Below are 71,718 nucleotides of genomic sequence, written 5' to 3'. Positions count from 1 at the left end.
AAGTCTGTTGTGCTCATGGATGTGAAACTTTGTACCGTCTCTGTGTTGAAGGACGTTCCTTCCTTTCTTAAAGATGATAGTGGCTCCGTTCGTGGTGGCCGCTCTCACAGAGAAGATATTCTGTGGAAATGAGGGAATGCATAGGGCGTCTTTCAGTGTTGTTTTACACTGTCTCCCTCTGCTGTCTATCAAGCACACCTCTGCATCTCCTCTGCCTTCAGCCACTCCTTTACACCTGGTGCCATCAGCTAATTCCACACAGTGCGTTCCCGGCTGGAAGTCGTCATTAAATTTCTTGAACGCTGTTTTATCATTCAGGATGTGTGATGTTGCGCCAGAATCCACCATTAGGCCTTTGGTCCTGATGTCTTGTGGCTGTTGAGGTGCCGCGTAGTCATCGCTCATCCGGAAGACATAGGTGTCGTCGCTCTCTGCGTTGTCGCCCTCCTCCGAGGCTATGCGTGCTTCATCATTCCGTTGTCGTCTCCTGCAAGTCGACTCTCGATGGGTGTTGCTCCTACAGTGACCGCACCACTGTCTGTAGCGGCATGCTCTGGCCTTGTGTCCCCGTTGGCCACACTTAAAACAGACTATGTCTGACATGTCTCTCCTGTGGTCATTAGCAGCTGCTGCGGGTCTCACGCTGGGTTGCACTCTCGCCTTCATGATGTTATCCTCTTGTTCCATTAAGCGCATTTTCTCAGTGTCCTCATAGCTGCGGAGTTTCGTTTTAAATTCCGCAAACTTGATTTCTGATTCACTTTGCGTAATGTGAACGGAAAAAGGTTTAAATGTTTCTGGTAAACCTTTTAACACCATCGCTACAAGCAGACCATCACTAAGTGTCTCTCCAGCATTTCTCAGGGCTGTAATAAATGTCTCTGCACGTATGATGTACTCCGTGACGCTCTCAGTGCTTGCTTTCTTCAGAGAAGTCAGTTCGGTATAAAGGCTGATAATTCTTGGTTTACCTTTTCCTGCATAATAGTCTCTTAAAATTTTCAGTGCCTCGCGTCCATCATCGGCAGCTTCTCTCATCACGAGCGATAAACTCTTATCATCCAGGAACTGTATTAACTCTGCATAGGCCTGGGCATTCTTATCTTCGTCGTCCTCATCGTCGTCATCACTTTTCAATATTGTGTCTTTTAGACCTTGTAATCTAAGATGTCCCAAAAATTTTGTCTTCCACAGTTCATAATTCTTCTCATCGCCGTCAAAAACCAACCTTGCCCATCGGCCACTGGGTTCACCAGCACGCTTATTCATGGTGCTAACTTAGCACGCTAGCCCTCACCGAACACGCTGTACTTTGCGACTTTTCTGGTGGTAAACTTTCCCCTGGCGTAGCTTCAATGTTTTCCTGGGCCCATAACCTGTTAGCAGAGACGGGTCTTCCAGCGGAATCTGCATGAATATTGAAGATACTTATATTGTCTAGACGGAGGAATAATCACACGTGGGGCATCGGCTTTTCACCGGAACAACACTTAGTTTTTATTATTGAACTCTCGCGTGCACTCTGCAGCATAACAGGAAGCATCCTTTCAAAATAAAATCACAACAGATGACAACGACGGCATACCTATTAACTAGCTCAACATAAATACTTCAGTTTTTTCAACAATTGTATCTTTTTCGTTCGTTCGGGTGCATTATAAACATTAATAATACGCAACCTTTGCCCGTAATAACAGCAATCAACAAGGAGGAGTCGTCCCGGTATTATGTCTCTTCTTTTGATTATATTCACCGCATCTTTTTTAAAGAAAATACCCACTCCATCAGAGCTGTCTTCCCCTATCGATATTATTGAATGGGCAGTGTTCCACATTTTATTTAATTCACATACATCTACGTGTGTCTTTAATATCATCTCTTGAAGGCACAAAATATCATAATCAAGTCTTTTTAAGAAATCAACCTTCCTTTTCCTGCTTTTATCTGATTGGAGACCTCTGACATTAAATGTTATTATTTTGATGTTACTCATAGATTGACTAAAGGAGAGACCATCTCAGAAATATTACTCACGGAGGACTTGGTCTATTATCCTTCCGCTTATCTCTTCCAGAGCTAGAAGCAGAAACGCTCCTTTTTCTGCTTCCTCTCGTATCCTCGTTGACGAGCTCGTTGAGGGCCGGGTGACTTCCACTAAAGAAGGTCTTCCGTTTTACTTTCGTTTCCCCGGGCAGCGAAGCAAGAGCCAGAGATGCCGCCTCTGAGAGAGGGAAGGATCCATGGTCCTCGCTATCTCCGTCGTCATCAGGTGTCTGCTCGCTGTCAATTTCTTCGTCATCACTATCGCTTTCATTCTCACCATCCGATGTCTCTATGATTAGGTTACCATCTAGCTCTTCATCACTCTCGTCGCTTTTTTTACTTGACTGAGACAGTGGAGATGGTAACTCATTTTGAACAGGGCTAGACTGGGTATCCTGATCATCCACTTGTGGATTGTCCAATCCAAGCGAAACTGGGAGTGACAGTGAGGTAGCTGTCGGAGGAAGGTGGGGGGGAGTAGAGGGAGGGGGCTCTCTCACCTGGTCATTCACGAGGGGATCCAAGACTTGGGAAGGATCCACCAAAGAAGGGAAATCCATGGTGGCAGAAGGTCGAGGTTGTTGGGAAGATTTAAGTATATTCACAAAAGACTTGGGGCATTTAAAGAAAGTGTGTCCTTTCGCACCACAGAGGGAGCACTCACTTTCGTTTTGGCAAATTTTAGCCTTGTGGCCCAACTCACCACATTTCCAACATTTGACAGTGGGGCATTCTCTCGCCTGGTGGTCTGGACCTTGGCAGATGAAACACCTCACCGATTGGCCCGGATAAATAATCCTGCCATTGTAGGGGCCCAACGAGATGGAATTCGGAATAGAGATTATATGTCCAGCTTCGTCTCTACGCATCCGAACTTTGTATTTTCCGACTCCATACCAGAATCCGAATTTATCCACTGGCTTGACTGGGGGTTGAAGAATCTCGCAATACCTTTTAAGATATAGCTCGATATCTTGGTCTGGAATCCTTCCAGTCCAGAACTTAACAACAAGAGTCACTACCTCTACCTGGACAGAAGACTCCACTTGCCAGTCTTTCCATTTCGGATGTGATGCGTTGGAAAGAGAGATCTCTAAGAAGCGACGTAAGGGCGCCTCTTCGGTGAAACACAGCTCAAAATCCCGTTTACTGGGGAGAGCAATGAAGGAGTATATGTCCTGCACATTCAGCCATGATGTTTGCAATATCAGCTCTTCAGCAACATAATCACGGGTCGGGGGGTCCCCGTCTCCGATGTACTTGAGTCTCACCCATAAATTGCTGAAGTTTGAAGCAAACGATAATGGGGCATACGGGGGCATGATTACATAACTAATAACCAATTACTCCGATTTTGCCACGCCCACTCATTTTGACAGGTTCTTTTCTTCGTAGTATCGAGACTAAGAGAAAATGCACTTTTCTCCAATGAGCAGCACACACCGAGGCGGGGCGATGCTCCACGTGGAGCCCGTCACCAATCACGAGCCGGAGCAGCACCGCGTCACAGCCAGTCTCACACTATAAGAGCAGCGAGTCTCCTCTGTTCGCTACATTTTCTGCTCTTATCAGAGAAAAAGGAAAGTGAGAAAGAATGGCAAGAACCAAGCAGACTGCTCGCAAGTCTACTGGCGTCAAAGCCCCCAGGAAGCAGCTGGCCACCAAGGCCGCCCGTAAGAGCGCCCCGGCCACCGGGGGCGTCAAGAAGCCTCACCGTTATAGGCCCGGTACCGTGGCTCTGCGCGAGATCCGCCGTTACCAGAAATCCACAGAGCTGCTGATCCGCAAGCTGCCCTTCCAGCGCCTGGTCCGCGAGATCGCTCAGGATTTCAAGACCGACCTGCGCTTCCAGAGCTCTGCTGTCATGGCTCTGCAGGAGGCCAGCGAGGCTTACCTGGTCGGACTCTTCGAGGACACCAACCTGTGCGCCATCCACGCCAAAAGGGTCACCATAATGCCCAAAGACATCCAGCTGGCTCGCCGCATCCGCGGAGAGAGAGCTTAAGCTACACTCTCTTCTACCAGCAACGGCTCTTTTCAGAGCCACCTCACTCACACCAAGAGCTCGCTCCTTTATTCTTATTGATAGTATTGTTTTTATAATATAAGTCTTATGCTCACACTTGAATATTCATGCTGTTTCTAGAAATTACAGTTGGGATCAACGTGGAATTCACTGACTTTATTTTCAGAATTGCCTCATTCACTATGGCCAATGTGCCTTTCAGGAAGCTGTTTACGTCTTGATGCATTCTCAGTCATCCAGGAAAGCAAATCTCCAAAAAGTTTGTACTTTTACTAGATCAAAGGTGGGTTAGTTACCTTAAAAAAAACAAACAAAAAAAAAAAAACCGAAATGAGCTGTTGTAGAGACCCACCTTTTAGCACATCCCAGCACACCCACTCACGTCACCAGATGCACCTTGTTTAGTTCTCTCACCTTTGATTGGGTGTGGTGCTTCTCCTCAATTGCACTCACCTGTCACACATTATATAAGGACTGCATTCACTTTTGGCTCACTCTTTCTTCACTCCCACACGGGGCGGCAGCTGAGGTGAGGTTCTGTTTGGGTTTTTATTTTATGTATTGTTTAAGGTAATGAGTAGTGATGGGCAGATGAAGCTTCATGAAGCACTGAAGCTTTTCATCCAATTGGTTCATCCCAGCGCAAAGCTTCTTGAAGCTTCATTTGCTCTAGCAGGACACCTACTGGACGTAAAAATATTAGTTGGCATGAATTTGAAGAGTGTGGCCTTTTGCACACAGCCTGTAAATGTCAACAACAAAAGGAGTGTGTAAAACATGTATATTGTAGTGATGGCAGTATACTGTGTATATTTATAGTGGCAGTATGGGAAATGATTATTTGGAAATGCTTGAAATGGAAATGATCATTTACTGTGAGGTGAGGTGTGGTTGGGGTGTGGACAGTAGTTGTGCTTTTGTAACGTTGAGGTATGGACAGCTACACACTGAGGCTCCTGCCTGTTCACATCTTATTCTGTAAAAACTGCATTTCCACTGCTTTTATGGCCTTTTTAGTGGGGAGAACATAGCTAGGATTTAATGATTTAACAAATCTTTTGAATCCTTTGTCCTCCACAATGCTAAATGGCTGGAAGTCCTCAATCACCATGCTAACCAGGTCTTCATCTATTTGAGATTGTTCTCCTGAGGAAAGACAATAAAGACAAAGCACAAATATAAATATCACACACGTAACTTATAACAGTTGTTTATGTAACGGAGCGGAAAGGCTTGATTTATTTCCAAGATGTTTTGTTTTTTTAAAAGGAAGGAGACCTTCCTAAAAACGGGCAGAGCAGTGGAGCCGCCAAGGGAAAGCACACGATTAAAAAACTGTATAATTAAAATTATAATTTATTATATTTAAATAGTTAAAAGTGTAAGATAATTTAAAACAACCTTGGCCAAGGGATAACACAATAAAAATCAATAAAACACAACATTAAAAGTCCAGTGGGATCCACCACAGCATAAAAGTCCCAGGGAGTTAAGAAATCCAGCGAAGTAAAAGGGAAACCCAGCGGAGTCCTCTCCTTCCTTTCCGCATTAGCGTCTTGATATGCCCGGGTGGGCAGAGCTCTCAACTCCGCCCGCCGCTTCTTTAAAACTGCAAGTCGGCACCAGCTGTCTCGCCGCCTCTGCTCTCCCGCAGTGCACAAGCTGGGCTCTCGTTACTACTGCCGTCCTTCTGTTCGCTCCGCGTCCCTAGTCGCTGGTGCTGTCCGTCCTCGCCTAACGCCCAGCTCCACCAGCCCCTTCGGCTTGCAGGCGCTGCCGCCTGGCACCACTTACTCCTGGCCGTCTCTCAAGCCTCTCGGTCGAACTGCTTCCTTTGGTCTGCCAGGCCCTCTTATTGGCCTCTCTCGGATCTCTCGCAGGTGTGAACAGTTTATTATCAGGTAGGGGCGGAGTCTTTCCAGGACAGGTGTTCAATTTAAATAAGATAAAAACATGCAATAAAACTCGTACAAACAAACCCAATATACAATATTAAAATATTAAAACAGATAAAACATTGCAAAACATGCACAATAAAAACTCTAAATAACTTGTCCCGTTTCACCCCGTGACATCTAATATTGTTATATCATTTAGTAACATTACAGCATGCTATATTATCATTGCATTTGATGGCTCACCTGGTCTTGCTCCACAATCGGTGTTCCCCTTATTCTCATGCAAAGCTCTGTAGTGCCTAAGCATGGATGAGGTGTTGTTATATCCCAGCTCCCTGGCACATAGCAAACACTTCACCTTGTACAAAAGTCAAGACAGCTTAACATAAATTGTATTGCACCATCAGTATTATGAAAATACATCTTCTGTAGAAATTTACATACCTTGTTGGGAGGAATAAGATCAAAATGTTCCCACACAGGGGAGGACATCCTCCTCTTCTTAGCTGGCTCCATTCTCTCCTGACTTTCTCTCCTCACTCTCATAAACCTCCAAACTGTCTCCAAACTCTCACTAACCGCAACTCTCCATCAAACACCCACATTTTGAATGAAGTCTGAGGGGTTTATATCGCTGTCATAGCTCGCGGCAAAGTTCGAACCACTTCATGAACCAGTCACGTGGTACAGCCGGGCAGCGAGGCTTCGGACGTCATCATTTTCAGCTCCTCCCATAAATGAAGCAAGCCTCGATACTCGCATCGCGGAAACGCCCCCTCCATTACTCGACACAAGCTTCGAAGCCTCGATACAGAACGTCACATCACTAGTAATGAGTAACTTAAATCTCTGTTTTCTTTCAGCATTGGCAGTCCATGTGTCTTTCCTTCCTTCCTTCTTTGCCTTATTGATTTGGAGAATAAAAGGAAAACCCTGAGAATAATTAGATGAGTGCTGATTCTTATTCTAATCGGATGAGCCCATGATGCTGATTGCTTAAGCCCTGAACCTTCCTTCCTTCAAAACATGAGCACTTCTCCTTCAAGCGTATTTCTGGCAGGAAGACATTTACAAATAAACCGATGAATAAGTGATATCTATCCTTTGTTTGGTTTATGACTGTTCAGTGAGTATTAACAAACCGTGGTACTGAATAGGCCTGTAACCAGTGTTGCAAACTCCTCAGTAAGGAAAATCGCTATTGGTTGTCCTAGAAGTCGCTAAATGACGTCATCGCCTAATTTGCATAGTTGGTCATGCTAATGTAATTGTAACCTATGTTGTTGGAGAGAGAAATAACATCGTGGAAGAGAAAGTGAGTAAAAATGGTCCTAAATGCATTTAGAGTTTATTTAGAACTACAAATTAAATTTCTTTTAGCAATTGTTTTTTTTAATGTCACAATTCCAACCCTGCTCCTTTACCCGGGCTTGGACCGGCAAAAGTGACCCGAAATAGGCACTGGTGGAGTTACTTTGTGATCCACAAAACACATAAGAGTAAAAGAACTGACTGCGTTACAGCACCCGCTGCTTGTTGAGAGTAAAAGCGATATGCGCTTTCACGTCTTTTTTTTTTTTTCTTTTTTCTTTTTTTAGAGAAGTCGCTAACGGGTCTCATAACTCGCTAAATATAGCGGCTAAGTTGGCAACACTGCCTTTAACCTGTGAAGTTCAGTTTGTGGTCATGTCAGTTATTGTAACGTTGTGAAGAAAAGCACGCATTACAGGTGAATCTCATAGGAAAACGAAGAGTCAATATATTGTAGCGTCCCTCGACAGAAGACACAGACGATCAGAGTCAATATAATATGTTGGGAACGTCAGTCGGTAATCGTTCGTGAAGTTCTAACACACTACATCAGTCGGTAGGGAAATACTGGCAGGTACTAAAGAAACATTGAAAAAAAAAAAACACCCACAAACTATAACAGAAGAAAGCTCTCAAAGTGTGTGGCTCTTAAAAGAGCCGTTTGATGGATTAGGGCGAATGAGTTTAACCGCCGAAGCCGTACAGAGTGCGGCCCTGACTCTTCAGAGCGTACACCACATCCATGGCGGTCACAGTCTTCCTCTTGGCGTGCTCAGTGTAGGTGACGGCGTCGCGGATGACGTTCTCCGGGAACACCTTGAGCACACCGCGGGTCTCCTCATAAATCAGACCGGAGATACGCTTCACTCCGCCACGGCGAGCCAGACTGCGGATAGCGGGTTTGGTGATACCCTGGATGTTATCACGGAGAACTTTACGGTGATGCTTGGCGCCTAGTCCTTTGCCACCCTTGCTTTTTTTTTTTTTAAAGCCTTTATTTTCAACATTCATGACAAATTAACAAGCAACAACACATAAAAAAGTTGCATCAAAATATTTGGCAATACTCAGAATAATTTACAATAGATACATTAATACAAAAGTTAAATTACTCAAACATGTTAACATTGATTATATCTTCAACAGATCCCAAGGTAAAGGACTATTCTTTTTTTGTTCTAAAGTCTTCCTCCTTCTCAGGTCTGTAAGGATATTTTTGCACACAGCAACGCTATCTATCATTTTTTGCTCAATGACCACCTTGGCTCTGGTTTTCCAAATGTGGGTGTTAATGACACACATGATAAGCCAAAAGAGGCGTCTTTTACTCTCGTACATTTTTTTCTTTAAACAGACCATATTTTATAGCTTGTATGTTGTTATCAATTTCAAACCCCATTTTAGTCATCTGTTGTCTGATTTCTACTGTTCTATAACAGGATAATAGTAAATGTTCAAGGGTTTCATCTTCGACACATCGTGACATAGGACATTCTTTGGTGGTAACATAACAGCTCCACTGAACCACCGCTCTAACGGGGAGGCGTCCAACAGAAATCAACCACACAGTGTCTCTCATATTTTCAGAGATTAATTTGTCATAGATATTTTTAACTACTAACGGGTATTCTTCTACGCCCACGCCCTTATATTTTATCTGTCCTTCATTATTTTTACTATTAATTAAATTGTATACTTGTTTAGTGCATACTTGTGTCCAGTTAATGTTAAGGTCTTTCCACTGTTCCATAGTGTCGCCAAAAAGGAGCTTATAATACGGTATATTGGATCTAGCCCTACCTTTTAATTTTTCCCATTGTGCTTCATTACCTCTAATCCATGGGGTTCCCCTATTAAGAGCGCTAAAAACATTTTTAATAAAAGGAATTCTCAAAGTGATACGGAGATGTGGCGCACCCAATCCACACTCTTTGCCTTTATACATTAAGGTTCGTTTCGTTACCTCACGGTTTGTTCCCCATATTAATTTAACACACAATTTGTTTAAAAGTGATTTGTGAGGAGGAGGAAAAACTGTGGCAAGGAAGAGAAGGTTAGATACTATATGGGTTTTGACTATATTTACTCGTGCTTTATAGTTAGTATTTTTATTTTCCCACTTAGCAACTTCTTTAATTTCGCATTCCTTTTTAGACCAGTTTAACAAACAGGGGTCCCCTTTGTTGATCCAAATTCCCAAGACTTTCATTTCGTCATTTACTTGTATGTTTATTTTCGGCTTTTGTAGTGAGGAACCAAACCACACGCCTTCTGTTTTTTCTGGGTTTAATTTTGCCCCTGATGCCAATTCATATAGTTTTGAGGTGAAAAAATAGCCTATCCAACTCGTCCTGGTTCCTAATAATAACTGTAACATCGTCGGCATAAGCCATAGCTGTCCATCATTAAAACAGTATCCTTTAATATTAATGTCTTTATTAATTAGTTTCAATAAGGGATTGATGGCTAAGACATACAAAGCAGCGCTTAGCGGGCATCCCTGTTTCACTCCACAGGAAGCATGGAATTGTTCGGTCAAACTTCCATTTACCTTGACTTGTATGATGAATTTTTTATATAACAATTTTACCATGGCGATGAAACCGTCCGGCATCCCATAGGCTTTCATAACCGCCCATATATACGAAAGAGAAAGATAATCAAATGCTTTCTTTTGATCTAAGCCAAGAATAAAAAAGTCAGTCTCTTCTGGAGTATATTACCTCTCTTAGGGTGCACAGATTATCCCACATCTGGCGACCTTTTATAGCACATGTCTGTTCCCTCACAATAATTTTATCTAATATATCTTCTAATCTTATTATTTTAGCTAATATTTTATAATCAACATTCATTATTGTTAATTGTCTATAATTATTTATATCACTTTTATCACCTTTTTTATATAATAAACACATCAGGCCAAAATAGAAAGACTCACATAATACTCCTTTTTCAAGCCCTGAATTCAAAGTTGAGGTTAAAAGTTCATTTACTTCCGCTATACCCAACTTGTAAAACTCAGCTGGGACACCATCTAAACCTGGAGTTTTATTGTTATTCAGTTGCTCAATAGCAGCTAAAACCTCTTCTTTTCTTATCACCCCAAGGAGTGAATCAAAAACAGAAGGTTCAAGAGGTTCAATAACACTTAACAATGATTGTAAAGTATTGCTGTCTGAAAGTAATGCAGAAAACATGGAAAAGCATTGTTCTCTGACAACGTATCTTTTCTCACTCTCATTGGCGGTTAATTTTCCACTTCCATCCCTAATCGAGGGGATAAAGATGCTACCACGTCTCCTCTGACCAGAGACAATCGCAAAGTCAGTGTTTCCGTTTTCATCACACCCTGCTGTTATCTGCATATTAAGTAATAATTCAGTATTTATCAATTCTATTTCTTTTTTCAACTCAACCATCTGATGTTCCTCTTCTTCGTTTCTTTTTTTTATACTTTAGACTTATATATGCCTTTACATCTTCATTATATTTCATATTCTTGGCATGATTTAACTCCCGACATTTAAATTTGAAGAAATCTTTTAAGCAAATCCCACAGTTCTATCTCAGAACTTACAAGAACTCTTAATTGCAATATTTTTTTAATTTCACATTTTAGTTCTTGTATTAGCGTCAGATTCCTCAAACACGCCGTATTTAATTTCCAATAGTTTTTAGGATAGTCAAGACCACACTGCATTGTAGCTTTAACAATCATATGATCAGATAGATCAGTCATATAGGTGTCATAATTAAGGGCGTGTATTGAAGAAGAAATATAAATCCTATCTATTCTAGTTTTGACATTTGTGTCAAATCTAGTAAAATGAATCTTTGTGGGATGTAATATTCTATAGAGATCTCTAAGGGAAGCATCTGCGCAAACCTGCGCTAAAAATTTACCTTCACGATTGATCTTAAAAGGCGTTGTAGCAACTCTATCACTTTCCTCCGTTACAATATTAAAATCGCCACCCATTATTAAATTAAAACCCACTTCCAAGAGCTGCTTCATTTTTTTTAACAGCCTCATTTTCTTTGTCCTTTCAGGTGCAGTATAAACATTGATGATCCGCATCTTCTGTCCATGATAAAAACAGTCAACTAAAAGAAGTGTACTGGCCTCGTAGAACCACTTTCTACTATCCAGGAGTTAAACACCTCCACACAAAAGTCACTGACGCCAGAGTGGGTTTAGACTTTGCTTTATATGGCAGGTGTGAAACTGTAACAACAAAATACAGTATATATGAGTGACAAATTAAATAATTACTTGAGGAGCTGCGTGACCAAGTGCTAATGCTAACACCAAACAACTGTCTACGAACCATAAATTAGCACGCGTAAAACAGCATCTAATTAACTGCTATTAATCAACATAAAAGTGCCAAACAATAATGCATACTCACAGGGAATGCCTTTTTATCAGCCTTTCACAGCATAAATCGCAGCATAGATCACATTCAGTCGATTGTCTGATTCTTTCTTACACTTCCCCCGTCTGCACACGGACCATGCCTTTCTCTTAAAGGGCCAGTGCACTAACCAAACAAATCAAACATGTACAAATTTGACAACAGTCAGAACACTCCCCGCCTGGTATCTTAGGGATACCACAACAGATATCTAAACATCACTAGATAACAGAAAAACCATTTCAGAAATGGGTCTATAATAAGTCTTAACATTCCCCTTGGAAGCAACTCTAACTTTGGCCTTTCTGATGATTCCATCTTCACTCGCAACTGTCTTTTCAATTACGCCCATTGGCCACTCATTTCTTCTTGTTTGTTTGTCCTTGAGGAGAACAACATCTCCCTGTTTAATGTCAATGTTCTTGTGGTGCCACTTTTGACGAATTTGGAGGCTGTGCAAGTATTCCTTGCGCCATCTGCTCCAGAAGGTGTCTGCAAGGAACTGAACCCGCTTCCAATGGCTTCTGAGCATTTCTTTGGGTCCTACATCATCACAGATGGTGGGTACAACTCCATTCTTTTGTGTCAGCAGCATCGCCGGTGAGAGAATGTGAGGATGTTCTGGGTCTGATGATACTGGCAACAACGGTCGTGCATTCAGTATAGCTGTGACTTCCGCAAGAAATGTGATCAAGATCTCATGAGTGAGTTGAACACGACCAGTTTGCAGCAGCATGTTATCAAGTATTCGCCGTGCTAAACCAATCATCCGTTCCCATACTCCCCCCATGTGGGAAGAATGGGGAGGATTGAAAACCCAGGAACACTTCTGGTCCTGCAGAAAGTGTTGCACTTTGTCCTTCTCTGGTGCATTTGTGGCCATCTCTTTGTGAGCACCAATGAAATTAGTGCCGCAGTCCAAGCGCAGTTGTTTTGCGGGTCCTCGGAGGGCGAAGAAACGCCTCAGTGCATTAATGAAACTTGAAGAGCTCATCTCCTCCACTACTTCAATGTGGACAGCTCTTGTACACAGGCACGTGAATAATATTGCCCACCGCTTCCTGTTTGCTTGTCTCCCTCTTGTACGCCTTGTAGTTACTTCCCATGGGCCAAACATGTCCATGCCTACGTAAGAAAAGGGGGGCTCAACTTGGAGGCGATCTACGGGCAAATCACTCATTAATTGCTCTTCAAACTTCCCTCTCAGTTTCTTGCATGTCACACATTTACTTATGACTCTGCTAATACATCCTTTTCCTCCTACAATCCACAAGCCACTCTCTCGGACAGCGCCCTCTGTAAAATGCCTGCCTTGATGGCTTACTTTCTCATGGTGGTGGCGCACAAGGAGGGTAGTGATGTAGTGACTGCCTGGCAAGATAATAGGGTTAGTGTCTTTTACTCCCAGCCCCGCGCGATTAATGCGACCACCAATTCTCAGCAGATTGTCACTTCCAATCACAGGGTTTAGTTTTACCAGCGGGCTGTTTTTTGGGAGGTTCTGTTTTTCAGAGATCCGCTTTATCTCGTCTGCATATGTTTCAAACTGCACCTTTTTAATGATCATTGTCTCTGCTTGATCTAACAGTTCTGGGGTGATGGCCGTTTTACAGATGTGCCATCCTTTACAGTTTGGCTCAACGTTTGATTGTGAAAAGCATTGTGCGATGTGAATCAGGTTTGACATGGTTTTCCGAAGTGAGCGCCATGTGGAGAAACGCTCCCAACGTCCTGAGCCCAAAACTTCCTTTGTTATGTTAGTGCAAAGTGTCTTTACCTCTGGGCGCACCTCTGCATCGTTGTCTGGGTCCAGCAGTTTGTAATCAGTCTGCTCTAGATGGATGTATGAAGTGCACTGGAGAAACGCTGGACCTGTGAACCATGTCGTGTGTTCTAACTCAGCGGCTGGAACTGATCGTGAGCCGTGGTCAGCAGGATTCTGGTCGGTCGTAACGAAATGCCATTGCTCTGGAGTAGTTGACTCTCTAATACGACACACACGATTGTTTACATAGACATAAAAACGTCTGGATTGGTTGTGAATATAACCAAGAACCACCTTGCTGTCTGTATAGAAACTAGTTTTGTCTATGGGGTGATCAATCTCCTCACATATGACCTCTGCCATTTCAACCGCCATTACTGCGGCGCAGAGTTCGAGCCTAGGTACAGTGAGCTCTGGCTGTGGAGCGAGTCGTGCCTTACCTAGGGCAAACCCAACCTCTGTCTTGCCATCCCCAGTGGTGACCTTGAGGTATGAAACTGCACATATTGCCTTCATGGACGCATCTGAAAAGACACAAAGTTCTACACATTTAGCCTGTAACAGTGACATCTTAGTGTAAGTGCGTGGAACGTTGACTTTGCTGAGGCATTGGAGGGACTGTTGCCATTCTATCCATCTGCCTCTCAGATCCTCTGGGAGAGGTGAGTCCCACTCTGTTGTCTGTAGCGACAACTCTCTTAGAAGCAGACGTCCTCGAACGGTGACTGGGGCCAAAAACCCAAGCGGGTCAAACACACTGTTCACAGTTGAAAGGACTCCTCTTCGTGTGTATGGCTTTTCAGCATGAGGAATGTGAAAAGTGAAATAGTCCTCCATTATATTCCACTTTATTCCAAGACTGCGCTGATCTGGGAGTTCATCCTTGAACAGATCCAGATTTTGGAGATCCTTGGCTCGGTCTTGAGGTGCGAATGCGTCCATCACTTCAACCTTATTTGATGCTATTTTTAAGAGGCGAAGGTTTGAGTCTGCTAGCATGTCTTGTGTCCGTTTCAGGAGGTCGATAGCATCCTGTCCGGTGGGGACAGACTTTAAAGCATCATCCACATAAAAATCACGCTCAATGAAATTGCGGACATCTGACCCGTATTTGGCTTCTCCCTTTTGCGCGGCCCTCCTCAAACCATATGTGGCCACAGCAGGCGAGGGGCTGTTTCCAAATACATGCACGCACATTCTGTAATCCACGAGCTCTTTCTGTGGATCGTTGTCTTTGTGCCAGACAAACCTCAGTACATCTCTGCAGTCCTCACGCACCAGGAAGCAATAGAACATTTGCTGGATATCTGCGGTTACTGCGACTGGATGTTTTCTGAACCTCACTAGCACACCTAATAGACTGTTGTTCAGATTAGGTCCTGATAACAGCACTGTGTTGAGCGACATACCTTCAAACTGCGCGCTGGAGTCAAATACCACTCGGATTTGTGACGGCTTTTGAGGATGGTACACTCCGAAATAGGGCAGGTACCAACGCTCTTTGTTCTCTTGTACTGGGGGTGCGAGCTCCGCGTGCCCATTGTCCAACATTTTCTGCATAAAGTCTATCAGGTGAACTTTCATTTTTGGGTTTTTGTCTAGAGTTCGTTCAAGTGACTTGAGGCGATTGAGTGCGTAGCGGCAATTGTTAGGCAGCAATGCTCTGGGCTGGCGAAATGGCAGTGGAGCCACCCAGCTTTGTGACTCATCCTGGAAACACTCATTGTCCATGATATTCAGGAAGTGCAGATCTTCCATGGAGGGTGCAAGCTTATTGTCGTTCTTGGTCTGGCAGAAAACATTGTTTCCTATAGTTCTGTTTTGTGTTCTGTCCTTTATGTTTGAACCACCAAGTACTAAGTGTCGATTTAAGAGACTGGTGTCTGGCTTGACAGTAAAGTGGCTTTCGCACGGGGAAAAATGAGTTGGCCTTCCATCCGATAGAACGTGAGTCTTAAAGGTAGAGACCTGGGAAGGCTTATGAGTATTGCCTAAGCACACATCTCCTATTATCACCCAGCCTAAGTCCAGTCTCTGTGCGTATGGTGCATTGTGCGGACCATTGATCTGACTGCGCACTTTGTGAACTCTCAAAATGTCTCTTCCAAGCAACAGCAAAATGTCTGCACCACTGTCTAAGGGTGGTATTTTGTGTGCTATGCCTTTGAGGTGACTGTGTGCATAAGCCGCGGAGGGAGTGGGAATTTCCTCTCTTTTGTTAGGAATCATGTTGCATTCAATTAACATGGGCAGCTGAATAGCGAGGGAGCTATCGATTGCCTCTATCATATACCCAGAGGCTCTTCTGCCAGAAGTGAGACCTACGCCACTGCATGTCTGGAGGGTGTATGGCTCTGCCTTACCATTAACCTCGAACATGTCAAAAAACTCAGAGCGTGCTAGTGAAACGTTACTCTGGTCATCTAGCATGACGTACATTCTCTGGCGTTTACTAGGATCGTTGGCAGGGTAAACGTTAACTAGGCATATTTTTGAGCAAGATTTCCCAGAAAATCCTTCCCCACATACCTCAGTGCAACTTGAAACAACTGCAGTCTCTTTTAATTCTCGTTTCTCCCCGCCGTGACTTGTTGCAGGCTGAAGAGCTTTGGGAAGGTGGGGAACATCTGAATGCAGAGCTGTTGGGTGCTTATCACTGTTACATTCAGAGCATTTGATTTCTGTTTGACAGTCGCGAGCTACGTGTTTGTTAGAAGCGCAGCACTTGAAACAGATGTTGTGTTGCTTTAATATTGCCTTTCGTTCCTGAATTGGCTTTTCTCTGAAACTTCTGCACTGTTGTAAGGCGTGAGGTTTGTTGTGCACAGGACAACATTTGTCCGGTCCTTCCTCAGATATGGCTATAACGTTGGTTTTATGCACTGAAACTGACCTGCGGTTGTTGCTTTAACCATCTCCAAGCTTGTCCCTTTTAACTCCGGAGTTGCAGGTTGACAGCAGATTGAAGCTTGGGTCGTTGCGTGCCTTTGCTTGTGTCTGTATGAACTGTAAGAAGAACGTGAATGGAGGGAAGGTTACCCTGTGCCGCTGTTTGTAGTGTGAGCCTTCCATCATCCACTTGTCTTGTATCCCATACGGCAGCTTATCCACAATGGGAGCGACACCTCGCGCTGTATCGAGATAGGAGAGTCCATGCAAGTACCCTTCTTGTTTCGCTGCATTTATCTCCTGCAACAGATCACTCAGCTCTCTTAGTTTTTGATTGTCTCTGGGCCCTATTTTAGGAAATTGATCAAGCTTGGTGAAAAGAGCACTTTCAATGGCTTCTGGCGACCCATAGATTTCTTCTAGTCTCTCCCAGATTAGCTCTAATGCCACAGCTGGGTTTGTTATGTTTACAGCTTTGATGCGATGTGCATGCTTGGTAGATTCTGCGCCAAGTGATTTTACAAGGAGGTCTATTTGTTCAGACGCCCTAAGCTCTAGAGTGTCAATGGCGTTGATGAAAGATGACTTCCAAGATAAATAGTTCTCCGGCTTGTCATCAAACTTGGTGAGTTCAGAGGTTAACAACTGACTTCTCATTAAATATTTGGCAAGCTCATTAGAGTCCCTAGAGGAATTTGGATCTGGAGGGTAGTACCGAAAACGTCCAGCAGAGGGTGGTGTAAACCCTGGTGAGACATGGCTGAGGTGCTGCTGATAGTTAACAGAGTGTAACTGTTGTCCTTGCCTTTCAGGTGAGTAATCTCTTTGATCAGGGGGTCTGAGGGAGCCATAGTCCTTTGGTGCTGAGGGCAGTTCATCCGGTGACATGTCCGGTGGCTTAGGTCGATTTGCATACTCGCCTTTTCCTATTTTGACGTCCTTTGATTTGACTGAATCACTGCGTGCCTGATGCATATTGACATAGTCTGTAGTTCGCTCATGAGAACTCTGTGTCTCCTTTGGTAAGTTCAGGTGCTCATCACTCATGTCAAAACTTGCAACAGCAGACTCCAAGACAGCTGCTTCAGCGGCTGCGGCCTCAGCTTCACTTTCTTTTGCTAGAACATCAAGCTTTGCATCTAATTTGGCTCTTTCTACTTTAAACTCAACTTCCTTCTTTGCAAACTCAGCTCTTTTTTGGGCAGCTTCAGCTTTAGCGCGGGCAGTAGCGGCGGCTAACATTACACTTGCAGTGGAAGAGCGGCTAGATTTCTTTGACGTCGTGGATCTTACTTCATATCCTTCTTTCTCCATCTTTAAGCTGATTGAATGCACATTTATGCTGACTTGGTGTCACTGCGTCTGTCGTGCTGGTCTGGATACAGCGTGTAACAATGCAGTCTTCATCGTTGTAGTAGGGTGTCCCTTTTCACTGTACTGGCCTCGTAGAACCACTTTCTACTATCCAGGAGTTAAACACCTCCACACAAAAGTCACTGACGCCAGAGTGGGTTTAGACTTTGCTTTATATGGCAGGTGTGAAACTGTAACAACAAAATACAGTATATATGAGTGACAAATTAAATAATTACTTGAGGAGCTGCGTGACCAAGTGCTAATGCTAACACCAAACAACTGTCTACGAACCATAAATTAGCACGCGTAAAACAGCATCTAATTAACTGCTATTAATCAACATAAAAGTGCCAAACAATAATGCATACTCACAGGGAATGCCTTTTTATCAGCCTTTCACAGCATAGATCACATTCAGTCGATTGTCTGATTCTTTCTTACACTTCCCCCGTCTGCACACGGACCATGCCTTTCTCTTAAAGGGCCAGTGCACTAACCAAACAAATCAAACATGTACAAATTTGACAACAGTCAGAACAAGAAGTCTTCCAGGAATAATGTCTCTTCGTTTTATTATGTTCACATTTGAGTCTTTAAAAAAGATACCAACTCCATCTGCACTATCCTCCCCGATTGAAATTGAGTGCCCCGGACACCACATTTGAGTTAGTGCAGATATATCATTGTCACTTTTCAGTCTCATCTCTTGTAGGCAGAGAATTTCATAATTTAGCTTTAATAAATTTTCAACTTTCCTTTTTCTGTATCTTTCTGATTGTAACCCTCTAACATTCCATGTTATTATTTTAAGAGTACTCATATTTATGTAATAGGAGGTTATTCGGTAGAGGGAGGGAACATTGTAGATTCAACATTACCTTGCGAAGGGCTGGATCGATTGTCTTTTCTCTTATCTCTGCTATAAGACGCCATCGAGACACTTCTTTTCCTTCCCCCTTTTGTTGTTTCATTGACCAACTCCTCCATTGCAGGATGCTGTTTGTTAAGAAAAATCCCTGTTTGTGGATCCACATCATCTCGTCTTGCAGGATCATCTGTAGGAGAAATCTCCACAGGAGTCGAAATGGGTGATTCTTCACTATCACTTGCACTTAGGTAGCTTTCTGATTAATTTTCTTCCTCGCTTTCCCTTCGCTCGTCATCGCTCTCACTTTCCACATCAGAGGTTTGTGAGAAGGATTGGTCTCCCGGTTCTTCTCCACTTTTTACTGTTATTTCTTCAAGTTGTCTTGAGAGCGTCAAATCCTCCTCTATGTTGTTATTGTCTGTCTGCGGCTCTGTTACTCCTGGAAGATTTGTTGTGGTACAGTTACCGGGTTCTTGTCCTGAAACAGCGTCAGGGACAGCCAATGGATTTATTAAACGATCATATTGCAGAGGGCAGGTCTGTGTCATGTCCAGTAAGTGGTTGTAAGCATATGTTTACAAAAAAGTCATCATTTACTTCTCACATGTGTAGGAAGCATAAAGCTTGTTCCCCAGATGGTATTGATGACATGTACAAGGAATCTCATCCTCAGCCCCCAAATGACAGTACAGAATATTCAGAAAACACACATGAAGCCATGCCATCTGCTAGTTCAGCCAGTGATATGCCAGAGAAGGATAGTCATTCTTATCTCAGAAACATGTGTCTCTTTTACCTTAAACTGCAAGGACAGCTGCTAATTCCTGCCTCTACTATACAGAGTATTGCTGAGAAAATGCAGAATGTGCACGAATTGGGTCAAGCCTACACAATTAATAAGGTAAGTTGTTTACTAAAAAATGAAATGAACCTATCAGATGAAGCAGTCACTAAAATCTGTGACTGCATTTAAGAGTCAGATTTGTTCTCTGCTTGCCATCAGGGACAACTAGGAACAACACACACCAGAAATCAAACATTCAAAAAAATGTTTAAATACACAGAACCCAAGAAAGTGCCATTGGGAATGGATGAAAACATGACAGAAAAATGTGCTTACTACATACCAGTTGGAGAAACCCTGAAGAGCTTTTTAGAGTCACAGTTATGGATTAATACACAGTCACAACAGTTTGGGGGTCCTGATGTAGAAATTTTTAAGGATTTATATGATGGCAAAATTTTCAAATGTCACCAGTTCTTTAATGAAAACCCTGAAAGCCTCAAACTGATTTTGTACCAAGATTCATTTGAGGTAGTGAATCCCCTGGGTTCTGCTAAAAAGGCACACAAACTTCTTGCATTCTATCTGTCATTAGCAAATTTACCCATTCATTTGCGTTCAAATACAGATAACATGTTTTTAGTCTTGTTGTGTGTTGAGAATGACTTCAAGCGTTTTGGAATAGCCAAAGTTTTCTCAGAGTTGTTGGCAGATCTGAAATCCTTGGAGACAGATGGAATAGATGTAGATGGAGAAACAGTAAAAGGGGGTCTTTACTGTATTGCTGGGGACAACTTGGGTTCTCATTGCATAGGAGGGTTTACAGAAAACTTCAGCTGCTCTCAATATTTTTGCAGGTACTGTGAAGTAACACGAAGGGAGTTTTATGCTGATCCGAATGCCTGTGGTCCTCCACGCACTCCAGAGACATATGACGGGGCTGTTGCTGATCTCCAGTCTGAAACTATCCAAGACGTCAGAGGAATAAAGGTAAACTCCATCTTCAATACCCTTCAGTCTTTTCATGTATCCCAGCCTGGTCTCCCACCTTGTCTAGGTCATGACCTCTTTGAAGGAGTTGTGTCATATGATCTAGCACTGTACCTGAAGAACATTATAAAAAAGAAAAAATGGTTCACATACTCCCTTTTAAACAGACGCATTAAACAGTTTAAATATAAAGGATCCGAAGCACTTACAAAGCCATGTACTGTCAAACCTGACGGATCCAAATTATCAGGGCAAGCCGTTCAAAACTGGAACCTTTTGAGATTGCTGCCAGTTTTGATTGGTGACAAAGTACAAAACCATGAGGATGAAGTATGGCAGTTAGCTCTCCAGTTGAAAGACATTGTGGATCTTATTTGTGCTCAGAGCATTTCCTTGTCCCAGATAGCATTCGCTGACATTTTGATCCAAGAATATTTGGAGATGAGAGAGATGTTGTTTCCTGGAATTAAACTAAAACCCAAGCACCACTATTTGCGCCATTATTCAGCACTGTTGTTGAAATTTGGTCCATTGATGAGGTTATGGACGCTTAGGTTTGAATGTAAACACAGTTACTTCAAAAGATGTGCCAGACACTTGAAAAGCTTCAAAAATATTTGTCAAACTTTGTCAACACGTCATCAGATGTATCAGGCTTATCTTTTAGCAGGGCAAGAATGCCGTGAACTGCTGCAAGTCAAGGAGAGCTGTGCGTTTTATCCCAACCTCTACAGTGACACTATTCAGCATGCGGTCAGGGAGTTAGCTTTTTCAGAAAGCAATACCACAGTTACCACAGACATTCAGTACAAGGGCACTGCATATAAAAAGGGACAGTTTCTTGTGTACAGAAATGACGAGTGTACGGAGTTTGGTGAACTTCTACTCATCTTGATTCAAAATGACACATCTGTGTATGTTCTAATGGATATCCACAAAGGCATCTTCCTCTCAGAATACCATCTGTATTCTGTGACAAAGGACAGTCTTGGGTTACAGTGTATCAACATTAATGACCTGCCTGATTTCTATCCTTTGGTATCATACATTCTTGAAGGATACCGAATCATTCCACTAAAGCATAGTATTGTGGCAAAATAATGTCCAACTAATAGCTCACTTCTCACTGTAAATAGTTTAACATTAATATAAGTGTCACCTGATCCATACCCTGCTCCATCAAGTGTATGAACTGTATGTGATTTTCTATTTTGTTTGGATGTGGCATTTCTTCTTCAGTGCAAGTATGAGTGACTCAGAGCGAACCTTCCTAGATGTCGCCATCACGGAAGTCCTACCAGAACTTCAAGCTGTGAACAAAAACATCCTGGAGGAGCACTTGCAGTCCATTGGAGTTGAGACAAGTGATGATCTACGCTTCGTAACGGAGGCAGATTTGATGACAGCATTAAGACCTGTACAAGCAAGAAAGCTTCTTTCTGCTTGGAAACAGAAATGTAAGTAAAAACAACTATTCAAACTCAAAAGCAGAGATGGTCATGAACAGACATACAGTGTGAATCATAATTGTATTTGTTTTGTAATTTAAAGACCAAACTCCAGAGAACAGCTCGCTATCATCTGTGGAAGCCTCATCAACCCAGTCGCTGTCATTGCTCTCACTTTCACCCCAAAGTCTATCGTCGACCTCCTCCAGCAGCCCAGGATGTGACACACAATGGGATGACAACTTTGAAATTCCATGGAGTAAACTTCCTGCAGAAGTGATGCATTTTCTTGAGAGGGGGAAAAGGCCTCGCCCAAAACTGAGGAGGCAAATGGTCCGGATTGTTGTGACTGAGATGATGGAAAAATGCCCACATGTAGGTAGAAAACATTCAATTGACGTTGCAAGAAAAATGGTGGCAAAATATCCCAATTCTCTGCAAGATTTAATAGAGGGTGAGATTGTTGGCGCAGGCTACCTTTCACTTGTCAAACAGTTGCAGAACAGAATTGAAAATGTAAGGCGCACTTCAACACCCAAAATAAGAAAAAGAAAACATCAGACTGACTCAGACCACACAGACGAGATCCCTTTAGAAGAAAGAGCAGCCATGCAGGATACATACGGGTGCATTAAATGGAATGTAGAATTTCTGCCTCTTGAAGAAACTCCAGAGAGCCAACAGCAAAAGATGGAAAAACTCAAGGTGATGTTCCAGCAAGCTGATGCCAATCCAGAAGAGGTAAAAAGTCTAATGAAGTCCACTTACTACACACAACGTCAACATGTCAATCAGGGGAAAAGTATCAAATGCCTTAGGGAGGAGTGGCCGTTTTGGTTTGATGAACTTGGCATGTCTGTCCACTTCAAGGAACTTACTGGGATTGACCTCAAAGAGACATTCACACGTAATTTGGATTTGAAGGGGAAAAGGCTATTGGACTACTTGACCACAGTTGCTGTCAGCAAAAGCAAGGTGTTCCTTCAGACTTATGCAAGGCTTCAGAGGATGCGGGGACCGCAGAGTGGTGAAAGAGATGGTCCTGCTTCTGCTCAGCTACTTTGAAGAGAAGGAGGAGTCCATGCTTCTCTGTGTTGAAGATACATGTCTGGCAGATGAGGTACAACTGGAGCAAGTGTCTCTGACACCCACTATTATCGTGTGTGGTAAGTCTGTTTCATAGCTCTCTCTCTCTCTTTTTAAGTGCACTTTTTATAGAATGTCATGTGACTGCCGTGTTTATTGATATAACCTGTTAAATAATTTGTTCACAGGACAGTCCTGCTATTCCTCAAGAAGATACACGCTGAGTATTGATCGGAACCTCGTCAGCACAAACATATCCTCCTTCATTTCTGCACTGTGCCTCATGTTCGGGAGCTACTACAATTTCAACATCCATTATCCATCTGAGCTGGCTTCCACTTTAGAGTTTCTTCAGAGGCGAACAAATATGGCTTTGTTATTTCTCATAACTGAGACTCTGGGATCTGGAGTCTGGCTTTGATGTGGTTCGAGTCCAGGTCTGGCTCTGAGTCTCGGTCGGCTTTGGAGCCGGTTTCAGTTGTTTTTTCTGTTTTTTGTTGTTGTTGTTTTTGTTTTTTTTTTGTTTTTTTTTAAAAATACATTAACAGTCTGAATCCGGGTCCAAGCCTGGCCGAGACTCAGGGCTAGACCAAGCGTCAACTGACGTCTGACTACCTATAACCTTTGCTTTGGATTTTAACAATGCTAAAGTGTGACATATCACTGCAGAAGGGTGCCAATATTTTTGACCATGCATTGTTCACTTCCCCACAGCATTTTGGTTATACTTTGTCTTGAACGTGGTCATGGCCATGACTGTGTGTATATATGTATATACTTAATTTTTACTTACTTTGTACATGTATTTTAACTGATCAATTATAAAAATGCTTAATAAACTTTTATATGATTTTTATTCTACAGGTGTTTCTTCTCCATAAACCCAGAAAAAGGAACCAAAGTAGAGAACAAAAACTCAAAGCGTCGTCTCAGTGTGAACCCTCGAGTCCTCACCCTGATTCAGGATCTCGCCGACCACGAGTGGCGCTAAGCCTAAATCTTGACTCTCTGTGGACTGTTAGTTTTATTTTGTTAATTTTGTTCCACAATGTGTACTGGAACCTTTTACTGGTCGAATGCATGAAGCCAATTCATGAAGATGTTCTTTCTTTGTAGGAATGTTCTTTATTTACATAAGAAAAGAAAAAAACAACATGCTGCTACTGCAGTGTTTCTAGACCACATGTGTAGGTGTGTTTCACCACGTGGTTTTGCTGATGTTTTCTTACCAGGGCCATGGTTGTGGTGACAGCAGGGTGCGTGTTGCGTTGCACGGTGATTATGATCATTTTTGGCACAATATGTGTTTTTTGTTTTAAAGTCTTAACAGGTTATTTAACTTTTTCTGGTGGAGGGTCTAACAAATGCTTGTTTCATGAACATGGTTCTTGCTTTGCAGGAATGTTCCACAGCTTTTATAGCCTATATTCTGATTGAATTGTGTAGTTGCTGTGTGCCTTGCATATTGTGTTAGTTGGAAAAATGGATCCATTTGCTGTCATTTTGCGAATGTGGCTGCAAAATAAATTTCCCAAAAGTGATATTTTCCTCTCTTGTGTTTTCTCAAGATGTATTTTTGCATGTTTGGGTGTAGGTGTAGCAGTAAGAAATTTGCTGGGTTATGGTTAAAATTTTACATTAAAACATATAATATTCAGCATAGATTTTGTGTATAATTTACAGAGCAGCTCCATTTAATATGCACAGTTTCACCGTAGTTCTACCATTTTAAATTAGTTCTTTGTACGATATTTCCCTGTTAATTTTGCAGTTAATGATCCACAAAAAGCATTTATTACTTGTAAAAGATACAGGAAGTAGTGTATTTATATATCACATCTATGTGTGAAATTAACTTCTTTTTCCTGTAGATTTAACAGTTTTAATCTGAGATTCATTCACTGTAAATCAATTTACAAGTTGCATCTGTAAAGCGTTTTTACAGGAAGTCCCTGGTAACCCCAGCTGCCAGGGTTTTCCTGTAAAAACAGCACTTTTTTTTTTTTTTTTTTTTTTTTACAGTGTATCTTCCCTTTGGCTTCACCTGCAGAAGTGCCAAGGTAGGTCTCCCCTGCGTAATTGCTTTTCCCTTCGTCCGGAGCACGCGCTGGGCTCTTCAAATCACGGACAAACAGTATCCCACATTCTTGATTTTTATTTCACAAACACTTGTTGTAATGACTAACTACTCCTGACATTTTGGAGATGTTAGCTCTTTATACAGTAAAGTTACAGTGGGATAAAAATAACATCAGGCTGATCCTGCCACAATTTGTTCCCCGTTCAAATCACGGACTAACAGGATCCCACAGCTGTTTATGTTTTTGAACCCATTTTGCACAGAGAGGCATTTTTTTTGAAAAATGTATTGATAGCAATGTTGAATATTATTACACAGGGGAAAAACAACTACATGTAAAATAATCACACTGTGATGCCTCTGCCTTTCTAAATGGAGGGACAGGAACTGCGTGTGTATATGTAAGCTGTAAAACCTGAAGATAGTCAGAGTAACAGTATTTTGTCTCCATCTGCCATTCTGCAATTCATCTCATGTAAACAATAACGTGGCGCACAGCGTGACGTGAAAAAAGGCACATCCCTTTGATGTTGCGTGATAAACTCTGTATTCATCGTCCATGCATAAACGGTTGGAGGATGCGTTTGTGCGTGTGTGTGCGTGGGGGGGGTTCTTAATGAATTTTGAAGCCTCCTCAGGTGAAGAAAATCTGTGCCTTGCTCCATTATGTTTTATTTCTAGAGTGGCAGGGTAGAGCAGGGAGTATTCCACTCCTCTTTCCCTCAACTCCAACTTGATTTGTTTAAAGGACACACACCGGTCCATGGTTAGTCGGGAGTAATCCGAAAAAAAACATTATCTTCGCCCCACACCATAGAATCTGGCCTTTCTCTCTGGCCACCCGAAGAATGCATTCTTAAGCACATAATTACTTCAGTAACTTGAGAGAGCTGATCTAGATACAATATTGATGTCGAGCTTGTAGTTTTGGGGTCCTATGTTGGCTGAGAGAGTCCTGTGCCTCTACCTAGTCCACAAATAGAAAAAAAAATCTCTGGTGTTTGTTCACTGAGTCCTGAAAAATCTGTGGAGGGTCTCGTAGGCTGACAGATGTTGAGGTTTCCTTTTACTATGAAAAATAAACTGAGACCTGCTTTACAGTTAGGGTTTCCAGAGAGGATCTGCACACTCTGATACAGACATGCTCTGTTGAATAAGGGGTGACACCTTGCAGTGTGGTCAGAGTCAAAGACCAGCCATCGGTGATAAATGTCTGCTAACAGAATAGTTCTGGTGACTAACTTTGCTTCTGCAGATTTGTTGTTTGTTTGTATTGTTTGCTGCCCTGATTGGGGAGTCTCTTCTAACTGAGCTGGTCACACACTAAACCAACACATCACATAATGATGGTGACTGTGAAGTTCACCATGCAAGAAACGACAGAGTTTATATGTTCATACACAAATTTGTAGTAACCAAATCAGTTTACAATTAAATGTTTTAATTTTTTCTAACAGAAAATAATTGCAATAAGTTAAAAAGCCATAAATATTTCTTTATTCCACTAATCTGATCAGACACGTTGGTGAAGAATTACAGAATTTCCCCATGTTGTTCTTTACGTGTGAAAACACTGCACTGAAACTGATGGGAAATACAAAAGGTTTCTTCAACCTGATAGTAAAGTGTCAGACACAACAGTGTCTATGAATTCTAACACTGAAATGACATCAGGAGCTCACAAAGCTTTTAAATTAGAGTAACACTTAAGGTCAGTGGATTAGATTGAGGAGAGGAAATAATTCCACTGATCTCTGTTAGTTTCTGATCTTTCTTCTTTTTAAACTTTTTGAAAGTAGATGGTGCAAACAAACTGTATCAGGCCTACCTCATAAGAATAAGAACATGTTACCTAATTATAGCCTTACTAGATCTCGTATTGTCCTTTTAAAGCCACACTTACAAACACAAAGTAAAAGAAGGTGAAGGAATTTATAAAAACAGAATTACAGATAAACTACTTACTGTTTTGGGCTCTTTGTCCTTCCCCTGGATGATAGGTTTGTGGTAGTGAAGCATGCATCTCTCTGGGGACTTTGTGTTTGAGTAAAAATTTGCCTGTTGTTCTTATGAACCCTGTGTCACATGTGTTTAGCTGGTTTCAGCTTCATGTTTGTTTTCTTTTTTGTCCCTGTCAAGTTTGTGCATCTTAGTCTCTGTCTCAGTGTTTGTTTCCTGTTTTATTTCTGTCTTATTTTGGCCCTTTGTGCATTTAGAATAGAATACAATAGAATAGAATAGAATACTTTTATTTGTCAATTTCTTCAAATGTACTTGCCATACAAAGGAATTGAAATTACGTTTCACACTGTCCCATGCGTAGACATTGACAACAATAAGGTGCAGATGCACAACAAAAACAGCCCTAACAATAAGGTAATAAATAGTAATATAATAATATAAATAGTGCTAAAAGAATACTAAAAATATATATATAGTTGCAGGTGTGTGCAATTGCAATGCAAGTCAGGAATGTTTTCAGTTCTTGGTTCAGAGAGTGTTTCTTTGTTGGAGAGTGTGCGTGGGTGAGGGGGAGTAGAGTCCAATCTGTCTTCCTATACTTCTGCCAATCTGGTGATTCTGCTGGCTGGGAGTCGGGAGGGAAGAGAGTTCAGCAGTCTCACAGCCTGGTGGATGAAGCTGTTGGTGAGCCTGGTAGTGCGGGAGTGGAGACTTCTGTATCTCTTTCCAGAGGGCAGGAGGCTGAACAGACAGTGCGCGGGGTGGGTTGCATCGTTGACAATTGTGATGGCTTTGCGGGTGAGGCGAGTGGTGTAAATGTCTTGCAAGGAGGGGAGTGGTACACCAACTATCCTCTCAGCTGTTCTCACAATGCGTTGTAGAGCTTTTCTGTTATAGTCAGTGCAGCTACCGCCCCACACAGTGATGCAGCTGGAGAGGATACTTTCAATAGTGCCTCTGTAGAATGTAGTCAGGATGGGTGGTGGAGCACTTGCCCGCTTGAGTTTGCGCAGGAAGTAGAGGCGCTGTTGTGCTTTCTTGGCCAGTGATGCTGTGTTGGTGGTCCAAGAGAGGTCCTCACTGATGTGCACCCCCAGGAACTTGGTGCTGCTCACCCTCTCCACCGCAGCGCCGTCGATGGTCAATGGGGGGTGACAGGTGTGGCCTCTCTGGAAGTTGACAATAATCTCCTTGGTCTTACTGACATTTAGCAGGAGGTTGTTGTCTCTGCACCACGTGGTCAGGAGCTCAACCTCTTTCCTGTAGTGGGTCTCATCGCCCTTGGTGATGAGCCCCACCAGCGTTGTGTCGTCCGCAAACTTCACAAGGTGGTTGGAGCTGTAGGTTGGTGTGCAGTCATGTGTCAACAGGGTGAAGAGCAGAGGACTGAGCACACAGCCTTGTGGAGCCCCCGTGCTCAGGGTGATGCTGTTTGAGACCTTGTTGCCCACACGCACCGCTTGAGGCCTCTGGCTGAGGAAATCCAGCAGCCAGTTGCAGAGGGAGGTGCTGAGGCCCAGTCTGTCCAGTTTACAGATGAGTTGTTGTGGTATTATGGTGTTGAATGCTGCGCTAAAGTCTATGAACAGCATTCTCACATATGAGTCTTTCTTGTCCAGATGAGTTAGGGCTGGGTGGAGGGCAGAGCACATTGCATCCTCTGTGGATCGTTTCGCTCTGTATGCGAACTGGTGTGGGTCCAGGGTGGGAGGTAGGGTGGATTTGATGTGTGACATGACTAGTCGTTCAAAGCACTTCATAATAATGGGTGTCAGTGCCACGGGGCGGTAGTCATTGAAACAGGCTGGGGATGGTTTCTTTGGCACAGGTATGATGGTGGCAGTCTTGAAGCATGATGGGACAGTGGCTTGCCTCAGGGAGGTGTTAAAGATGTCTGTGAAGACATTCTTCAGCTCCTCTGCGCAGTCTTTCAGCACACTACCAGGGATGTTATCTGGACCCGCTGCTTTCCGGGCGTTGATGGTGATGAGTGTCCTCTTCACGCTGGCAGCAGACAGGCACAGAGGCTGGTCGTGTGGAGGTGGTGGTGTTTTCTGTGGGCGTGTGTTGTTCTGTGCTTCAAATCGTGCAAAGAAGCTGTTCAGGTTGTTGAGCAGAGTGGTGTCGCTCTCACAGCTACGCGCTACAGGCTTGTAGTCTGTAATAGCCTGGATGCCTTGCCATAGGCTTCTTGCGTCCTTGCTATCATTGAAGTGGGAGGTTATCTTGTGTGTGTAGTCCTGTTTCGCTTTCCTGATGCCACGGGACAGGTTGGCTCTCGCTGTTCTCAGGCCTATTTCATCCCCAGCTCTGAAGGCCTTGTCTCTGGCCTTCAGCAGCCTGTGGACATCTCCTGTTAGCCATGGCTTCCGGTTGGCTCGAGTTGTGATACTTTTCACTTGTGTTACATCATCAATGCATTTGGTGATGTATGAGCTCACCGTGTCTGTGTACTCCTCGATGTCTATGATGTTATTGTAGGTGGCTGCTTCCTTGAATATGTCCCAATCAGTTGACCCAAAGCAGTCTTGAAGAGCAGAGGTGGCCTCCTGTGGCCACACTCTTACCTCTTTCATAACAGGTTTGATGACCTTCACTCTCTGTCTGTATGCTGGCATTAGCATAACAGTGAGGTGATCAGAGGTGCCGATGTGGGGGAGGGGGATGGCTTTGTATGCTCCTTTTTCCTGTGTGTAGACCAAGTCCAATATGTTGTCTCCCCTTGTTGGAAAATGTACATGCTGATGAAACTTTGGGAGAACAGTTTTAAGATCAGCATGATTAAAGTCTCCTGCGAGGATGATGAAACCGTCTGGGTGTGCTGTTTGTTGCTCACTGATGGCCTGATACAGTTCGTTCAGCGCCGCATTTCTATCGCTGTTGTTGCTAGATGGAGGTATATAGGTAGCGACCAACAAGATCGAGCTTACCTCCCTGGGCAAATAGAAAGGGCGACACTTCACGATCATGAACTCCGCCAGTGATGAGCAGTGTTTGCGTACTACAGTGGCATCACGACACCACTCGTCACGGATGTAAACACAGACCCCGCCACCTCGGGTCTTGCCTCCGTCTATGAGAGCCCTGTCGGCTCTGTAGCATGCTAGCTGCTCCAGTTGTATGGCCGAGTCCGGAATGTTGTCATTAAGCCATGTCTCGGTGAAAACTAGCACACAACAGTCACTTACTTTGCGATTCGCTGATCTCAGAAGTCGTATGTTGTCCATTTTATTGTCCAGAGATCGTACGTTGGCTAAGAGGATCGATGGTATGGCTGGGCGAGTTGGCTTAGCCTCAAGCCTGACTCGGACACCTCCGCGCTTGCCCCGCTTCCTTGTCCTAGCGCACCGCTTTCGACACCTCCTTGCCCGGGGAGGGTTAGCAGGCGAGTCCGGTGAGTTGCTAGGCCAGCTAGCAGGCTGTCGCAGAAATCCTATCTCCCTTAGCATCTCAACGTTAGTGTTCAAAACTTGGCAAATCTTGCTTCTCCGAATGTGTAAGAGAGCCTGACGACTGTACACATATTCCGACGTGGACTGGCGAGAAACACTTGCAGAAAGACACTTACTTGACGAACAAAACATCGCATTTTCAGGAGAGCGTGAGGTCGCTGCGTTTACACGCGCTGCCATAAATGTGGATTTTCTGCTTCAGAAGATAAAGGTCAGTTTTGCGATTTATGAAGTTTGCCCTTTAATCTGGATTTTGGCTCAGCTTCCAGCTACACTGTGACATAACTATGGCAATGATGAGATACAGATCTCCAGTGAAGGTGTCACCATGATGAGCAAAGCAAGGCTTCATGAAAGATTTGAAGTGTTTGTGCCCCTCCCTTCCTTTCCTCCCCATCTCCAGCTGCCTCCCCCTTCCCGCTCCACCACAACCACCCACACATGCAGGACCTTGGAGTAGGGGTATGTCACCAGGGTGCAGAGGAGGCTACCCCCCTCTGTCCCCTTCTGGCTGCCTCTGCCTCAATTTTATCCCACAACTTAGACATTCACATTACTCACACTCTCATTACACATACATATAGGATCTTGGGGGTGGGCACGATACATGGAATCCAAATTACCATCAGGGTGTACACCTCACCCCTGGCGTCGTTGCCCACCTCTCAATTTTAAATACACGTAGACATTGAGGGCTAGCAGGAGGGACTATGCGCTTACCTGCTGCTCTCTGGCAGGTAGCTCCATGCCCTCCTGGGTTTTAATTGCACCTTAGAACACATATGCATCAACACCACAATGAGCGGGTGGAGGGAGGTTTGGAGTCTTCTCTCACCCCCATTCTCTGCGGCCTGCTGGAGCGGAGGGGCTAGGAGGAGGAGTTGGCCGTCCGACTGCGGTCTGGAGGGTGGGGCCTCCCTGCTGCTGCGGAGTCGGGGCGGTCTGCCTCCCCCCACCGCAGGGAAAAGGGTAACACCACCTGGGTCTGGGTGTAGTTCCCCCCTCCAGGGGCAAGGGTACCTAGACCTGGTTCGTAGAGTACGCTTGGGGAGTGTGATCGTGTGTACAGCGTCTCTTCATGTCTGTCTCCACGTTGGTGTGGAGTAAGTGCATATGAGAGCATGAGGGTGGGAATGGATGTTTGTATCTGTGTGTGCCTGTATTTCTGTGTCTATATGTCAGGTTGGGTGTCAGGCGCCACCTCTCTGGGGACATCTTAGGCCCTCCAAGGTTTGGAGGCCTTTCTCCCCCCACCACCACTTCCCCTGCCAGTGGCAGACTCCCTCAGACATCGTTGGTGGTTCTTTGTGTCCGGGGATGGGCGTCCGGGTACACACCGGCTCACTCCTTGGCAACCGCTTATCGGGGCCTGGAGCCTGGGGCTCGCTCGGGCCACTTCGGAGGTAGGGTGCCCCCGGCTTCTCGGCCTGGGGCTCGGTCACTCAGGCACAGCTGGCTGCCGGCGGAGCTCACGGGCGCGTCACTGCAACTCCCCCTGGCTTCTGCTCCGCGGCTGCTGAGTGAGCCCTCATCTGGGACTCTCCTCAGCTCTTACTGGGACAGTGGCGCGGCTGCCCCTCTGTTGGTCTTCCTTGGTCTCTTGTGTTCTGGGGGCCTCTGGATGTCTGGAGTTTTGATCTCCTCCATACCTGCTTCATGCCCTGGAGGACGGGGCTGTGGCCCCCCCACACCCTCTAGCAGATCATTACATGAAGGAACCTTTTAAAAAAAACAAAACAAGCGCGTCCATGCTCACAGGTGTACACACGGGTGATCACACCCACAAACTACACCCTTTTGGCTCCTACCTCAAAGCACACTGTGTTCTGTTGATCTTATGTGCTGCACAATAATGTTTAATATTTAGTATTTACTGTCATATTCCCATATATCATTGTGATGTTGTTTATTCTATTACTCTTGTTCTCTTCTGCTTGTTTTCTTTTTTCTTTCTCAGCAGGTGATCCAGGTGATCGATATATGCATTTTTTTTTCTCTTTTTTTTTTTCTGCTCATTCTGTTGGTTTATGTTTTTTGCCCTTCTCCCCTGTCCCTCTTCTCAGCTGTTTCTCTTTCCCTCTTTCTTTCTCCCCTTCTTTCCCCCAGTCAAGTCTGTCTCGTATTCAGTAAGTGAAAATAAAATAAACAATAAAAGGTGAATCAAATGGACCATTACGGCAAGGCTGGGATGGTCAATTTGGTAAAGTAAATCACAACAATTCTGATGGCAAAAGAGCCAAACGGGACAGGCAAAAAAAAAACAAAAAAAAAACAAAAAAACATTTTAGCGTTTTAAAGAGAGAGATTAGACATGATATTATGATGAAATTCTATCATTTCCTGTACTTTCCCAGATTACTTCAGTTCAGTATGGTTTATGGAACAGTAGCGATGTTTAATACCAAGTAACATTCAGACAGGTATTGGCAATACTGATCTGATATTTTTGTATCAGTATGCACTACAATTTCAACAAATGAGACTTTTTTCTTTATTCCCGTCATTTAAACACAGACACAAAAACCTAGACATAAGTCACTTTCCAAAATTCAGCACCAGTGCTACACGCAGCCAACAGCTCCACATTTCATTTGTACCTGGATAGATAGTGCCTGCCTGCAGCACCAAAGGACTCCGCGAGCTATGTTTGTCTCGCCCCAGCAGCACCTGTCCCTCTCCTCCTCTTCAGTTTGCCTCATCATAAACTCATCATCATATTCTGTGTTATAATTTACTTTTGTTTCTGTTTGACAAGGTTTGCAGTCTACAATTGTTAAGCTACATTTGTCACAAACCGCGTCTCGGCTGTTAGTGGAGCTGAAATAGCTCCACACATGACTCCACTCATCAACTGAGTGAGCGACCTGTGACGCATTTACACAGCTGTATTTCGCAGATCACTATGACAGGCGGAAGAAGAAGTAGTTCTTACCAATCATTTAGACAATCCTTGTAATACAGCTACTGTGTTCCTGTTACTCATAAAGTACAAATTTACCACAAAGTGCCAAAATATATATTTTTATGAGAATCGATTCTAAAACATAAATATCTGGTATCGGAGTAATTGATATTTTGTATTATATTTATATTTAGTATTGATCCGCACTCCACTAGTTTATGGCAGTGGCGTTCTTTCAGGGCATGCAAGGCAAGCAGTGCTTGTCTAGTGAAATCAAAAGCAGACATTAATTAAAGCAAATTAAACCATCTTGTTTCACTACACATAGCATTCTGTCATTAAATTTCTCTCATGGCTGTTTGCATTCATGCATTACTGCCATCTTGTGACCACAGATGGTTATTGTTACTAGAAACAGAATTATTTCTGCGTGGTAAGAGTATGGAGTAGGCGTTCTCAGGAAAGTGTCCATGGCTGGTTGACGACGGCTGGAATTTCTCAAGCTTAGAGCCAGCAGCTTACAGTTCTTTGTTTGGGCTTGTGCACTGGGGATAAACCTCTGGTCTGATGATTAGCATGCAGGGCCAACTGCTGCTGGCTTTGCATCTACTGATCTGAGCTGTGTTTAGCGACAAAACAGAGCTGGAATTGGCAAGTAGATGGAAACTCTATTATCATGATAAAAGATGAGCTTTCTCTTACTAACCACTTTGGTCAACATATCCAACATGTAAGAAAGTTTGAATCAATCATTCAGAACATTATAATGAAAACTATGACGATGGCGAGGGGAACTAATGCTCTGTTTGGCTTAATAAAACCACCAGGTGAATAGGTGCAGGTTCCCCCAGCATTTCATTACTTTATGTAGAATTTCAGATTAACTTGTCTGAGGAATCACTTGGTTTACCAAATTTACAAAGTTCAGCTGGTTTGCTAATACACCACCTTCGTTTTTCATTCAGTTTTTTCCCCACTATAGATATTGACAGCTATGTCACACAGTGCTCAAGCGATGAGCACTGTGCACTGAACAGAATATGAATTATTTAAAACAAGCTCAATGCTCAGCAATAGTAATGCTAGTAATACTGTAGGAATACAGTAACACAGTAAACCATATAACACCAATGTGGAACGTTTTTCTGCAGGAGAAGTACTTTCATTTCATTATCTTACATAATGTTTGCCAGTAATACAGTTCTGAAGTATGTATATGTAGAATATGGCATGTGTAGTCAAGTATTTTTATAGTGTTCTGTTGTTTGTTTTGCTTAAGTATTGCTTACAGTTCTATAGAGTGCAGAGACATGAAGGGGGGGTTACATCCGCTAATTTTCTGTACATGCTACTGGTTTATGGTATATAAGTATTTACTTTCAACTTAAGTGGTTAAATGCTGCAATTCGGGCATGTTAAAGCAATGGATAACATATACCACATGGATGCAGCAAGCTTTGGCAGCTGTGATGTTTTTTTGTTTTTTTAATTACATTATGTTATTATGTAGTTTGATTAGCGAGCTGAAGTCATAAAATACATGTAAGCTAAATAGTGCTAACTAACAGACTCATAAAATTATAGAGTTCCACTGTGTAATTTGTATCACACATCGAGCCATGTTCTTGGTGAGACAGTTTTTATTAGCATGCTTCAAATTGCACCAAACTTGGTGGAGAGGTGAAGTTTAGTGATGATAATGAGCAAGTAACTAATTATCATCAGTAGTTGTTTTAGCAGATCACAAACAAGTACTGGTGATGGTTTAATTAAGATTGCACGCTAATGCTGTAAAGTTGGATGTCTATTGCACTTTTGCTTTTTTATTCACCTCTCGCTCTTGTGTGGAAATTATTGGTTTGGAACATTTAGGCAATTTCTAAATTTAGCATCACAATACATGTAGCATGTGCAACATTTCCCCAAAATTGTTTTGTCACTGCTTCCCAAAGTGCAAGAATCCAGTATGACAAGATAATGTACTCCACGTTGAATTGTGTCATTTCAGCCTCACAAAACTACCCTGTTAGATATATGAGAAAAACTGATGCGAGCTGTCAAACACAGAGACGCTTAACATCCTGTAAGGGGAAATTCTTGGTGGAAACAGAGAGTTCTGGTCACACTTTTTGCTTCATCTCAACTTGAAAAGTTTTGGCTGACGGCAGTTTGAAACCCGAAATAGACGTGGAGCTCTTAGCTGAAACAGATGCACATGTTGTGAGACAAAAAGAAGAAGAAAGAAAAAAAAATAATGAAGTGTTTGTGCTTGTATTGACGATTCAAAACAATCTGAAACCATCTCCACAGTGGCACCTGCTGGACAATTTGGCTATTGTCATCTCTTGATCATATTCTCTGAAATGGTGACACAGACAAGTTCTGCACAACTCCAAACAAAACCACTTATCATACCAGACCATCCATAACTCTGATCATCACATTTTGGAGAAATCCTCAAAGAAACAAGGCACCTTGCCTTTTATTGGATAGTAATAGTGAAAATGAAGAGTAAAGTGCAGAGGAAGAGGGAGACGGGGAAGACATGCAGCAAAGGGCCGCAGGTTGGACTCGAACTCAATTCGCTGTTTTCCACTGAGCTAAACTGGCCCCCGTGTTTGGTTGACTTTTAGGTTTTCTAGCACTTCTAGTTTTACTAAACTGAAAAGTAACTGAAAACGGCTAAATCACCAAAACACACACACTTCACAGAGGAGGAGCAAGCAGCCACCAGACAAAGCTCACCAAGGTGGGAGAGTTGACAGGACACACCCACACAAGGTCATTAAAAATTCCCCTCTCGCCCCTGCGGGCGGTCTATCGTTTAAGGTCCTCTACCAGAGGCCTGGGAGCTTGAGGGTCCTGCGCAGTATCTTAGCTGTTCCTAGGGCTGTGCTCTTCTAGAAAGATCTCAGATGTTGATCCTGGGATCTGCTGGAGCCACTCGTCTAGCTTGGGAGTCACTGCACAAAGCACTCTGATTACCACTGGGACCACTGTTATTTTCACCCTCCACATCTTCTCTGAGCCCTTGGTATTTCTCCAGCTTTTCGTGTTCCTTCTTCCTGATGTTGCTGTCATTCAGAAGTCCCACAGGATCTTAGCTCGGTCATTCTCAACTACCTTCAACTCTCCCAGTTTGACTTCCAGGCCACACTCAGCACAGATGTTTCTGTATACTAAGCCGGCCACTTGGTTATGGCGTACCGTGTAGATGCCTGCTAGCACCTTGCACCCTGCTGTTATGTGCTGCATTTGTCATGAACAGGCTGTGTGCTGGCATTGGAGGACCCAAATGCAGACTTTGGCTACGTTCACACTGCAGGGGAAAGCGCATCAAATCTGACTTTTTTGACCCTATGCGACCCATATCCGATCATGGTATGACAGTGTGAACAGCACAAATCCAATATTTTCAAATCCGACCCAGGTCACTTTCGTATGTGGTACTGAATTCGATACATATCTAATGTTTTAGAAAGCGACTGCTGTTTGAATGGCCATGTCACCTTAAATCCATCTTCTACTTCACTGACACAAGACAGACGCCAATTATCAGCGCCGGAGAAGAGCCCGAGAAGACATCGTGAACGCTTCCTGGCCATCCCGTGTAGATGTCAGTGAAACTGTTGGGAAGACAATGTTGGAGAAACATGAACATTTTATTTGTACTGTATAATCTGCAGATTCTGACAGAAATCTGCAACTATCCTTTGAAGCACTGCTCCTCTAAAACAGCAATAAGGATAATTATTAGGCCATATGTAAATAACAAAATAACTTTAAAACTTAAAGCAAAATTGGGAAACGTAAAGTCCGAAACAAGTCTTTATATTAAGGGCCATCATTCAAACAATACTGTTTGGTCTGAGTCTAAACAGAGCGCGTTGTTTTATTTGTAGTGTGAACAAGCAGACAAAGAAATCGGATTTGATCAAAAAATCGGAATTAAACATTAAGACCTGCAGTGTGAACGTAGCCTAACAGAGGCGAAGAGTAAACAAAAAAACCCCACAGCTTTATTTGCTGGATGGGAGCTACACTAGAAAATAATATAACCTAACACACAGCAAGGGAAACATGGGGCTTAAATATACTGAGGGATAATGAGGGAATGAGACACTGGAGGAGAGCACAGCTGGGAGAAATGAAACGTGACGGGACCAAGGGGAGGCAAAACTTGAAACACTGGCATGAGACAAGGGAACGTCAAAGTAAAACAGGAAGTATAACACAAAGATGTGGACTTGACATTGAACAAAGGGAACACGGAGCACAGAGACAGGACTGAAAGAAGACATGACTGATTGGGGAACAAGATAATAAACATGAAGACTGAACTAAACCTACCTAACTGAGAACTGTTTCAGGCAAAACCCAGCAGACTACTGTGTTTATACCAAGGAGGCAGAACATGGCAAGGTGATCACCTGGGTGGATAATTGCAGCTGGCAATGAAAAGGTAATGAAGGATGTGAAAGAAATGCTTTCAGTCCGATTTAAAATGAAAGACTTGGGCAGACTTCAGCATTTTCTGGGTATTGATTTCACTCAGTCTGAGGGATGTATAACAATGTCACAAGAAACATATGTCAATAAGATACTGATGAGGTTTAACATGCAGAACTGTAAACCCAGAGTAACTCCCTGTGATCAAAGGTGAGAGATGTGAGGACGTATAGAGAGGCTGTAGGCAGTCTTATATACCTCACATCAGGTACCCGTCCCACCTGTCAGTATATTTGTATTTGTATCTATTATTGCTCTTAATTGGTTCTGTGAAGCACTTTGGCATACCTCTGGTTTTTAAATGTGCTATATAAATAAAGTTTTATTGTATTGTGTTGTAGAGCACAAACTAAGTATTTAAATCAGAATAAAAACAAAATGCTGAAGTATCCATTTTTAAACTAATTTTAAAACCAGCATTTATTTATTTTTTCACATTTTTAAATGCCAACATCAAGCCATGTGACAAAATATTTCAAAATATATCTAAAAATTCACAATACATTTAAGCTTCATGTGTAACAATTAAAGCTCTCAAAGTGCGGCCCTGCAGGCTGATGGTGGCCCTCGACTGTAACCAGAGACATTTCATTGATCAACAGTTCAAGTTAAACTGTGACTCAGTGCAGAACAACATTTCTATTTAACCTCTTCCGTTGCAGCAGTCAGGGCAGTGTCGACCTTCCTCACAGTGTCAGAAAGCTGCTGTCAGCTCACACCTTACTGATGGCTGACTGCAAAACTACAAACCAAAGCGAAAATGAAAAATCAGCAACATAAACCAATATCATGTGAACACACACATTTAAAACATTAATAGTTACTGAGTTTTTGTGAGTTTTTTTCTTCCTGTGACGCTTTTAATCACATGCTGGCACCTTTAACAAAATCCTTTCTCAGCATAACCCATTTTTTAGTTCGTCTCACACAAAGAGAAATTTGTTTGACTCTTTCTGCTCTTTGGCCTGAACAGTTATTCTGACAAAGAGAAGCATCAGCGTTTGCAGTGGATTAGATGCAGTGAAATAAAAGGGTAAGTGTGCTGTCGCAAAAGGCAGGCTTCACAACACCCACTGCCAAATTCAAACATACAAAGGTCTCAAAGTGCATTAAATAAATAATAATATTAAATAATAATAATTTTGTGCTTCACGAACTTGGTGCAAAGCTGGATTATTCAAAATGAGGTGTCAGCCAGGGGCAGGGATAGCTCAGTAGGTAAAGTGGTCGCCCCATGATCGGAAGGTCGGCGGTTCGAATCCACTTAACGGCTACCCTGAGGTACCCCTGAGCAAGGTACCGTCCCTACACACTGCTCCCCGGGCGCCTGCTTAGTGGGCTGCCCACTGCTTCACTGAGTGAATGGGTCAAATGCAGAGAAAAACAAGTAATTTCCCCATGGGGATCAATAAAGTATCCATTATTATTATTATTAAAGCTATGACACATTCTTTATTTATTTCTAACTACCGAGTTAGAATAAAGAACACAAACACAACAGCACTACATTATTGAGCTTCATACCCCTGAAAATTTTTACAATTTCATGCCCCAACTTGGATTAAAAACATGGTTTTGAACCACGATTATTCACACACGTGTCCCTGATGAATGACTGCTCAGATTTTTTCAACACTTTCAATGTGGGGTGCATGGGTACACATTTGGGGTGCTGTAAACTGCACACAGATGATACCAACGCTTTGGCCTGTTATGAGCCCTTTAGTATTGCCACCATGTTCCCTCTAATTTTTCATGTGTCTGAGCGAACACACAAACTCCCTGAGCGGTCCCGTGGACCACTGTGAGCAACAGCAGACGTGTGACTGTGGTCACGCCAGCATTGAATCCATCCAAGTTACATGGTTTATTAAAATAATCAAATTACAGCATTTACATTTATGTTAGACTACTTTTAATTAACTGCTTTAGCCCACTTACAATGAAAATTTGAAAAAAAAAAAATTTGTTCATGACCTGTGTAGTATGTTAACACTATTGGAAGTAAAAATAACTTGAACTCCAATTTTCAAAACACAACTTTCTTTTTTTTTTTTTTATAAAGCTCTGACTTGTATTATGAGTCTGTGGTGTGGTTGAGAGTCCTGTAACTCTCTGTCTGCAAATACAGTTTATAATGACCAATGTTGGGCAATTAATTACATAGTTACTTCTTCAAAAAAGTTATTGAGTTTTGCAAACAACAACGTTTTTTGCAGCTGTTTATCAAAAAATGCAGCCAAGGCATTTTTTAAATAAACATTTCAAACTATTTACAGAACAATCCGGTGTTCTGCATCAAATTTGATGCCACACAAATTATTTGTGCCACTCCAAAACAACACACTAACTTTAGACTCCAAACAAACGTCGCAAATCTCTCATATCTCAAAACACCGCTGTCACTTCTAAAACCTCCCTTCCTAAACAACTAAATGCCATGTTGCCATATCATTTTTTTGATTGGTCGACATAGTACATTTTTCCAACAATAAGAAAGGGTGGGGTTATTTTTGGTTTTGCAGGCGGAGAGAGAGCTTTCCTTATAAAACGCAGTTTTTACCGTTTCTTCCTGCAGTAAATATAAATACAATCAATGGCAGTATTCAGGAAAACAAAGAAACAAACATTGCATATATATATTATAACTGCTCCTGAAGGTTTTTCATGTTCGAAGTAGAATAAAGGGCCATGCTCCAACTGATGTTCAGCCAGTATTTTAATCTTCTTTTCACCAGCAAACACCGTGAAAAACTATGGTGAAATGATCAATGAAAAACACGGATATTACATCAGCAGAACAAAAATTACAACTCAAATAAAACATACACACGAAGTAAATGCACCAACATACCGTGTGCGCCTTTCTACTGAACATTCATGAGCAATTGTAGTCCATATCTTCTATATTTCCACCCTTTACACAGGCCAGCATTCTCTTTCTGGCTCGAGCCTTCAGTCTCTGGTGACACGTGCGCTTAATTGAGCCTCACCCCAAAGCATGCGCACCACAAAGCGCCACACTCAGGCCCACCAGTAGGTGGCGACAACACAACATGAATCCAGATTAAACACCAAATTTTGAACATTGCAATCACATAATAATTGCATTCCAATGCGACGGCTAAATATATTTTTTTTTTATCATAACTCTGGTTTCACGTGCCTATCAACACAATTTAAAAACTGTTATAAAGTCCACACATCAAGTGTACTTGACTCTGCTGTATGCTGTGTAAATGTGACTTTTGAGCTGGGTGAAATCCGTGAAGCAGAAATAATATTTTATTTTAACATTGCATTGCTAATCATCGGTTGTGGCCAATCAAATTGTATGGTCCGACTATAAATAGTAGCTGCTATTTTGATTCATTTATTTATTCATATTTATTTTTGGTTGATTAAGGCTGTTCGTACTACTGGTATATTTGTGGAGTCGGATTAACCACAGAGGACGTATTTGATTTCCCGTTTCGGGTCTATTAATAAGTTGTGTTTTTACTCTGAAGGCCTAAAGTAGAGGTGACTGGGTGCCCTGGTGGTGGGATATTCCGTGGTTCGTGATTATTTATGCATTCGCCCACTGGTAATCCAGGCTCTGAATCAGTTAACAGTACACGTGCAAATACATGATTGCATCTTCTGATGTCTGTTTTAAATAGCTGTCAATAAATTCGTTATTTTACTCCCAATCACGGCTCTGGCTCAAGTGTTACAAACCTTAGAAACTATGTAAATGAACAGGAAGGCACTAACTATAGTTATATAGTTCATTTGCATAGTACATAGTATCTATAGATACTGTCTGTGTGAAACTCCCAGGTTGGCGTAGTCGGGTTTCCCCTGTGACTGTAAAGCTTTAAGCTCCCGATCGCCACAACACCATATTTGTGTTTGCAGAATCGATGGATTCTGGTCAGCTGTACATAGATAATCCTGACAATATACAGTAAACCCGAGTCTTAAAAAAAACGGAATTAACTGAATTTGAATAAATAATAAACAAATTTATTCACCTGTGTTTGAGCCTCAGGCATGGCACCATGCCCCTCCCATGTTTTAAATGTACGTTAGAATAGCATGCATCGTCTTGATGCATTCTCAATCATCCAGGAAAGTAAATCTCCAAAAGTTGATTCTGTTCATCTGGACGTAGCGTTTTGTGGGAGAAACGTTTCGTCACTCATCCAAGTGACTTTATCAGTCTCAGCTAACTGCAGGTTTCCAATCTTATAAACAGTACATTTGCATAATGACTGAAACCAGCCCACTGAAGGAACAATGGACTGGGAGGTCAGTTCCTTAATCATAATTATGCAAATTCTCATGACCATTGATCAACACCACTGACCAAAACCCACTGATCAAAGACCACTGATCAGTGCATGCATCAACACAATAAGTGAGCGGGAGGAGTGAGGCGTGGGGTCTTCACACACCCCCGTTCTCTGTTCGCCATCTGGGGCAGGGGCTAGCCGTTTGGTCGGTGTCTGGGCTAGTGGGCTGACAAGACTGACACAGTTACATCATAGTCACTGGTTACAACACATAGTGCCCCTCCCCTGCGACCCACGCACACACACACACAGCAGCACTAACGAAGTAAAGTCCCTTCGCATGGTGGTAAAACAGGAAACGTAAAATACGAGCTTTATCGGTTTGTTTGTTCTGTCTCCAAACAGAAACCGTGAAAAGCAACAAAGCAGCATTATTAAACATGAAACCTATGACAGAAATATAGGCTACTCATGTGACTCCTCAAACAACTTACAGGTTTCTAAGACAAACCAAGATTATTATTAGTAGTAGTAGTATTAGTATTATTGTATTGTATATTATTTATTGCTAGTTTCGTTTCGTTTTTGTATGGTCTGGCATAAGCATTTCACTGCATGTCGCACTATGTATGATTGTCTATGTGACAAATACAAATTGAATAAAATTTTAACTTTTAGATTTGATCTAAAATGGACCAGGAGAACAAGTTGATTTGAATAATGTGTTCATTAGTTTGTTCTGTTGCGGTGCATCATGAAGGTAAGCTGTAAATGTAGCACATAAAACACTTTTCAAAAAATAAAGAATTATTTAAAATATTGTCAAACTCTGTTGCAGATTGTTCAGTTAATATATTTAAAACAGATGACGTTCACCACGCTGTACAGATCGTGTTTGATTGTGTGTGTTGAGCATTTTGCACACTTTTGTCACAAATATAAACATTTTTTAAGGAAACAACGACGAAAAGTTTTCATGAGACGGTTGCTTTACTTGCAAAAGATAACAGTGCATATTTGCATGTGTCACAGGGTGGAAAGGGACAAGTCATCTAAGTTTTTCTACTATGCATGTTTTGCTGCGTTTTACCTTTTTAATATTTTAATATTGTACACTGGTTTATTTTTATGAGTGTTACTGCATGTTTTAATGGTATTTATTTGATGACTTGTCCTGGAAAGACTCCGCCCCTACCTGATAATAAACTGATCACACCTGCGAGAGATCCCAGAGAGGCCAATAAGAGGGCCTGGCAGACCAAAGGAAGGAGTTCGACCGAGAGGCTTGAGAGACGGCCAGGAGTAAGTGGTGCCAGGCGGCAGCGCCTGCAAGCCGAAGGGGCTGGTGGAACTGGGCGTTAGGAAGGACGGACAGCACCAGCGACTAGGGACGCGGAGCGAACAGGCGGACGGCAGTACTAACGAGAGCCCAGCTTGTGCACTGCGGGAGAGCAGAGGCGGCGAGACAGCTGGTGCCGATTTGCAGTTTTAAAGAAGCGGCGGGTGGAGTTGAGAGCTCTGCCCACCCGGGGTAAGTCTTCGACTTAGCCCCTTTTATTGAATGAAAATTGCCGAAAAGAATAGTGACTGCCGCTCCCTCCCTTTCTTCAGCGTACCAGGACGCGGAATGCGGGGAGGAAGGCGAGGACTCCGCTGGGTTTCCCTTTTACATCACTTCGCTGGACTTTTTTAGTTCTTTGTGACTTTTATATCGTGGCGGATGCCACTGGACTTTTAATGTTGTGTTTTATTGCTTTTTATTGTGTTACCCCTTGGCCAAGGTTGTTTTAATTCATTTTGCATTTTTAACTATTTAAATATAATAAATTATATTTTAATTATACAGTTTTTTAATCGTGTGCTTTCCCTTGGAGGCTCCACTGCTCTGTCCGTTTGGAGGAAGGTTTCCTTCCTTTAAAAAAACGACACTGTGGAAATCACCTTCGCTCCGTTACACATGTACACATATGGATGTCTTACAATTTTTCTACAATGTTTTCATCTTATCTATATTGTTTTTATTATATTATCCCTCTGTCCAGCACTTTGAACGACACTTGATGTCTTTTAACTGTGCTATAAAGATGACTTGACTTGACAATAGAGAAACGAGGAAGCGGTGTCCTTTGCCTCATTCTATTCTCATCCATAACCCGCGTATTGGGCCAAAGCCTAGCATAGCCTGTAACGTTATTATGAAGGACACATTTTATGAGTGAACTTGAGTTTAAGTGACTAACAGGTTTCTTTGAAAAATACTTTAAATATAAATTTCGTAACTGAAGTCAGTGAATTCCATGTTGATGCCAACTGTAATTTCAGGAATAGAAACAGCGTGAAGATTGAAGTGTGAGCATAAGATTCAATTTTAAAGACACTACTAACAATAAGAATAAAGGAGCGAGCTCTTGGTGTGAGTGAGGTGGCTCTGAAAAGAGCCGTTGTTGGTAGGAGAGCGTGCAGCTTAAGCTCTCTCTCCACGGATGCGGCGAGCCAGCTGGATGTAGCGAACAGAGGAGACTCGCTGCTCTTATAGTGTGTGACTGGCTGTGACGCGGTGCCGCTCCGTGATTGGTGACGGGCTCCATGTGGAGCATCGCCCCGCCTCGGTGTGTGCTGCTCATTGGAGAAAAGTGCATTGAATTTGCGCGCTGCCGCAAGCCTCTCTGCGATTGGTGCGTTACGAATCCGCCCGCGCTCTGCGGAAATATAAGCGAGGCTTTGAGCGGATCGGGCCACATTTTCTCTTACTCTCGATGCTACGAAGAAAAGAACCAAAATGAGTGGACGCGGCAAGACTCGGGACTCATCAACAGAAAGTCCGGGCATGACTCCTGTGTTGCTGCTGGCAGTGTGTTTTCTCGGTGCGTGTGCCCTTTCACCTGTGGAGGACACAAACAGGCAGGAGCAGCTCCTCCTCAGGTCCCTGGGGCTCTCCGAGAGGCCGAGGCCTGCAGGGAGCCTCCAGCCCCGGCGCCATGTCCCCTCTGCTCTCTGGAGGATGTTCCGGAGGGCCGAGAAGCTCCAGGCTCTGGAGAGCCAACCCTGCACGGTGTCAGAGTATGGAGTCCGCGGCAACATTGTCAGATACATCCAAGACCAAGGCAGGATGGTGTCTGGCTGGAGCAGCAGCTGTCAGGCTTGCCTGGAGAAGCATCTTTTCTTCAACATGTCCATCCTGCAGCCTGTGGAGATGCTATCTCTGGCTCATCTGGAAATCAAGCTCCACTGGAAGCCCCTTAGTCCCGTGCAGCTGCTGCAAGGGTCCCAGGCCATTAGTGCCTCTCTTTATAAAGTGATCCGATCGACTTTGAATGGAACTAATCCTAAGGCGAACCGCAGACTCCTGCTGTCCCAGTCGGTCCAGCTGCAGCCCGAGTCCACCTCCATCACCATGGATCTCACAGCGGTGGCAGAGAGCTGGCGCAAACCGGGGTCTAACTACGGCTTAATTTTAGAGTTGCTCCCTCTCGGACCACACCCGGAAGAGTTCTTTCTGTTTTACCCCGGTAACTCCCTCCCACTGGAACAAGACTTCACCTTCCTGTTGGTTCAGGCCTCACTAGTGGCTGTGTCCCTCAACCCAAATCGGTGTCGGTCCAGACAGAGGAGAAGCGCCATCCACATCCCCGTGACACCCAGCAATGTGTGTAAAGCTCGCCGCCTCTACATCAGTTTTAAAGATGTCGGCTGGCAGGACTGGGTAATCGCCCCGCAGGGCTTCATGGCCAACTACTGCCACGGGGAGTGTCCGTTCCCGCTCAGTGAGAGCCTGAACGGCACCAACCATGCCATCCTGCAGACCCTGGTGCATTCCTTGGATCCAGAGAACACGCCACAGCCCTGCTGCGTCCCCATCCGTCTCTCCTCGATCTCCATGCTCTACTACGACAACAATGACAATGTGGTGCTTCAGCATTACCAGGACATGGTGGTGGATGAATGCGGGTGTCGCTGAAGATGCTGGACGCTTCTGATTGGCCTCCGGTCACCAGATATTATCCTCTGATTCATTCAGCTGCTTTATCCAGTGATGCGAGTCTAGAATTGTTGTTACTACAATTTTTTTTTTTTTTTTTTTAAAGTGATTGTTTTTCAATATGTAATGGAATATGCTTGCAGACAGTAATTTTTAAAGAATTTAACCTATTTGCTCTTGTTGAAAGCTTTTGTTTGTCTTTTGTTTGAAGTCTAATGAAATAAAATTAGGAATTTAGTGTTTTTCAGTTTTAACAATGGCTTAAGTGGTCTGTTACACATCACTTGCAATACTGGGCGGCATCGATCCAACAGCATTTTCTGAGTCCAAGACCTAAAAGTGAGTTAAGTTTTGTTTAACAAAAAGCAGATTTTAAGAACTATTTTGCTTTTAATTAGAGAAAAAAAAAAAAAAAAAAAAAGCAATACTCGGGGCTCGATGGCAGCGAGGAGGAGCGAGCCCGGGGAGCCGTGAAGGATGCTCCAGGGGCCGTACAGCAGCCTGGACCGGGACCGGCTCCTCATCCGGCTGCCGTTCAAAAGCTTCGCCGTGGGGACGGTTCTGCTGCCGGTGACCAGCTTCATAGCCTGCATCTTCATCTCCCTCTGGTACCACTATGAGGACGCGACGTACACGCACTGTAAGGTGTCCAACTACCTCCCGTCCATCAGCGGTGTGCCGCAGCGCTACATCTGGCGCGGCTGCATCGAGCTCCACTCGGCGCCGCGGTACCTGGTGGCCTTCGCCTACTTCAGCTTCTACCGCAGCCGCTTCGCCGACAGGCTGCCGGAGCTGCTGCTGAGCGGGCTGGCGCTCCTCTGCAGCCTCGCCGAGAACACCGGCCTGGTGATGCTCACGTACGTGTCGTCCACGGAAACCTACAGTGTTCATAAGTACGGGTTCATCACGTTCATAGGGAGCTCGCTGGTGCACATGCTCATTACATGCTGGCTGTGGTACGTCATCAAGAGACACTACGTGAGCCCAGAGGAAGTGACATCATATCACTGGAAGCTGCGTCTCTTCCTGTTCAACATCAGCTGCTGTGTGATCGCCGCCTACTTCTTCAGACGCCACAACAAATACTGTGAAGCAGGAATCTACTCCCTGTTCGCCGCCTTCGAGTACCTGGTGGTCTTCTCCAACATGGCCTTCCACATGACAGCCTTCTGAGACTTCGGGAGCAAAGAGGTGACCGTGGCCACGCCGCCGGAGGACAAACGATACTGAGCAGGAGGGGGCGGGCAGATATAGATATAAGGATAATGAAAACTGCGACTTGCCACATTACTGTTTGCTAAGTACCACCCTAAATGAACATCTAATAATATACCTGTTAAAAAGGCCATATTTATACTCCAAGCTGTAAAATGTGTGATTATACATTTTGTTTATTTGCTAAAGGAACTGAAATTTTTGTCATTATCAAAGGTAAAGAGACAAAAGTGCAACAAGTTAAAATTTCAGTCATGTATTCCCATCAGATTCATGAAAGCCGTTGTAATTTGGGGTTTTCTGTGGGTTTCAATTAGTTCTTTGAAGTGTCCTTTTTCCAGGATCGATTATTGAGCATAATCAATCATATCAGACATACAGGATGTGCCTTTAATGGCTTAAAAAAAACCCACAAGAATTGGGTGCATGAGAATTTCTAACTCTGGTTGTTTTCCTTTTAAGCATAGTCCACACATTTTCATTAGGGTCGGGGAAGGTGATTCCTGAAGCTTGCCTTATCTATTCCAAAACCAGGTTTAGTTTTTGGATTGTTGTCCTGTCCAGCTCTTGATTTGAGAAAAAGTTGACGAATTTGGAGGTAGTCCTCCTCCTTTAATATTCTGCCAGTATTGCTGGAAGCAAAGTCAAAGTCAAAGTCAACTTTATTTGTCAATTCTGCCACATGTACAGGACATACAGAGAATAGAAATTTCGTTACTCTCAAACCCTAGATGAAATAGCAAATGAACATTTAAATATAAGAGAGTGATTAAAAAATGCAAATAAAATAATTAAAAAGTAAAAATTTAAATAAATACAATACAAATTAACAAGAAAGCTATACAATATACAATATACAATATTCAGGTAAGGGTAAATGACATTGAGTGTAAACCAGGCAGAGTAGTGCAAATAGGCAAATAGTGCAAATGGAGATTTAGTAATGTACGGTAAGAGATAGTATAACAACAAAGTCTTATGAGGTAATGGCAGTCCAATGCTCCACAAAGTGACTGGTAACTGGTGCAGGCCAGTGAGTGAGTCAGAGAGTGTGTGTGTGTGTGTGTGTATGTGACAGAGTTCAGTTTTGATCACAGCTATTGGAAATTATATCAATAACTTTAACTCTACAGTAAACATGAAGCCAACAAATGTAAAAAAAAAAAAAAGAATTCCTTTTTTGTAAATGTATCAAAATTTGCGCTTAATTAGGTTAGTGGAACTTTGAATTTGAATATTAGTTGCGCAGTTAAGAAATAAACACTGACAGCAGCATGAACAGTTCTGTCAAGCATATGTGCTAACAAAAAAAAAAAAAAGATTTTATAATGTGAAAAGGGTCACTGAGGGGCCAGCCTTAATCAGAAACTATCCTGTTTATCCCGCTGGAGAGTGACTGAGAGGGCACTGAGTGATGCAGGTGAGAGACAGGCGTCACCCAGCCCCTAGACCGCACCTCTCTTATCTGCCTATGGAACGGAGGAGGAAGGAGTGACAAAGGCCAGGGCCTGAGCATGATAAGGAAGGGCCTTATGTCCTGCTTCGGCCCTGGCTTGCACCGTAGCCTCCAGTGCAAGAGGCCATCCAAGGGCCAGGTGTTGACCACTGTAATGATAACAGCAAATCCTTATTTGCCTAGTATCATGTTTTATGTTGTTAATACTCCTAGACTGTAGGGGGAGCTAGAGAGCAGAGCCAGTTACCTCGGAGTAGACTGTGATGGCGAAGCTTTGTTTACATGTGAACCACAGTTCGATAAAATACCTTCTCTTCAAGTAATGGTGTCATTCTTAAGAACCCACAACAACATAAAGAAACAAGACAACCACGACCAGAATAGCCTCCCAGATCATGTTTTTCCATTTACAGGTATGACTATGAGTGACGTCAGATATATAGAGAATGCTGGTGTGCATTTACATGCGGCCGCTTTGGAGCAGTGAATGAGAGGAAGAAAGGGAGAGAGAGAGCGAGAGAATGAGGGTCAGGTGAAGTTCAGGGCAGATTTTTTGCCAGTAGTCTCACACTGCAGGAAAGCCAAATTGCTTCCGGATCTAGGTATCCACCCCTGCATAGCTCAGTGTTCGTACCCTTCCCACCTCCTTGTTGTCATCCCTCTTTGGGAGTGACAGTGAAACTGGGAGTGACAGTGAGGCAGCCGTCGGAGGAAGGGGAGGGGGAGGAGAGGGAGAGGGCTCTCTCACCTGGTCATTCACGGGGGGATCCAAAACTTGAGAAGGATCCACCAAGGAAGGGAAATCCATGGTGTCAGAAAGTCGAGGTTGTTGGGAAGATTTAAGTATATTCACGTAGGACTTGGGGAATTTAAAGAAAGTGTGCCCTTTCGCACCACAGAGGGAGCACTCACTTTCGTTTTGGCAAATTTTAGCCTTGTGGCCCAACTCACCACATTTCCAACATTTGACAGTGGGGCATTCTCTCGCCTGGTGGTCTGGACCTTGGCAGATGAAGCACCTCGCCGATTGGCCAGGATAAATAATCCTGCCATTATAGGGGCCCAACGAGATGGAATTCGGGATAGAGATTATATGTCCAGCTTCATCTCTACGCATCCAAACTTTGTATTTTCGGACTCCATACCAGAATCCGAATTTATCCACCGGCTTGACTGGGGGTTGAAGAATCTCGCAGTACCTTTTAAGATATAGCTCGATATCTTGGTCTGGAATCCTTCCAGTCCAGAACTTAACAACAAGAGTCACTACCTCTACCTGGACAGAAGACTCCACTTGCCAGTCTTTCCATTTCGGAAGTGATGCGTTGGAAAGAGAGATCTCTAAGAAGCGACGTAGAGGCGCCTCTTGGGTGAAACACAGCTCAAAATCCCACTTACTGGGCAGAGCAATGAAAGAGTATATGTCCTGCACATTCAGCCATGACGTTTGCAATATCAGCTCTTCAGCAACATAATCCCCGTTTCCGATGTACTTAAGTCTCACCTATAAATTGCTGCAGTTTGAAGCAAACGATAATGGGGCATGATTACATAACTAATAACCAATTACTCCTCCGGTCTTTCCGCGCCCACTCATTTTAACAAGTTCTTTTCTTCGTAGTCCTTTACCTCCCTTTCCTCTTCCACTCATTTTGGCTGTTCAGAAACGAATGTTTCTGAACCCTTACTGAGAGCTAAAAGCTGACACCGGACATCTTTTCCTTAACCAAAAAAAAAAAAAAAAAAAAAAGCAAACAGACAGGATAACAATTTCTTATAAAACACTTTTTTCAATACACCCTGTGGATTATCGTTAGAATCATTGCAACCATTTCATTTTTATTATCACATTACTCATTTAATGAACTAGATCTGTAGTCTGAGATGTAGAGAACAGGAATACAGGACATGACCAGGGCTTTGCAAAGTGCAGTCACAGCAAATAGGGATAATTAAAAAAAAAACAAAAAAACAAAACACAACACACCTAAAGCATGCAACACGCAAATTTAAAAAGAATATATTAAATAATAAATCTGCATCAAATATTCCATGCATGTTGAAGCAAAGAAACCGTGCAAAAACATTGAAACCCATTTTGGACAGTCACTCCTTCCTGTGCTTAGTTTAAAGAAAACATTACTGCAAAGTACGGCTGTGAAAAAACAGAAGAAATGTGAACGATATATCAAAATCTGTACAGTCTCTTCCCTCTTTCCTCCCATTCATTCTTTCATCTGTACTTTGGTTTTATTCTTGCTTCTGATCTTTTCTCATTCTTTGTCTTTATTCTGGCTCTCAGGTGATCGGTCTTGTTGCGTGGCATGGCACAGGGTGACAATGTCTGTAGGGAAGCAGTCTTTGAGTAGGATACCTCTGTCTCTCTGGCAATCCAGGTCTCCAATAAAGCCATACCAGTAGATCACAAGGCCTGGACCAAACCTGTTCCAGTAGCTCCAGAATTGTTCATTGAGATAGGTTTGATGGCTTTGATCATCTCCAAAAGAGGCTTTGCTCTCAATCCAGTGTACAATGTGTCCTTCCACAGCAACTGGAACCTCCAGGATGATATCAGGTGTTTTGTCATAGCCCATAGTTCTCAGATGGTTTTCATCCAGGAAGGAAAGGTTCTTCTCATTCAGTTTTTCCCGGAGCAGCACTTCATGCTCATGGCCTATGGCGTGTTTGATGCAGTCTACCTGCGGTCCATAACAGCAGTCATTTATTGTGCATTGGTAGACATTACTGGCCAAAATTTGGTCTGGAATTAAAGATGGCTCCTTCAGCATGCTGTTGAGGACTGATTTAGATGGCATTCCACCATCCTGGCCCTGAAGGAACCTGTCCAGGATGATACGAGCCATCAGCGCAGGAGACAGATCCACCTCATTGGCCAATTCAAGCAGGACAGGAGCAGTAGGCTGTGCCTTGGCTTCACTCAGATACCTTTGGTAGTAGCTTTCAATAACATCCGGCACATGGTGTCTTGAGAATGTCCTTTTGATCCATTTCTGATACTCCAGGGAGTAGATGCTCAGAAGAGTGGACTGCGAGTGACTTGGAAACTTGTCCTTCAGTATCTTCATGCATCGGCGTGTAGGTCTCAGTTTTTCAGTCCATCGCACTCTCTCTTTATATTCTGCTCGGGACAGTCTCATCATGAGAAAGGGATCTTTACTCTTAATTCCTGCAGTCCTAGTACCGTCCCCGATAGCCTCCAGTCTTGCTTTTTTTTTTTCTTTCCTTCATGTGGACAGAAAACACTTTATTACAAACAGAAATCATATAAAATACACATCCTCCCATTTTAAAAAAAATGGAGCAGCTTGGTGCAAACACAAACAAGATAAAACAGAATAGTCAACACCCCCCTCCCCCAGAGAACTCACACGAGTGGCTTTGAAGCCAGTGAAATGTCAGAATCGGAGAACCGCACTTTAGAAGTAGCAACAACAAATCACTCTTGTTGTGTAGGCAGAGGCAGCCATGCAGGAACGCTCCCAAATCTGAACACAGGGAGGGGAGGGAAGGGGGGAGGACGGGGAGGACAATGTTTTTTGTGGTTAAACTAAGTTGACAGGCATAAGAGGAGCTACTGCAGCATGAAACATCACCGAGCCAGAGGGTAAACAAAAAGATTAGGAGGAAACACAGGCGCAGGCTGTTTGAATACATTTGCATTACCTGTAAAGTTAAGTGTAAAGTGTAAAGTGTGCGTGTTAGTCCCCATAGGGAAATAGTTCCTCTGCATCTAACCCATTCACCCAGTAAAGCAGTGGGCAGCCACCAATGCAGCGCCCGGGGAGCAGTGTGTAGGGACGGTACCTTGCTCAGGGGTACCTCTATAGCCGTTCAGTGGAGTTGAACCCCCGACCTTCCGATCATGGGGCCACCACCACTCTACCTGCTGAGCTATCCCAAATTTACTGCAACTCTGACCCTCAGCTCACGCTGCTTCTCACTTTTTAGCGCCAAACCAACAGGATGTTTTGGGGGACTAAGTGCTGGTGTTTCATGCCATAAATTAAAAACCAATTTATGCAGTAGGGTAAACCTCGATGAGGTGTTTCGTACTGCCACAGCCAGAGGTTTTTAATCTGGAACAGCAGCCGACAGGTCGGGGATGTTTGTGTTTGGCCAAGCAGAAGTTTTGTTTTCTTCCTTGAAATAACTTCAAACTTCCTAAACCTGTTAGTTCTACATCAGCAGCTCACAGAGGGATCAGAGCATGGATCTTCTCCAGATCAAACTGTTTACGGTGTCATGGATCTTCTCCAGATCAAACTGTTTACGGTGTCATAGCTTAAGCGGGATCACGGGCCAGTACTTAGGCTGCTTCAGGTCACAGTTTCTTTCAAAATTGAGTTGCATCGCCACCTCCAAGGCCATGATCTTGGCCGCATCCCCGCCGTACAGCTTCTTCATCTCGGCCGTGCGTCTTTCGCCGAGTCTCTCCAAGGGAGGGGCGACACTGCTCCGCAACAAGAAGCTGTGTAGGTCCTGATCGGCCGGCATGTAGCTGCCCTGCTGCTCTGCCTCCATCTGCTGCTGCTTCTTGAGCTCCTCCCTGTGTCGCTCAGTCTGGGCGAAGTACTGCCGGAGCTCCTTGCTGATCTCCATGTTGCTCACATCGCACTCAATCTCGCTTTCCGAGCTACTTTCCTCTGCATAGTCCTCCTTGTCTTCCCTGTTGCTCTCTGCAGAGCTCCAGTCAGCATAGCGAGGCCGGTCACAGGGCCCCTCCTCCTGGTACCAGCAGGGGCCGTAGGCAGCCTGCAAGGCCTTTCTGTAGGCGCGCCTGTGCCTCTGATGCCACGCCATGGCCTGCCAATAGTGCTGCCAGTATCGGCTGTACACGGGGCTGGAAAACCAGGACATCACAGTGCTTTCTTCCTAGTATCAAGACTAAGAGAAAATGTGGTCCGATCAGCTCAAAGCCTCGCTTATATTTCCGCAGAGCGCGGGCGGATTCGTCACGCACCAATCGCAGAGAGGCTTGCGGCAGCGCGCAAATTCAATGCACTTTTCTCCAATGAGCAGCACACACCGAGGCGGGGCGATGCTCCACGTGGAGCCCGTCACCAATCACGAGCCGGAGCGGCACCGCGTCACAGCCAGTCACACACTTTAAGAGCAGCGAGTCTCCTCTGTTCGCTACATTTTCTGCTCTTATCACAGCGAAAGGAACGTGAGGAAGAATGGCACGAACCAAGCAGACTGCTCGCAAGTCTACTGGCGGTAAAGCCCCCAGGAAGCAGCTGGCCACCAAGGCCGCCCGTAAGAGCGCCCCGGCCACCGGAGGCGTCAAGAAGCCCCACCGTTATAGGCCTGGTACCGTGGCTCTGCGAGAGATCCGCCGTTACCAGAAATCCACCGAGCTGCTGATCCGCAAGCTCCCCTTCCAGCGCCTGGTGCGCGAGATCGCTCAGGACTTCAAGACCGACCTGCGCTTCCAGAGACATCCAGCTGGCTCGCCGCATCCGCGGAGAGAGAGCTTAAGCTGCACGCTCTCCTACCAACAACGGCTCTTTTCAGAGCCACCTCACTCACTCACACCAAGAGCTCGCTCCTTTTATTCTTATTGTTAGTAGTGTCTTTAAAATTGAATCTTATGCTCACACTTCAATCTTCATGCTGTTTCTATTCCTGAAATTACAGTTGCCATCAACATGGAATTCACTGACTTCAGTCTCTAGTTCTCTCAGTCTCCCACAGTAGCATTTCCAATTTTGATTGAAACTGTCAGAGAAAACGGCAGCCTCGAGCAGGCCAGGATATTAGTTTACAGAGGCTGTTAAAAGTATGTGTCTAACGTTAAAATGTTGGTGACACAATAATTTCATCCTAATGGTACTGACATATTCATAGGGTTCATTTTTGAGACAAAATATCATGAGGTAGTCATGATTTTGCAAATATTCCACCTTGGAGTGCACTTTGCACAAATTGTTTTAATAATGGTGTAGTGGTGGAGTAATGGTGATACAAGAATCACAGGTGAAGTTGGATGATGACTTGGTGGTTCATGACTGTATTTGAAGCACATGTGTGACTGCATGTATGTGGAATGGCTCACTGTTATTCATCAGGTGACAGAGGCAGCTCTGCCATGTTGTAGCTCGGACAGAGGTGAAGAGGCGAGGTCACAGGTGACTGACTGATGATTTGGTGCTATAGATTAACTAGTATTTATTATCATGACAATTGTTAGGCTGCTGATGTAAATTGTTTCATTAGTGTATATTTGACAAAGAATCTGAATTGACATGTCTCACTTTTTTTATGGCACGAATCCATGTGTTATTTTATCAGGTAGCAATATGTCCTAGTGCAGTCAGAGGGGAAGAGCCAGGGCCAAAGGTGAGGCACATCAAGCACACAATAATTTTAATCTGAGGATAAAACGCATGTACTGAGGCTGAAAGAAGCTTCAGTGCTCTCACAAGACTAAAAAGATGGCTAAGGTCAACAATGACTCAAATGAGATTAAACAATCCTGATGTATGCCATGTCCACCAGGAGAGACTGGACAGTATAGATGTAAAACAAATATGCCAGCAGTTTATCTCAGTTAACAAGAGGAGCAGGCGTGTGTTTGGCTCCTTCACATGCACATTGAGTTGTTGTGTGGGACACCAGTAGTCCATGTCTTTTGCTGTAACAGTAGTTCATGTTGAGAATAAAACATCCCAGCTCACTGATTTGATCGGGGCAATATTGTGCCTAAAATGTTGCATCGTTTTGCCGAGAGATCTTTTGTGGTAATCGTAGCTAAGTGGTTTTATGGACAAAAACCACCAGGTTATTCAGTGTTCCCTTAGTGCTAATGTGTTAGAGATGTTGGTGCACTATAACTGAACTAATGTTGTTAAGTCCTTAAAGTCATATTCTTTTATTGTCATGACTGTATTTGAAGCTATTTTTATGTTTGTATGATACCTGATTGATATGGAATATGGCTGAAGTAAACTAAAGCCTAAAATACTTAGTCAGTCATTTGTTTAATAGTAATTTAACATATAATTCACATATAAAACTATGAACTGTAATTTTAAATGATTTAAAAGCATGAAGAATAGCATATGTAGGCAAGTATATTTCTCCTTTTTTTTTTTTCTCAAGAAGCGACAAAAAGGAAAAAAGAAACAGGGCAGGGTTCAGTGGTTGAATCATCTGTCCCCACCAATGTCAAAACCAAATCTACGCCCTTGCTATGTGTTGTAACCAACGACTATGATGTAACTGTACAAAGTGTGTCAGTCTTGTCAGCCCACTAGCCCAGACACCGACCAAACCCCTGCCCCACATGGCGAACAGAGAACGGGGGTGTGTGAAGACCCCACGCCTCACTCCTCCCGCTCACTTATTGTTACTGCTAATGCAAATTAGTGCAATCGAGTAATGCAAACCACTATTTATTTAGTTGTGTAGATGTTTTCGTATTCCAGCCGATTCTGCTTCAGAAATTATTTAGTGCGTTTGAAGTCTAATATTGATTTAATTCGGCGGAATGTTGTCGATGTGTTTCTGTTTTTATGCAGCAGCCCGGACCAAAACTAAAAAATGTGAACAAACATGTCGGACCTATTTCTGATCTGAAGATGAGTGCGGGGAAAATAAGGAGATCGCATAACACTGAATGATGCAACAAACCTCTGCACAAATGTACTTACTATCGTGTCTTTCTTTCCGCAGAACCAACGCGGTATCAAATACAAAAACAAAACTTTGATCTCTCTCCCAAAGGTTTTAACCGGATATCTGCGGTACAATCCACATTCCTGCTTCTCCAGAGCTCAGACTGCACGTCAAGTTGCACATGGCTCCAAACGCGGAAGAAACCAAAAGAACAAAAATACGCGGGTTATGGATGAGAATCGAATGACGCAAAGGACACCGCTTCCTCGTTTCTCTATTGTCAAGTCAAGTCATCTTTATAGCACAGTTAAAAGACATCAAGTGTCGTTCAAAGTGCTGGACAGAGGGATAATATAATAAAAACAATATAGATAAGATGAAAACATTGTAGAAAAATTGTAAGACATCCATATGTGTACATGCAAATATGCACTGTTATCTTTTGCAAGTAAAGCAACCGTCTCATGAAAACTTTTCGTCGTTGTTTCCTTAAAAAATGTTTATATTTGTGACAAAAGTGTGCAAAATGCTCAACACACACAATCAAACACGATCTGTACAGCGTGATGAACGTCATCTGTTTTAAATATATTAACTGAACAATCTGCAACAGAGTTTGACAATATTTTAAATAATTCTTTATTTTTTGAAAAGTGTTTTATGTGCTACATTTACAGCTTACCTTTATGATGCACCGCAACAGAACAAACTAATGAACACATTATTCAAATCAACTTGTTCTCCTGGTCCATTTTAGATCAAATCTAAAAGTTAAAATTTTATTCAATTTGTATTTGTCACATAGACAATCATACATAGTGCGATATGCAGTGAAATGCTTATGCCAGACCATACAAAAACGAAACGAGACTAGCAATAAATAATATACAACACAATAATACTAATACTACTACTAATAATAATAATCTTGGTTTGTCTTAGAAACGTGTAAGTTGTTTGAGGAGTCACATGAGTAGCCTATATTTCTGTCATAGGTTTCATGTTTAATAATGCTGCTTTGTTGATTTTCACGGTTTCTGTTTGGAGACAGAACAAACAAACCGATAAAGCTCGTATTTTACGTTTCCTGTTTTACCACCATGCGAAGGGACTTTACCTCGTTAGTGCTGCTGTGTGTGTGTGTGCGTGGGTCGCAGGGGAGGGGCACTATGTGTTGTAACCAGTGACTATGATGTAACTGTACAAAGTGTGTCAGTCTTGTCAGCCCACTAGCCCAGACACCGACCAAACGGCTAGCCCCTGCCCCAGATGGCAAACAGAGAATGGGGGTGTGTGAAGACCCCACGCCTCACTCCTCCCGCTCACTTATTGTGTTGATCCATGCACTGATCAGTGGTCTTTGATCAGTGGGTTTTGGTCAGTGGTGTTGATCAATGGTCATGAGAATTTGCATAATTATGATTAAGGAACTGACCTCCCAGCCCATTGTTCCTCCAGTGGGCTGGTTTCAGTCATTATGCAAATCTACTGTTTATAAGATTGGAAACCTGCAGTTAGCTGAGACTGATAAAGTCACTTGGATGAGTGACGAAACGTTTCTCCCACAAAACGCTACGTCCAGATGAACAGAATCAACTTTTGGAGATTTACTTTCCTGGATGATTGAGAATGCATCAAGACGATGCATGCTATTCTAACGTACATTTAAAACATGGGAGGGGCATGGTGCCATGCCTGAGGCTCAAACACAGGTGAATAAATTTGTTTATTATTTATTCAAATTCAGTTAATTCCGTTTTTTTAAGACTCGGGTTTACTGTATATTGTCAGGATTATCTATGTACAGCTGACCAGAATCCATCAGATTCTGCAAACACAAATATGGTGTTGTGGCGATCGGGAGCTTAAAGCTTTACAGTCACAGGGGAAACCCGACTACGCCAACCTGGGAGTTTCACACAGACAGTATCTATAGATACTATGTACTATGCAAATGAACTATATAACTATAGTTAGTGCCTTCCTGTTCATTTACATAGTTTCTAAGGTTTGTAACACTTGAGCCAGAGCCGTGATTGGGAGTAAAATAACGAATTTATTGACAGCTATTTAAAACAGACATCAGAAGATGCAATCATGTATTTGCACGTGTACTGTTAACTGATTCAGAGCCTGGATTACCAGTGGGCGAATGCATAAATAATCACGAACCACGGAATATCCCACCACCAGGGCACCCAGTCACCTCTACTTTAGGCCTTCAGAGTAAAAACACAACTTATTAATAGACCCGAAACGGGAAATCAAATACTCCTCTGTGGTTAATCCGACTCCACAAACATACCAGTAGTACGAACAGCCTTAATCAACCAAAAATAAATATAAATAAATAAATAAATGAATCAAAATAGCAGCTACTATTTATAGTCGGACCATACAATTTGATTGGCCACAACCGATGATTAGCAATGCAATGTTAAAATAAAATATTATTTCTGCTTCACGGATTTCACCCAGCTCAAAAGTCACATTTACACAGCATACAGCAGAGTCAAGTACACTTGATGTGTGGACTTTATAACAGTTTTTAAATTGTGTTGATAGGCATGTGAAACCAGAGTTATGATAAAAAATATATATATGTAGCTGTCGCATTGGAATGCAATTATTATGTGATTGCAATGTTCAAAATTTGGTGTTTAATCTGGATTCATGTTGTGTTGTTGCCACCTACTGGTGGGCCTGAGTGTGGCGCTTTGTGGTGCGCATGCTTTGGGGTGAGGCTCAATTAAGCGCACGTGTCACCAGAGACTGAAGGCTCGAGCCAGAAAGAGAATGCTGGCCTGTGTAAAGGGTGGAAATATAGAAGATATGGACTACAATTGCTCATGAATGTTCAGTAGAAAGGCGCACACGGTATGTTGGTGCATTTACTTCGTGTGTATGTTTTATTTGAGTTGTAATTTTTGTTCTGCTGATGTAATATCCGTGTTTTTCATTGATCATTTCACCATAGTTTTTCACGGTGTTTGCTGGTGAAAAGAAGATTAAAATACTGGCTGAACATCAGTTGGAGCATGGCCCTTTATTCTACTTCGAACATGAAAAACCTTCAGGAGCAGTTATAATATATATATGCAATGTTTGTTTCTTTGTTTTCCTGAATACTGCCATTGATTGTATTTATATTTACTGCAGGAAGAAACGGTAAAAACTGCGTTTTATAAGGAAAGCTCTCTCTCCGCCTGCAAAACCAAAACCAAAAATAACCCCACCCTTTCTTATTGTTGGAAAAATGTACTATGTCGACCAATTAAAAAAATGATATGGCAACATGGCATTTAGTTGTTTAGGAAGGGGGGGGGGGGAGGTTTTAGAAGTGACAGCGGTGTTTTGAGATATGAGAGATTTGCGACGTTTGTTTGGAGTCTAAAGTTAGTGTGTTGTTTTGGAGTGGCACAAATAATTTGTGTGGCATCAAATTTGATGCAGAACACCGGATTGTTCTGTAAATAGTTTGAAATGTTTATTTAAAAAATGCCTTGGCTGCATTTTTTGATAAACAGCTGCAAAAAACGTTGTTGTTTGCAAAACTCTAACGTTTTTGAAGAAGTAACTATGTAATTAATTGCCCAACATTGGTCATTATAAACTGTATTTGCAGACAGAGTTACAGGACTCTCAACCACACCACAGACTCATAATACAAGTCAGAGCTTTATAAAAAAAAACAGAAAAAAGAAAAAAAAAGAAAGTTGTGTTTTGAAAATTGGAGTTCAAGTTATTTTTACTTCCAATAGTGTTAACATACTACACAGGTCATGAACTATTTTTTTTTTTTAATTTTCATTGTAAGTGGGCTAAAGCAGTTAATTAAAAGTAGTCTAACATAAATGTAAATGCTGTAATTTGATTATTTTAATAAACCATGTAACTTGGATGGATTCAGTGCTGGCGTGACCACAGTCACACGTCTGCTGTTGCTCACAGTGGTCCACGGGACCGCTCAGGGAGTTTGTGTGTTCGCTCAGACACATGAAAAATTAGAGGGAACATGGTGGCAATACTAAAGGGCTCATAACAGGACTCATTTTCACAAAATCTTTATTCATCTTTATTCATCTTCATTTAAGCATGCACTTCTAGAAGGGAAGACGAGGCCGGTGTCCCTCTGCAAAAATCTTCACCCCTTTGTCTGTGAAACACAGTTTTATAGAAGTGACCCCATCATAAAACCCCCCTATGGTGTGCTGCAAACTCTGTCTGTGTCTATGTGCACGAGCACATGAATGCCTACATGCTACATAGCTGTAATCTACAAACAGCATTCTCACATACGTGTCTCTCTTCTCCAGGTGTGACAGGGCAGTATGTAGTGTCAGGGCTATGGCATCATCAGTGGACCTGTTGTGGTGGTATGCGAATTGTAGAGAGTCCAGTGAGTCGGGTAGTGAAGAGCAAACAAAGTCCCTGACCAGCTTCTCGAAGCATTTGCTCACGATGGATTGTTGGATTCCCTTGTGATCACCTTTACTAAATATCTACAACCAATCTGTTTATATCCTGTTTTTTTTTTCAATGTTGAAAATGAAAATCTAGTAGCAGCCTTCTCATTTCTTTGTGTTGTTTTGTGTTGTATTTTACAGGCCCACAGAGAAGGACAGTGCCGAGGCGAACGAGGGACAGGTCCCAGGACGGTCCATCAGCAGTGGAGCTGGCCATCCTGGAGTCCCTGAAGAGGCCATGCCAGTCTCCAACGGAACATTTCCTCCTCAGCCTTGTTCCTGCTCTTGAGAGCAATGCTGACTCACACGAGACAATTGTAAAATTTCAAATTTATAAATTAGTTTTTGAAAACAGCACAGCTGTGTTAAATTTGGAAACATTGGACCCCAGCAATCAGTAGTTTTCTGATGAGGCAGCAGGCTCTCCAGGGCAGAAACAATGTTCTTATTCTTCTCCTCCTTCCCCCTGAGGCTCTTCCACTTTAAGCTGGGTCCTTTTTATTCCTGTCTCTCTGTAAATAGTTATATTTTATATATTTATGTTTAATGTTTTTCTGTTTGAGAATTTTATATTATTTGAAATAAATTTTTGTAATGACTTATGCTTCAGTTCTACTACACAGCAAATATTGGCACACAGCTTGACACATGTAGAATTAATTTCATGTTATACTAATGAAAAAAATATACTACTATATAGGAACATAGTGAAGATCAATTATTTAAGAGAATAAAGAGAGGTTAGTTTATTTTGGAGTAGACCTCCATTTATTAAGAAAATTTTTAAAAGGCAGGGTTGTGGGGAAGTCAGTGGGTCTTCAAACAGGCTATTCTTTTGGCTGCCAAGACACTGCTCCCTCTGCCGAGAAGTGGGCCATGAACTTCTTCTTGACCAGGACAGCCTCTCTGGAGGAGTTGTTGGCTGCTACACGACCCAGAACTTTTTTGAAAAATTAACCTGTGATAAGACAGCATATCAAGACAGAATTGTTATTATAATATAACTAAAGATTAACTGTGCACAATTTTATCTAGCTCTCAGTTTTAAAAAAGGCTGGTGACCCCTGTTATAGAGTCTGACAGCTGCAGAGATTATATACAAATATTCAACTGGTTCTGTACCAGAATTAAACCAGGTCTAAAGAAAAAAAAGGAGTGAGTATCACTACAAAGATTAACCCAGAGTAGTCCTCATACCAGTTTGATATCAGCAAACACCGAGAGCATACACTGATATGACACCACAGCCATGCTATCAATGCAAACACTGATAACAGCATAAATCGAATTAAATCGGGACTTGATGAGAGCTTTTGAGTATCACTAGAAATATTATAAACAGTCGTCTCCGTACCACAGTTTGCTTTCAGTAAACACCAACGGCATTCGCTGATAGAATACTACATCCATGTCAGCAGTGTATAAACGGATAGTTTAGCATATATTAGCACAGGTATCAATAAAGGACTACCGTATTAAATACTTTTACTAACCTCAGGCAGATGGACAGGCGCTCTGCAGGTGGGATTGACTGCCTGTAGTTGGTGTCTAGGCGGGCGATGCTTGAACCTACGCGGGACAGCAGCTCCTCAAACTGGGCAAGGGAAAGACAGTGGTGCTGCTGAAAGCGGCCGTTATCCAGGCGCAGCTCCGGGAGCAAGTGGTGAAACTCACCAAACCGCTCACACTTCAGGAGGACCTGATGAACCCAGGTACGGCGAGGACGTCCTTTATGCCGCTGCTCTGCTCTCCATAGTAAATAGAGAAGGGAGACTCTCTCTTCAAACGCTAGCTCGATAGCTGCCATCTTGCAAACATACCGTCTGGCACTACTTCCTCCCACATTTCCAGTTCACGCGCGTCAAAATTGAATATTTTGATGCGCAAATGATTCGCGTTGGACACGCGTCGAGGTGCGAATGTGCACACGTCAAGTTAGGGGTATCTGGTGCGTTTTGGTCGCGTCTATCGCGTTCGATGTGAACACATCGTTAGAGCTGAAGATTTTGCGGGTGACACGTTATCGAACGTTACGTTGTGTGTCATGGATACTGTTGACTCCAAATCTCCCGACCACTATGTCGATCTGAGAAAGCAAGACCGAGACAGCGAGACCAAGACAAGACCGAGGGATCCAAGACCAAGACAAGACCAAGACCACGTAAAAGTAAGACCGGTCTCCACTCTAATATACTGTACAGAAAATTTATAATGTAATGTTTCATACCTGCAGCATACCTGTATGCTATAAATACATTTGTTGTATAAATGTTTACAAAGACACTTTAAAAACACCATCTTGCTGTCTGTTTTTTTCCTCTGTTCCTTCTCTGAACACAGTGTACAGTTTATCCTGATATAAACAGTTTCATTTTATTGTTTTATATAAACATTGCAACACATTAACAGATGAACAGTCCTTTTTCATTTGTTTAAAAAAAACCCAGCTGATTTTAAATTCAATTGGAGAATATTTAAACTGACAAAGGTTTAAAGTTAATTACACACATATATACATGGGAGAAGTCAACACACCTTATACACTGACACTGTCTCAGTGTTTGTTTCATATGCAACAAGTCAACAAGAAAAAAATCTCACTGTTTACATCTTATTTCTTTTTTCTTCACCTTCCCTTTTCTGTTACAATTCGGGATTGTATTTTTATACATAGAAGCCCCCCCCCTCCAAAAAATAAAAATAAAAAATCTAACTCAGAGATTGTAAAACAGTTTCTGATAAGTCAAGAAATATGTCTGTGAAGGTTTTCAGTCATCCAGGTCATCGTAGTCTAAAGAGCTTGGGAAAAAAAGCGTCAGGACTTCTTTAAGTTAACTTAAAGTGTTTGAAGCTACATTTGAATAGACACAGATGAATAAAGTACTTATGAATCCAGAACCATCTGGATCAACTGTTGAGAAAACTGGTCACATGGTGGTTATATTGCCTTTTTCCAGGAATTACTTGTTACTGAATTTGCATAACAAGAGAGAGAAAAACAAATGTATAGTTATGCAATGTAAAAAATTAAAGAAGCCCAAACCCAAAATATTTAAAGCCTGCAGCTAGTCCTGTGGGTATTCAAAATGTAACATATTAGTAGAAACTGATAACTGCTCTTGAAAAATAGGCACCTCAAACAATAAGATGATAAAAGACATTTTTTTCAGGAGAATCTCTGGACTGCAAATCAAACTAATATATGTACAATGTATGAGACAATTTACCTGATAGATTTAACATTTACAATAGTTAAGTGCGAAAAAGTATGAAACACCACAGTAAGTTCATTATTGTGAGTCAGCACAGAGGTGGATACTAGAGTCAGGCTTCACTCTAAACCCAGCATATACAGGTTCAGTGAAGGTGGTGTTGAAGGTGTGCAGGTGGATCAGTTTATCAGAGGAGACACTGTAGAAGGACACAGTTCCTGCAGAACAGTCCACATACACTGCTACTTTGTGAGAGAGAGCTGAGGGGAGAAGAGGGATGGCTCTTCCAATGTAATCATGATTTCCATAGTAACCTATATTATCACGACAGTAGAGACTCCAGGATTGGTAAGTCCTTCCAAACCTGCTTTCATCCTCTTCTCCTCTCCTTCTGATTCCTCCATAAGCTACAGCAACATGAACCTCTCCACTCCACTCAACCTCCCAGTAACAGCGACCACTTAGACTGTTGGTACACAGCAGCTGAGGCCACTGATCAAACCTATGATCATGATGAGGATACAGCTGGTCTTCTTTCACATGTGTCACCTCCTTCTTGTCGTCAGACAGTTTGAGGTTCCTGTGTGCTGTGTTTGGATCCAGCGTCAGATCACATAAATCTAAAAGGGCCAATAAGACACAGTGCATAAACACTTAACTCTAACAACTCATTAGCAAATTATTAATTAGAGCCAATGTGTAACAGTAAATGTGGTCCTCATATTTTGTGGTCTGTAGCTTAAACATTCGAGGATGCAGGCAGTGAGATGATGAGTGTGAATGAGAAAAAAGAAAAAAATCGTCTTAAAAACAAAATTATCAACAATAATTATTTGAAAGGGAAGTGAATTAGAATAAATATTAACATTTAAATATAAGCATACAGGCTTTGCATTTACATTCACTTAATCATTTGAATCCTACCAGCTAAAGACAGCGGTAGGTAGTTCCATCTTTGAAGATCAGACTTAACTTTCATTGTAAGTAAAGTAATATTCTGTTCCCGCATTAATCTCAGAGATCGTGAAATTGCAATTTTGAGATAATTAAACCCCGAATTAGCCATTTGAAAGGGTATAGTTGATGTAGGTATGTCTGCAGCCATTTGATTAAGTGGAAAGTATTCGCTTTTGGAGATGTTAAGCTTATATCCCGATAAATATCAGAAAGAATTTAATACTGATAAAATGTGTGGGATATTTAGTAGAGGATCATTCACATAAAGAAGCAAACCATCTGCATAAAGCGACACCTGATGTTTTATACCCCATCTATCAATCCCTCCTAATCCTTTCACCATTTTTAAAGCTACTGAGAGTGGTTCAATTACTAATGCAAAACTGGTTACACTTAACACAGGACATATAACTATCAAATTAAACAGGAAACACAACAAATATGGAGACGAGGACTAAGATACGTAAGCTTGACACTCAGACCGAGGGAGAAACGGACTTGGACACATAACTGACTGGGGACACATAGAGAACATGGAAGATGTAGACAAGAGAACAAAAAGAGAAACATGTAACACAAGGTTGGCACAGTGACAGAAAACTAAAAACTAGAAATTCTAAATGTAACATAAGACCAAACAATGCGAGAACCAAATCCACGAATGACACAAAATCGAAGAATATTGGAAAAACCCCAAAACACATAAACACTGAGTCACAGACCCAATGCCATGACAAAAAGCTGGTTATACAAAGAGGGAAGGATGATTTTTTTCGTCAGCCCTGTTACATCACAGCTGATGCAACTTTTCGTGAAATTGCACGTACTGTACTAACAGAACATGCTGCAATATTATTTCTCAAATTTGTGCATTTTTTTCTGAATCTCAAAAAGCAGCTCTTTCTCAGTTTAAGTTGAGATAAGTCTTTTGTTGCTCTTGCTCTGTGTCACAGTTTGATATGAACTATTGATGGACGACCTGCATATTTTTACCCGTATACATGTCATGGATTTCGAAATATAAGCTTTTTCTTCATGACCTGCTTTTGTTGTTAAAGCATAAGGATTGCCCACCTGTTAAGGAGCACATACAGACATACACGCATGTATGCACTACGATCATTACAGTAAAGAATTCTGATCTAAAATTAAAAATATATTACCTCTGTCATGGAAATTTAATTAGTCAAGCCTGCTGACATGGTAGTAGCAGTAACAACATCTTTATTTCATGCATGAAGACAGACGTCAGTTGGGGGGCACTGGGAGCCATCCCTGAAGATGCCCAGTCCAGACCTCTTTTAAATACAGTCAACAGAACAAAACGCTGTTGTTCACACTTTTGATATCCTCCAAGGAAAGAGTTCACAGAAAAGATGTAAGACAGAGAAACTAGAAACTAGACAGACAGACAGTAAAACTTTGTCAGGCCCCAGCTCTGTGCATGTGGACCCATAGTTGCTCTTTGAGGTTGGAGCTGATCGCCAGCTTCTGAAAAACAAATATAATTGGTGAAATACTGAACGAATGCCAGAGGTGTACCAAAGAAATTATATAAATAGCTCTGTTTTCATATCCAGCACTTTGAATGTAAGAAAATCTAAAAATATAATAGAGTTCTCAGCAGACTCCATAACGTAAACAACACAGACAGTGATTATTATCTTTAAAAAGAAAAATTCTAGTAAAAATTATTGTTACGACCCGGCTCTGCTAGGCGGCAGCGGACGTAACATAAACGAGCCCAGAGACCAAGGAGTTAGATAGGAAGACAAACATAAGGTTTATTAACACAACTGAAATCCGTTAGTGAAACAACTCACTAGGCAGCAGAGAAACTTTAAACAAACACCACGATTAATAACACCAGTAGAGCACTGCTCTACTAAACGTCTCGCAGGAGGCAACACAAAACACAGGCAAAAGGCAAAAGGGAGGGACTCTCTGTACAGTCTGTTCAAATCAACAAGTCCCTCGACGAATGAAGACTCCTCAGCCTTTTATACTATCAGGTAACTGCAGTCAGCTGTGTCATAGTCATAACTGCAGACAGCTGTGTCACTTGTCCGTCGTACTCCAGGCTCCTGCAGCAGCCAATGGTGTGCGTAGTCTGACAGGCTCGGATCCGCATGAAGTTGGGGCGGGCATATGTCCGGGCCAGCCAATCCCCCGTGAGTCCTGGAGCACTGTGGATTCCATGGAGGAAGGCGGGGCCACCTGAGGCCAGCGGCCGTAACAATTATCTTACCAGTATCGACACGATGTCTTGGTAAAGATCATGCAGAGATGTTTCCAAGTGTCATCATTTCCTTACAAATGCATTTGGAGATCAGCACACTGCATCCTATGCAGTCGTATTTGTTGGAGAAATTGATTGTCATTAATGAGAATGATTTACGTGTGAAGAATGCATGATCAAAAACAAATGCCTATAAACTGTTAACACATGACCTATTGAACCTGCCAGACTGTTTCATTTTATAACCTTTTAAAAACTTCTGCGAGATAGAGGAACTGAAACTGCGACTGCGCCTGCCAGCTCCTGTCATCTCAAAAGAAAGACATGTTTTACAAGGGCTAAATATGAGGAAGTCACATGACCATTGCTTCAATGTGTCCTAATACGGTTGTGCACCATAAATCTTCTAGCCGATTAGAAGCTTTATTTAAAGTTTTGCTAATTTCCACTGCAAGTATAACCAGCTACAAGTTCCTGTTTTTATAGTTCAGAAAGATGCTCACACTCGTTAAAGGGTCACGCCATAAATGGTGACAGGAAGTGACCCCCCCCCCCCCCCTCCCCCCCCACACACACACACACACACACATACACACTGACACTGATGTTGCTCACACACATGCCTGCTTAAGACTGTCACGTGTATTTGTAATTGCATATTCATGTATGATCACTGCTCGCAATAAAAAAGAGGGAAAGAGGGAACTCAGGTTTGGAGTTGCTTGGATGGGCGAGTGGTAGCACTGCTCTGAAAACCAAATGAGCTCTGAGTGTCTTGCTTCATTCACAGTGACAGGTCTCTGAGACAGCGAAGTCTGTGAGTTTAGGCCTAACAGTATTCTAGAGGCTGATCTAAAGAATTCCACACAACAGCTACAGTTATAGTCTCTGGTCTCCTCCCCCTACTGTAAATGCCCCCACAATGGTAAAATGCTGATACAGTAACCAGTTAAACCAGTTATTTTAGTTGGATGTGTCAGGTTTGGTCGTGAAAGTCGACTCCAGTGTGATGTTGTGGTTCTTTGCCTGCCTCCAGGTGTCCATAAGTTATGGTACTTCCGCAACTAGCTAGTGCTACAGAAGAGAAGCAAGCATAAAGGTAGTTTTTTTAAGTGTCAGGTAATTTTAAATGTGATGTTTCTATCAGCTCATCAAACATCAGCAACTATTTAAAGGTTGCAGGTTAGTGCAGGATAAACAGGTTAGTTTGCTGCACTGTGATCGATTTAAAGTAAACAACAGTGTGTGACTGGTGCACAGTGGCTGGGGTTTCATTGTCTGAGTTAGCTTACATCAAGTGTAGCAGAGATTCATATGAATTTAATATAATAATAATAATAATAATAATAATAATAATAATAATAATAATACATTTTATTTGAGAGCGCTTTTCTAAAACCCAAGGTCACCTTACAAAGAGAAAAAGATATCAGTAAAACGGTAGATTAAAATAAATTAAAATACAAAAAACTAAAGTGGCCCCTAGAGACAAAACACGTACAAACTCCAAAACACTTGCAAAATCCAAAACACTTGCAAACTCCAAAACACTTGCAAATTCCAAAACACTTGCAAACTCCAAAACACTTGCAAATTCCAAAACACAATGGAAGTGCTCCAGGACGCTAGGGGCAGTGTTGAGCTCGATTTGCAAAATAAACTGCAAGTTTGTCTGTATGGGACGGTCTAGTCTCCGTCTCGCTTCCCAGGTTGCCTAGCAACCATGATACTAACCGCTGGAAACTCATACAACTTTGTTTGACAGAAATGAAGGAGAACATATTTTGTTAATTTGTTTGTTTGTTTCTACAAGAGCTTTGTGTGATTTGATAAGTATCTGAGGCTGACACCACAGGACAGTAAAACATGATTGTTGGGCTTCATTTCTGTACTGAACAGTCATTTAAGATTAGTTAGTAAATAACAATTAGCTAATGTTGTTCATGAGACTAAAGTCATATCACTTTGGTAATGTAAATATAATATGGCCAATATTATAGTTATTATATTAATCATTATTAGCTATTACAGCAGTGAACATGAACTCTGTGCCAAATACTGAGCCTCAGTACAGATTCAAGTTGCAGTTATTTATATGTCTTATCACCTTAAATCTTCACTCAAAGACAAGTATCTTTGACAGTGCATATATAGGTGTTGTTCCTTCAGTATGTTGGCATTACTAAATTTGGCTCAATGCTTACATATATTTATAAAAAGAAAATGTACAAGCTGTGATAACTGTTTCTGATAGAATGAAGAGTAGACTGATATATGAAATATTCCTTTATTGGGTGAGAAAATCAGACCATGTCATAACTGCTTTAAGTCATACAGAATAGATATCAGAGCCTTAAACAGGCTGACTTCTGCTAAATGGGTCAAACTGGGCAGAAAGTATACAAACACATAACATCCTTATAAAATATGATGTAACACTATAGATCAACTTACCTCAGAATATATAAAGCATATAAACAATTACAGCAATATGATGCAACAAACACAGCAGTACTACTAATCCAAAATACTCAAAGCTTCATAGAACTGAAACAAACATTTATTTTTAGCTCCATTCTGCTGCTGATACATACTTTAGGTTTCTGAATGTTAAACTTGTTGCTGCCTTTCATAGTGTGTAACTTGAAGGCCCTGAGTACTTTCTCCCACACTGAAAACACTGGAATGATAAAATTATTTGAACATTACCTAATAAGACTGATTCAGGACAGACAATTAGTGATTCTAAACTTGTCTAGCAGTCCTTCACAAACAGGGAACAGTCTGTCTATTCTCTCCATCTGTCAGCTGCTGCTGGCTCTTCCTCCTCCTCTTCCTCACACACTGCTGAGTTTGTCCTGGTGGATCATCAGGGGTGCAAAGCCTCACAGATGATGTGCAGCAGTGGGTCCCTCAGTCTGTCCTCACTCTGGACACTTGCAGTTGTCACACATGGAAATCAAATGTGTGATAAGCTGCAGGATTCAAACACAAGTGTAACTTATAAATGAATGTTCATACTTTTATTCCACAATCAGAGAGAAAGAAACAGAGAGAGAGTGCAGGACAGACAGACAGGTGACAGTCTCAGGTGTATACACTGCTACAAAACAGCATAAAAGAAGGAGGATTTAGTTTGTGTTATTACGAAACAAGAAGAGTTTCCAGATGGTACAGTGGACACATGTGTGGCTCCTGTGATTAAAGCATCTTTCTTTCAGCTTAACGAGTAAACCGTCAGCTCGTTCAAACACACGTTAAAGTCCGTTTGGCTCGACACCACCGAACAGAGGCAGCAATATAACATAGCTAACATTAACAGTGCAGTGAATCCTGCTTGTGCCGTGATATTCATGACTGCAAACCGAGCAGCATCACTGACTTTCAGCCTGTTGTGTTTGTGGATATATGACTGACTTTAATTATCCATAAAATCATCACATTCTCTGTAAGATTAAAGTTAACTATTGAACGGCGTATATTTTGAAGTAAAGGCTTTAAAACCAAGTTAGTACAAACATCGCTAATATCACATAACTTTCCCGACATGTGGCCAACAGTAATGTTTTAATGTTCTTCATTATAAAAACATTTGTACATAAATAAGTGACATAATATTCAGTACTTACTTCTGAAAGTTTACTCTTCGGCGGCTCCACTTCCGCCGTTTTTTTTGGCAAAATTATCCACACCACCACCGTGCTATGAAATCTGGGATATGTTGGGCCCATCCTTAAAATTCAGGGAAATTAAGGACGCATTTGAGGGCCGCATTTCGAGCAGCCTTTGAATTGGGACAGCCTTTGTCGTGTCGCTGTGCCGTAATCGGCCTTAAAATGCGGCCTTTAAGGCTGCAGACCCTGAATTGGGATACAGCTCAAATCCGGTCATTGGTACTTCCTGGCTTGTGTAGTTACTAGGTAACAAAAGCTCAACACTGCCCCTAGCGTCCTGGAGCACTTCCGTTGTGTTTTGGGGTTTGCATGTGTTTTGGATTTTGCAAGTGTTTTGGATTTTGCAAGTGTTTTGGATTTTGCAAGTGTTTTGGATTTTGCAAGTGTTTTGGAGTTTGCAAGTGTTTTGGAGTTTGTACGTGCTTTGTCTCTATGGGCCACCGTAAAAAACCCCAAATAAAAACAAAAAAATAAATAAACAAGATTTGACCCCAAGTTAGATCTGTATTAAAGTGAGTAAGCCTGTTTAAGAGGTTTGATATTGGGAGAAGATTATCAAAATTATTGGGATCTGCACCAGGCTTTTAAAGAATTGGAATGATAGAAGCAGTTTTCAAAGATGAAGGAACAATTCTAGTGTTAAGGGAAGAGTGGATAATACTAGTTATGAGAGGAGCCAATCAGGGAAGACAAGCTTTAACTGACATGGTGGGAAGAGGGCGAAGCTGACAAGTGGATGATTTCGATTTTTGAATAAGATTTAATACATCAACTATGGAGACTGTAGTTACAACAAGGTTGGTTTAGCTATAGGCCTT

General features: G+C 42.5%; 5 protein-coding genes and 4 pseudogenes across 5 annotated transcripts; 5 read left to right on the top strand and 4 right to left on the bottom strand.

Annotated features, from left to right (window-relative positions):
- The first annotated feature begins 3,637 nt into the window (after positions 1 to 3,637).
- On the top strand, positions 3,638 to 4,048 carry LOC146713957 (histone H3-like). The gene has a single exon (XM_085450590.1). It carries the CDS (start codon positions 3,638 to 3,640, stop codon positions 4,046 to 4,048), a length of 411 nt encoding a protein of 136 aa, XP_085306716.1.
- Positions 4,049 to 7,962: 3,914 nt separating this feature from the next.
- Positions 7,963 to 8,289, bottom strand: LOC146713956 (histone H4-like). Its single transcript, XM_085439325.1, has one exon. The coding sequence runs from the start codon at positions 8,287 to 8,289 to the stop codon at positions 7,963 to 7,965; it is 327 nt and encodes a 108-aa protein (XP_085295451.1).
- Positions 8,290 to 20,277: 11,988 nt separating this feature from the next.
- Positions 20,278 to 22,861, top strand: LOC146713955 (uncharacterized). The gene is made up of 3 exons (XM_085439315.1): positions 20,278 to 20,348; positions 21,588 to 21,805; positions 21,900 to 22,861. Exons 2-3 carry the CDS (start codon positions 21,595 to 21,597, stop codon positions 22,859 to 22,861), a joined length of 1,173 nt encoding a protein of 390 aa, XP_085295441.1. The 5' UTR covers positions 20,278 to 20,348; positions 21,588 to 21,594.
- Positions 22,862 to 44,834: 21,973 nt separating this feature from the next.
- Positions 44,835 to 46,093, top strand: LOC146713954 (protein DVR-1 pseudogene; annotated as a pseudogene).
- Positions 46,094 to 46,479: 386 nt separating this feature from the next.
- LOC146713953 (acyltransferase PGAP2-like) lies at positions 46,480 to 47,281 on the top strand (annotated as a pseudogene).
- A 3,446-nt stretch (positions 47,282 to 50,727) lies between these two features.
- Positions 50,728 to 51,923, bottom strand: LOC146713952 (CDAN1-interacting nuclease 1 pseudogene; annotated as a pseudogene).
- A 1,087-nt stretch (positions 51,924 to 53,010) lies between these two features.
- On the bottom strand, positions 53,011 to 53,592 carry LOC146713951 (gem-associated protein 8 pseudogene; annotated as a pseudogene).
- Positions 53,593 to 53,912: 320 nt separating this feature from the next.
- Positions 53,913 to 54,302, top strand: LOC146713950 (uncharacterized). The gene has a single exon (XM_085439305.1). It carries the CDS (start codon positions 53,913 to 53,915, stop codon positions 54,300 to 54,302), a length of 390 nt encoding a protein of 129 aa, XP_085295431.1.
- A 9,806-nt stretch (positions 54,303 to 64,108) lies between these two features.
- On the bottom strand, positions 64,109 to 65,009 carry LOC146713949 (stonustoxin subunit alpha-like). Its single transcript, XM_085439292.1, has 2 exons — positions 64,955 to 65,009; positions 64,109 to 64,650 (listed from the first exon to the last, which is right to left on the bottom strand). Exons 1-2 carry the CDS (start codon positions 65,007 to 65,009, stop codon positions 64,109 to 64,111), a joined length of 597 nt encoding a protein of 198 aa, XP_085295418.1.
- Between the last annotated feature and the right edge of the window lie 6,709 nt (positions 65,010 to 71,718).

This window comes from Copadichromis virginalis, linkage group LG3 (assembly GCF_057382275.1).
Source record: "Copadichromis virginalis isolate Kocher_CV1m ecotype Utaka linkage group LG3, C_Virginalis_male_GT1.1, whole genome shotgun sequence".
Classification (NCBI taxonomy): domain Eukaryota; kingdom Metazoa; phylum Chordata; class Actinopteri; order Cichliformes; family Cichlidae; genus Copadichromis; species Copadichromis virginalis.
This window is presented reverse-complemented; position numbering and strand designations above follow the sequence as displayed.

Bases quoted from the DNA above. Each gene is read 5' to 3' on its own strand.
- LOC146713957 (XM_085450590.1), top strand. From the start codon at position 3,638: ATGGCAAGAACCAAGCAGACTGCTCGCAAGTCTACTGGCGTCAAAGCC.
- LOC146713955 (XM_085439315.1), top strand. From the start codon at position 21,595: ATGAGTGACTCAGAGCGAACCTTCCTAGATGTCGCCATCACGGAAGTC. The intron at 21,806-21,899 runs GTAAGTAAAAAC...TGTAATTTAAAG, and splicing joins TTCTGCTTGGAAACAGAAAT to ACCAAACTCCAGAGAACAGC.
- LOC146713950 (XM_085439305.1), top strand. From the start codon at position 53,913: ATGGCACGAACCAAGCAGACTGCTCGCAAGTCTACTGGCGGTAAAGCC.
- LOC146713949 (XM_085439292.1), bottom strand. From the start codon at position 65,009: ATGAAAGTTAAGTCTGATCTTCAAAGATGGAACTACCTACCGCTGTCT. The intron at 64,651-64,954 runs GTAGGATTCAAA...TGGCCCTTTTAG, and splicing joins CCTACCGCTGTCTTTAGCTG to ATTTATGTGATCTGACGCTG.
- LOC146713956 (XM_085439325.1), bottom strand. From the start codon at position 8,289: ATGAATGTTGAAAATAAAGGCTTTAAAAAAAAAAAAAGCAAGGGTGGC.